The sequence below is a fragment of the Coffea eugenioides genome, chromosome 4 (genome assembly GCF_003713205.1).
Source record: "Coffea eugenioides isolate CCC68of chromosome 4, Ceug_1.0, whole genome shotgun sequence".
Lineage (NCBI taxonomy): Eukaryota > Viridiplantae > Streptophyta > Magnoliopsida > Gentianales > Rubiaceae > Coffea > Coffea eugenioides.
Window position 1 is genome coordinate 10,430,428 of NC_040038.1, and position 71,415 is coordinate 10,501,842.

At 35.5% G+C, this 71,415-nt stretch overlaps 6 protein-coding genes across 7 annotated transcripts; 4 read left to right on the top strand and 2 right to left on the bottom strand.

The window, feature by feature from the left end:
- The first annotated feature begins 2,228 nt into the window (after positions 1-2,228).
- On the top strand, positions 2,229-3,902 carry LOC113768997 (cytochrome P450 94B3-like). The gene has a single exon (XM_027313489.1). It carries the CDS (start codon positions 2,229-2,231, stop codon positions 3,747-3,749), a length of 1,521 nt encoding a protein of 506 aa, XP_027169290.1. The 3' UTR covers positions 3,750-3,902.
- A 1,809-nt stretch (positions 3,903-5,711) lies between these two features.
- Positions 5,712-11,161, bottom strand: LOC113767304 (UPF0235 protein At5g63440). The gene is made up of 7 exons (XM_027311350.1): positions 10,889-11,161; positions 10,591-10,705; positions 9,755-9,908; positions 9,401-9,497; positions 7,366-7,454; positions 7,216-7,284; positions 5,712-6,058 (listed from the first exon to the last, which is right to left on the bottom strand). Exons 1-7 carry the CDS (start codon positions 11,001-11,003, stop codon positions 5,999-6,001), a joined length of 699 nt encoding a protein of 232 aa, XP_027167151.1. The 5' UTR covers positions 11,004-11,161; the 3' UTR covers positions 5,712-5,998.
- A 4,323-nt stretch (positions 11,162-15,484) lies between these two features.
- LOC113767713 lies at positions 15,485-31,222 on the top strand. The gene is made up of 28 exons (XM_027311890.1): positions 15,485-15,786; positions 16,021-16,222; positions 16,318-16,430; positions 16,651-16,758; positions 17,345-17,491; positions 17,619-17,960; positions 18,049-18,203; positions 19,562-19,683; positions 19,790-19,881; positions 20,104-20,326; positions 20,444-20,501; positions 22,127-22,275; positions 22,413-22,483; positions 22,574-22,747; positions 24,240-24,311; positions 25,869-25,970; positions 26,043-26,132; positions 27,831-27,906; positions 28,054-28,147; positions 28,233-28,302; positions 28,450-28,629; positions 29,031-29,153; positions 29,321-29,404; positions 29,499-29,683; positions 29,801-29,939; positions 30,037-30,096; positions 30,492-30,596; positions 30,682-31,222. The coding sequence occupies exons 1-28, from the start codon at positions 15,685-15,687 to the stop codon at positions 30,793-30,795; spliced, it is 3,552 nt and encodes a 1,183-aa protein (XP_027167691.1). The 5' UTR covers positions 15,485-15,684; the 3' UTR covers positions 30,796-31,222.
- Positions 31,223-39,349: 8,127 nt separating this feature from the next.
- On the top strand, positions 39,350-45,492 carry LOC113768205. 2 transcript variants are annotated; one of them, XM_027312471.1, is made up of 4 exons: positions 39,350-40,186; positions 42,753-42,941; positions 43,585-43,888; positions 45,017-45,492. In XM_027312471.1, the coding sequence occupies exons 1-4, from the start codon at positions 39,746-39,748 to the stop codon at positions 45,157-45,159; spliced, it is 1,077 nt and encodes a 358-aa protein (XP_027168272.1). In that variant the 5' UTR covers positions 39,350-39,745; the 3' UTR covers positions 45,160-45,492. The 2 variants fall into 2 exon arrangements, with proteins under 2 accessions (XP_027168272.1, XP_027168271.1); XM_027312470.1 differs by having other exon boundaries at positions 39,352-40,186; positions 42,753-43,184.
- Positions 45,493-48,219: 2,727 nt separating this feature from the next.
- LOC113768437 (malate synthase, glyoxysomal) lies at positions 48,220-51,342 on the top strand. Its single transcript, XM_027312787.1, has 4 exons — positions 48,220-48,920; positions 49,187-49,512; positions 49,968-50,298; positions 50,515-51,342. Exons 1-4 carry the CDS (start codon positions 48,528-48,530, stop codon positions 51,169-51,171), a joined length of 1,707 nt encoding a protein of 568 aa, XP_027168588.1. The 5' UTR covers positions 48,220-48,527; the 3' UTR covers positions 51,172-51,342.
- A 4,386-nt stretch (positions 51,343-55,728) lies between these two features.
- LOC113768214 lies at positions 55,729-57,080 on the bottom strand. The gene has a single exon (XM_027312481.1). It carries the CDS (start codon positions 57,016-57,018, stop codon positions 56,017-56,019), a length of 1,002 nt encoding a protein of 333 aa, XP_027168282.1. The 5' UTR covers positions 57,019-57,080; the 3' UTR covers positions 55,729-56,016.
- Between the last annotated feature and the right edge of the window lie 14,335 nt (positions 57,081-71,415).

Below are 71,415 nucleotides of genomic sequence, written 5' to 3' on the forward strand. Positions count from 1 at the left end.
TTAAGTTCTAACCCATTCTAGGGGATTCAACTGGGCATATGGAGGGGATCGACGAGGACTGAACCACCATCGGATCAGAGGAGTGCACTACACAGGCGTCTGAATTTGAGGAGCCACACCTGTGATAATTAGTGGGAGCCTTCCACCCCACCAAGCCTTAAAGGCTTGATGATGGCCACGGGCCACCAGTCCAAAGATTAGTGGTTATCATCGTATCGTCTGATGATACGGCCGGTCGAATTTTTAGTAACGTGACTGCCGGCTGCGCCGCGCCGAAAATGGCATATGTCCAAATAATTTCCGTTAGTAAGTTTCAAACTTCCATGATATTGTAGTACCCTACCCAGTCCACTACTGCACTGGGAAATGGGGCATAGAAAACGTGCTGAAAAGCCGAACAAATTATTAGTACTAAGAGAAGATGATTACGACACAAATACACACAGGATTCTTTTTTGTTCACTCTTAGAATGGAAAAGAACAATTTGCATTCTATGCCAAGAGGAGCTGTGGTTTGAAAATTACTTCTCCTACTGTACAATTTAGTCACATTTGAGTTTCTAAATACTAGCTATCTTTCATTTTTTCTATATAGTAGGCTCCTGATTTAGCTGTTCTAATTTTTTTTTTGCTGATACCAATTGATTGATTATAATCGTGTTTCCATTGATGATCTACTATTAGTTATATATGCCATTCTCTCTTTTTTTTTTTCTTCTTAAAAATCAACTCATAACTTTCATATTTTAATTAAATTTAATCATATTCTGACATGCTGCGATTAGTTTAATCATTTATTACCCTCGTTCTTTCTTCTAATAATAATTTATTACAACCCTTTCTTGACTTTCTTATTCATGATAAATTTCTATCAATCTAATAATAGCCTGTCTTACACATATTTGAATAAATTACGACATTATTTCTTACTTCATTTTTTTTCCTTAATTAATTCATGGCTTTCCTATTTTAATGATCTTCAAAACAAAATTACATGATTTTGCTATATAATGATAATGGGAAAGCAGTGCATGTTCACCTGTAGTTAAATGTATGTGGACAAGGAGCTTCAAAAAGAAGAACAAAACAAAGTTCTCCAATAGTAGAATATTCTCATATGCTATGTACAAAATCAAACTTTTCACATCAGAAAATTGAGCCTAGATTAATTTGCTTCAAGAATGTAGGAATATTGAGGCTCATATATATGATCTATGCTTTAATCCCCATTGTATTTTCTCTTTTCTCTGGGCTAGGGTCGTTCCTCTTCTGCTAAAGATAATGTCCAGTTTGACATAACCTACCTACATGTTTGACAAAAGAAATTCAATGGACTCATTTATGCACAGTTGTTGGTGGCTTATGTTGAGCCACATCATTCATCTTAGTCATCTATATTTAGTTGGCACTATTCAATTGACGCAGTCTATTACTCATGTGCCAATGCCACCCTTAAAAGATGGGGTTGCCGACTTCAAACCTATTAATTTATATAATCAATCTTTTACACACTTACAATGTATAAATTAATAGGATTAATTGAATATATGTTATATATGCAAATTTTAAATTTGAAATTGAAAATTTTACTTACAATTAATGTACATCCAAACCCATTAGTGTGTCAAGAATATATTATTGGAGTATTGAAAATTATTCCCTAAATATTTTCATGATTAAAGCTCAAAATTGTGATATCTTTCTTTTTTTTTTTTACGGTAACGATAACAAATCTATAACCTAATCTATCTCAATTTAGAGGGAGGGGAGTCTAAAGAGGTTGTGTATAAATGGCTAATATGTATAAGTACCTGAGTACATCAAACGAGTGCTCTAACATCTCCTTTGAATTTTTTGCATTACAAGTGGAGTTCGAATCCCCGACCTACAGCCAAAAAGAGATTTTAGTCATTTTTTGTGGCCATTGAACCAAAGCTTAGTGGTTCAAAATTGTGATATCTCAGTTGTCTTGGAATACAGTTTTTGACGTGGAGCTTGAGAATCATGTGCTTAAAAAGATTCGAATGTTAGTGCATACATGCAACTGTCCCATCTCTCTTCCCACTTCTATTCAGCATTCACCCTCCCTCTCAGACCCTGTCCATGTGTTGTATATATAGGCACCATTCTTCACTCATTTTCCTCAACTTCTAAATTGCAAAATCTGCTTTCCTCCACTTTCCAGAGTCCTAACCCCACAACCCTCTTAGCAGTTGGCAAAAACCATAATGTTTTCCTTTCTTCTTCTTCTTGTTGCTACTTCACTTCTTCTTTCCCCCTACCTTCCTTCATTGTTTCAAAGATTTCTTGATCTCAAATCCGGAAAACTCAGCTTCTCTCATGGCCCTAAGTCCTACCCAATCATCGGTTGCCTCGTTGCATTCTACCAAAATCGCCATCGTCTTTTAGACTGGTACACTGAAATCCTCTCTCAATCACCTTCTCAAACAATGGTGATCAAGAGGTTTGGTGCACCTAGAACCATCGTCACAGCCAATCCGCAAAATGTTGAGTATATCCTGAAAACCAACTTCAACAACTACCCTAAGGGCAAGCCCTTCACCGAAATCTTAGGCGATTTCCTCGGTCGAGGAATATTCAATGCTGATGGCCATCTCTGGCAGGTTCAGCGCAAACTCGCCAGCCATGAATTCAGTGCAAAGTCCTTGAGAGAATTTGTTGTCAAAACTCTCGAGGAACAAGTTCAAAACAAGCTTTTCCCAGTGCTTGAAATGGCTGTGGAAAAGAACATAGTCTTGGATTTACAGGATGTGCTTAGGAGGTTTGCATTTGACACAATTTGCAAGGTCTCACTGGGGATGGATCCTCGTTGTCTAGACATTTCTCAACCTGTCCCTCCTCTTGCCATAGCATTCGACAAAGCATCAGAGATCTGCGCGAGACGCGGTGTTGCTCCAATCCCTGCAGTCTGGAAAATGAGGAGAGCCCTTAATTTAGGGTCTGAGAAGGAGCTCAAAGAAGCAGTTGATCTTGTTCATGGCTGTGTTGATGATATTATCCAAACCAAAAAAACGAAACTCAATGAGAATGCTGATCAAAAAACCAGCAATAACGATCTTTTGTCGAGGCTGTTATTAGCTGGTCTTGATGATGAAATGGTTAGAGATATGGTGATAAGTTTCCTCATGGCAGGAAGGGATACAACTTCTTCTGCATTGACATGGTTGTTCTGGCTTCTTTCTAAACACCATGCTGTCAAAGAGAACGTCATGAATGAGTTGGAAATCCTCAACCTTAAAGAAAAGCCATTGGATGTAGAGGATTTGAAAGAAATGAGGTACATAAAGGCATGCTTGTGTGAGTCAATGAGACTATATCCTCCAGTAGTTTGGGACTCCAAGCATGCTGAGAATGACGACATCTTGCCTGATGGAACAATTGTTTACAAGGGAAATAGGGTGACCTATTTCCAATATGGGATGGGGAGGATAGAGGAATTGTGGGGAAAGGATTGTTTTGAGTTCAGACCAGATAGGTGGTTTGATGAAAATGGGATGCTGAAAATGGTTGATCCTTACAAGTTTCCAGTGTTTCAGGCAGGTCCAAGAGTTTGTCTTGGGAAGGAAATGGCTTTCATTCAAATGAAGTATGTTGTGGCTTCAATTCTAAGGAGATATGAGATCAAGAAAGTTGATGATAATCAGCCTATTTTTGTTCCTCTCTTGACTGCCTTTATGGCTGGTGGGCTCAAAGTTAGGATTCACCGCCTCAACCAACCGGGCTTGTGATTTTGTGAGAGAGCGAAGGTTTGGTGGAACCAAAATGTGCTGTCCGGTTCAATTCATATATAGATTTGCTTGAACTGATATCCCGACAGACATTACTGCAGCTTATTAATTAAGACACAGTAGTTGTGTTGTTTTGTTCACATAAATTAATGTAGAGAGGTTGGAGTATGATTTCCCAAGATCCCATTCCAAAGAGGCCGAAATGAAAATTTCTGGAATGAGAGTATGTAAAATAAGGAAAATAAAATGTAAAGTATATTATCATCCTATAAATATAGTTTTTTTTTCTAATTTCTAACCTATATTGAGCATTTTTTTTTTTTTGTTGAAGAAAATCGCATCATCCTATTCCTACCTGTATCCCCATGCCAATAATTTGGTATGATCATTCCCAAGAGTTACTTTCACGGTCCAAAAAGCCAAGAAAAAATTAAGAAATAAATTCCAAGAAGGAAAGTCGGAAATCTTTTTTTTTTTTTTTTTGCCAAGCTGGCTATTCTCATATTTTGTCAAGTTGACATTTTATCTTCGTACCACACGTAAAAAATTAAGTTAAAAGAAAAAGTGCGCTCGTTTATATCTCTGTGGATTTTATTCTTTTCTTTTTTTGGTAACAATTAATTATATAAATCCTTTCACTCAAGCTATTAATGACTTACCTTATATATATATACAAGTTTGTATTAATTGTATCTTCTTTATTTTTTGGTCAATCAACTCTTGTCTTTTCTTTTAATCCTCTTCAATCACATTTTCTATTCCTGCTATTGGCTTGATTATTTATTATTATTATTACTAAAATTTGGATAAAATATACTATATTAATGCTCACATAGATAGTTTTTCCCCATGGTAAATCACCAAGTGGGCTATGCCAAAAAAAAAAGTTGGGTATTCTGATTTTTTGCTTATGTTTCTTGGTGGATTTTATTCTTTTTTTGCTAATGATTAATTATAGTTCTTTATTACTTTCTTATTTATAGTAAATGTCAAACAATCAACCAATTACATACTTTATATACATTTATATAATTTATGCCCTATTTTATTTTGTTTTTTAATTCTTTACAATCACGTTCTCTATTCCTATTACTGAATTGATCATTTATTATCATTACTAAAATTTGGATGAACTTTCATTTTTTTCTATCATTCTAATACTTCCTTATTTATAATAAGTTTAAAACTATTAATTCGCTATTTTATATACGTTCACATTGATTATGCTTTTCTTTTTTTAATAAATCAACATTATCTTTTTAAAATTTTCTTGAATTATGTTGAATATATTTCTATTATTGGACTTGATTATTTATTTGTAATTCTAAAGTTTTGACAATGATCATTTTCCAATGAATTTATATTTATCAATTTTAGCATATTACTCATACAAATCCACTTAAATTGTAGAATATGGTCATTTTTTTAAAAAAAAAAATTCTATTGATTTTTATGCTCTCTTTCCATTGGAATTCAATTTAGGTTAAAACGATATCCATGTAAACACAGCATTGCAAAAGTTTTCTCAAATTACTTTTTTGCATTAGCTTTTAATGATTTGGTCAAATAATAAGTTAATTATCGATTAGTTTGCTTTTCAACATTCTTTTTAGGTGTAAAAGAATCAAAACATTAAGTGCATTTACTTCCTGCTATATCTCGTTCATTCGTGTATTGACATACCACCATTACTAAACATAATTAAATCATGAGATAAGATTTGATTGAAACAAATTATTAAGTTGTTAAGAATTAACTATTTTTAATCGATTTAATTTAAATGTTTGTTTTATGCTTAGTATATAAAATTTTATAAAATAGCATTTTTAGTTATTTTATACCAATTTTCGTTAAAAAAAATAAAAACTTTAGAGCATAAAAAGTGCCCATGCAAATGCACGGGTGAACAACGAATTCCTATGAATAACTAGTTCGTTAGGAAGCTACAAAGCTATCAGCCCATACTAAAATTTCCATTTCAGCATATATCCATCTTGGAAATCATGAAGACATTGCATCTACAAACACAAACAGATCTGTAAAAGCAGTGCACCCAGTAAATGTGCAAGTTCAACTAATACAAGTCCAAACCCAACAGCTGAATGACATGAATTAGGTACTTCTGAAATGAATTACAAGAATACCAAATGACATCCAGAAAGATAGAATTAAAGAAACATGTTACACGGGAGAGAAGACAATAAACAGAAAGTTACAACTTAAGGGTGAAATGCCTCCCCCAACAAGCATCATGGTTGTGCAGCTTCCAGGAGTTTCTCATATACCTGTCTAGCAGTCAAATCCTCCACCTGTTTCAAGAACCATAACTCAGTACTTTAATCCAATTAAACGACAAGCAAACTTTACCTAGGGAAACAGTTTCCACCAGATCAATAAAGTCAAGACAATCACACTTTCATAAGCCATTGATGAACAACCTTGTTCAAAAGATCCAAGTACAACACTTGATCTGTATACGACTGTTCATGCCTTACAGGAAATGAATGATGTATGGCACGACAAATTCTCATGTCTCTCAATTACTGGAATAGTGCATGTGGGGTACTTAGGGAGCCCTTGGACATTAATGTTGATTAAACTGAATGAGGACAGTGCCTGCTGGCGAAACAGCTTCTTCTTGTGTCAAAAGCCTTTTTAAATAATTGCACATTGGTGGTATGGGGCGGGATACTTCTTTTAATATGATGTAATGGAGAAGATGCAATTCACTTTTCTCTTCTTCAAGAAGTTGATAATGGTACCATATTTTGGTAAGCATGCATATTTACCAGGGTTTCAATGGTGGCCAAACGGTGGTAAAAATGTGATTTTGGCTGTGCTGATCTAGGATCATTCTAGAATGGTGAATTCCTAAGGGAAAAAGAGAACAGAAAAGAAATTTTCAAATAGGACAAAATTCTACACACAGCACCCAGCTCTTTACTGCTACATAAAGCCAAACATAATCTTTGGCTAAAGTCATTAAGTTCTAAAGATAGTTTTAGCAGGTCTGAATAGTACAACATCTAATCTGTCTGCAGACACATTGCTTGAAACTAAAAGCTAACAGCTGAGAAATCTATAGGCAATAATAGAAAATAGATTTTGTTTTTTTGCAGTGTTTTGAAGAAAGCATGAAGGGGTCCCTTGTCCAATGAAAGACAGGCCTTGTTCCTAGAGATTTAGTTTCTAAAATATCTTGACTGGAATATGGCTCAAGAACATGAACTAATCTTCAACAATTTGGTCAACTAATTCTGCAGGAGGAGCATAATGCAGAAGAAAGTTCAAAGATCAGACACTTTACTTGAATTATCAGCAAAACATAGTGGATAAAATAACAGAATATTTGAGCTCGAATAATTCTGAAAACCCCATTTATACATATGTATGTACGCATAGATGTGTGTGTGTGACGTGCACAAATGTATATATGGACACATCAGGAATCTGAATGTCAACTCACCACAAGAAGCTTTGATTTGCTATTCCAACCCCTTTGAAGAGTCATCTGGCTCAATTTTAATCCCAACACCTGCCACAGAACAAATGTTAATGGCTCAGCCTAGAAAGTGAAGTAGTAAATCAAACTTCTGGCAGCAAAATTCAAAAGCACCTTTCCCATGTGTTCTAGAAGCTCATTGTTTGCCTCTCCTCTTGCTGCAGCTGCAGCTACAGTCACCCGAACATCATCAGCATTTACTCCTACAATCATATTAGGCTCACTATTATTAGTGAAATCAAAATGCAGTATCTAACATCATTTGGGTTCTTATAAAGATACAAATGCTATATACAATTTAAGGTAAAAACAAAAGAAAAGTTCTCCATCCTGGAAACTGATTATTGATTGGGCACTTCCTGGGTTCAGCATTGGATGGTGCAGCACAAAATTCATGCCATCTCATTAAACATCTTGAAAACCAACTCTGTGATCTTTGATCGGTAACGAGCACAAAATAAGAACAGTGAACTTTGATTTTTATTTAAAAGTATTTAAGAGAAGGACATATTGATCACAATAAGTTTTGAAGGACTTGATAACCCTCATAAATTTCAAATAACACAAACTTATGGTCTTCCTTATCAATAGAAGTAAATGCACGAAAGGGATTAAAATGACAAAAATGATATCGAATCCGCATCAAATCACAAGAAAGGAAAAGAACCTTTTTGGCAGAAGTAATTATTAATTTGATTCCTTTTATGCTCTAAATCAAATGAGAGGGTACCTAGGAAAACGTGAGAAAGTTGCAAAGTCGTACCACATCAACCTGTGACACCAGGATTCTACTTTTTTCTTCCCTTATCCTCTTTGTAGGACTGCATAGCCTAGGAACTATATAGCTAATCTGTATAAGGCTAAGGACCTTAAATCACTTATCGACATTATCAACTCTCATGTTTTCAGTTAAAAGCATATTCATCCACATTGTTGAAAATTCAAACGAGAAAAAATTTCTTTTTTCTTTCCTTTCCTTCTGTTATGGTGAAGAACACAAGAAATAATCATCAAACAAGTCATGTAAAACAAATATGCACACCAGAGTTCTGTGGAAGGTATAAAAAAGTAAAGCTAACCGATCTAATTTGAGTTAATTAACCAAGATTTAGAGGCTGTATACACAGGGCTCGCAGAATGGACTTCTGCTTTGTAGGAGTTGTGGATTGAACCAGGTAACCGAAGGACTGCATTTCTCCAAATAACGAAGCTCCAACAAACATTAGCCCTCTTCCCTTTTCACTTCTTTTTCTTTTCCCCCTTTCGAAAAGTTATATCTACTCCTACAGCTTTCCCGATTTTCACAATAGAATCTCCGTTGCAATGAAAATAAAAGAACCAAAACAAAACTAGAAGCATCCTTTAGCCAGCTTCTAAAATGCCCTGTTTCCTCCAAAATTTCCCAAACCTCGATGGATCAGCTGTGCCCTCTCAAACTTTTAATTCCTCATTACCCTTCTCTGTTCTGACAATATTAACCTGAAGCCTATCAGCCAATTTCACCACCAATTCAAATCTAAAATGGCCTTTTTCACTCTCACAAACAAAAAGAACCAGACTTTTGCTGTTTTTTTTCGTTTAAAGAGCAACGGAAAATTTGGTGAATATAAAGTGCCGTCACGGTATTTGAGAATGCAAAAGAGAAAGAAACAAGGTTGAAGGGGGACTTTTGTTGCAAATTGTGCTAGGGGGTATGGAGGGACGGCAGCCAGAGCAGGGAATTGAAGATTTGGAAGTGGCAATGGGGCAACAAAGGAAGGAAGGGAGCGTGGAAGTGGACCTATGGAGATGAAAGGCCAAAAACCTAGATTTCACTTCTTTCAATATTTTTCTTTGTAAGGACCTTAAAACTTTTAACTTAATCAAAGCGCCAAAACTGATATTAATAAGTGAGCGAATGGACAACAAGTCTAAGTTGGAATAATTAGATGACCATTTTAGCCGAAAAAGAAAAATTAGTCGAGTAACCAGCAGCATGACAATGGAAAAAGCCTAGTTAGCATCTGTTCCATATGCTCTAAATATTCTATTCATGCTTTTGTGCAACCAAGGATTCCTGACTTGGAGATTTCAGAGCATCAGAACTTTGCCAACAACCTCAGGTATGTCAAAGATAGAACGTAATAATCTAATAAATTCATAAATTTACTTGTGATTGCAGAGCGCTGTGCACGATCTTCTACTTCGATGGCTACTTGAACAAGGCCTCCCTCTAACTGTGATATGCATGGTGGCACAGGAGCATCCTAAGTGCTCGCAAACAATGAAATTGATAGCTTAGAATATACAGTTTCAGATATAGATTGCCTCTACACAACAGTTCAACAACATTGCGCAGAGTGTCAATCACCAGAAGTGGTAAAATAACCAATATCAAGACTGGAGAATTCTAACTTGCTCAATTTCAGAAAATCCAATCCACCAAAAGAGGAATTCCTAGGGTCTTCAATGTGAATTAAAAACAAGAAACAGAATGTACCATGAGAATTTCCTAAGCACATACCTGTGGATTTGTCTCAGCAGCTATTGAACTGAGTGCCCCGTCAATGACATAAATGAAAGAGGCAGATTCAAGATCTTCTTCTGCTCGATAGCAAACAAAGAGCCCACAAGTAACACAATTCATGCGATACTGCTTCTCCAATTTCCCCTCTCCGCTGAAAACAATTTTATAAATGGAAAAGTTAGTTGGAAAAAGCCACACAGCAATGTTCATCCAGCAGAAGAACTAAGTTCTTAATTCTAGCACTTGAAACAACCCAAAACATTTATAGCAGTAAATTTATGCACAATTTTCAGAATTTATGAACTGGGTGTGCTCTCCTAGGATAACTTGTCAAAGTGGAGACTTTGGTGCATGTTCTTGCACTAAATGATAACTTCATATCACAAACCAAAATAACATCTTCAAAAGCAAATGGCAGACAGAGGGATGCTGGTTATACAATTCAAAAGCACCAGGCAAGCATTCCATACTCACACAGTTAGCATAATCCTCTATGACACAGGAGCTTATTAACAATTCGATCAAATTGAAAGTGTCTGATAGGGTCAGCTTTACATTTTAACTATTCACGACATATTTACAGTCAATTGAGATGATAAAAGGCAAGAGGTTATAGTGGCAGTCCATCGAAACATTTTAAAGGCATTCAGAAAATCAAAGAAACGACCAAAATCAATCTATCCAGCTTATTTAACAGCAGAAGAGAGTTCAAAAGACCTCGACGCCACTCAAATTCCAACTAAAACTCCAAGTTCCACGTTATCCCTTGCGCTTATTCAGATAAATTGGTGAAAGATACTCAAGAACAGAAACTCTAGGATACAAGCTTTTACCGTTTTAAGAGAACTTTTCCAGCCTCTTGTATGTTCAGCCTAGCAAGATACTTCTTCTTGTCCAACACATATGCTTTGTCAGTCTTCCTTTTTGGTATCTTCTGCAATTGAGTATCTATACACATTCTTTAGGCTCGACACACGTTATATTGGAGATACAAACCAAAAACAGAAAAATAAACGTCGATTCATTCTGGGCTGGATTTTGTATTTTATTACTGTATTTTTTGAGGGAAAATTGACTGAGCAATCAAATTCAAAATTGACGGGGTATATAAGAAACGGCGGTTGGCGAAACCTGTAATGAGGACATGAGAGCTGCAGTGCTTGCAATAGTAAACGAACAGGTCAGAATCGGGCCCGTCGGGGGCGGCGTCTTCGCTCGAGTAGGTGTGGGTTGTTCTCTTCGGCATCTCTTATTGTTTCGCGACTTCGGTTCTGAAGTTCAATGTGAGGTTCCCGCCGGTACGCCGGCACGCCAACGGAGAAGAAAGGGGTAGCAGAAAAAATGTCCAAGATTTTTTATACTATTGCCGTTTTGATGAATTACACGTTTGGACTTCCCTCGTCCTTTGGAAATCATTTGATATTTGCAAGAATTTTTATATATTATTCACTGGATACCACCTTTTAATATTTTCCAACTCAATTATATATATATATATATATATATATTATAATCTTCAAGCCAAGTGGAGATTAATACTTTTAATTATTACATTTCAAAGCTTTTTTTGGTTGTTTTCAAAATGATGCAATATACCGGCATGTTGACCCTCGTAAAATAATGGCCTTGTTTGGAAAATAAGTTTTTTGCCAAGTTTGCCTGTTACAAGTTTTTTAAAAACTTTAGTCATCTTCAAAAAAATTTTTAAAGTTTTTAAACTATACACTTCAAAATATAAAAAAAAAACACACTTCAAAAATTTTTTTAAAAACATCTACAATAAATTACAGTAAAGTTTTAGACAAATACCCAAAAAACTCACTTACCAAACGGAGCCAATGTCTACTTACTTAGTTCTCGAGTTATTGGGGGCAAAAGAAAATGGAAAAAAAGTTGAGGAGTATTTGACCCCTTCGTTAAGTACTATTTATGTATCAATATTAATGAGAGTATTGTTTATACATCGTATCACAAAAAAATGCTTTTAATATCTGAGACAAAAAATAAAAGTTTTTCAAATAAGTTTTATTCAAACAGAGTTTAATACTTTTGGAATGAATACATTTTAAAACTTTTTTTTTTTATATGATGCAATATCAATATGACAGTATGTATATAAGCCTAATATGATATTTAATTAATTTAGTGTTCGGATAGACGGGGAGTAAAGGAAAGATAAGCCAAAAATAAGGAGTAATTAACTTGTTTGACAAGCATTGTTTATGTATGCATTAATGAATTATATACCAATTATTGCATGGAAAAAATACATATTTGCATCATGCAAGCTTTTTACGTGTGCTACGAGAATTTAAACCTAATAGTGAAGTAAATCTAGAAGTGGTATTTCTTTATAGAGCATTGCCATATTATGCAAAATAGATTTCAAAGCCAATAGTTTGAGGCTAGAATTAACTTCATTCGTGGAAGAGATAACTTCGGTTGTGGAAGAAAGAAGCAATAAGGAGTGGTAATAAAATGAGGGAAATGATGGGTTGGGTGGTTGGAGGGAGAGTGTGTAAATAATAGATTTCGAATTCGAGTTCTCTCACTTATATTAAAGTATCGTTTGGATTGAGTGAATAGGGGGAAAGAAAAGGAGAGAAATTGAAAAGATTTGATTTTTGTTGTTTGTATGGTTTTTGAGGAGAAAAGGAAAGGGTCTAGCAGTTGTTTTGTTGAGTTTAAATGTAGGGAAATGAAACTAAATTAATTGAAAGAATTTAAAATTTTTTAAAAGATAATTTTTTCCTATCTTTTCCAGTAAATTTAAATATAGATTTTCTTTTTTCTTTTTCTTTTCTATTTTTCCTTCTCTTTCTTTCATCCTCTATTATCACACAACTACCGCTACACCGCTATCTCCATCTTCCTCCTGTCACTTGCTACTACCACCCATCACCACCCTCTCTCCCTCCCTCCTCCTCTTTCTCTTTTCCCTTCTCCTTTCCCCCTCTTCCTCCCTTCCTCTCTCCCCTTTTCTGCCCCTCTCCCTTTATTCCTCTCTTCCCTGACGATCAGATCTGGTTGCTGAAGAGGAGATCTAATCGCTACCAAATGAGTTTTTGGAGAGAGTTAAAGGCCAAGGAAATAGGAAACTTGGGCTTCCTTGCCCAAGATACTGAGACATGATTCGATGGGTGTTTTCTTGACACATTGTGGTTGGAGTTCTATAATTGAGGGATTTTGGTTTGAGCGTGCATTAATGATGTTGCCAATAGTCGTTGATCAAGATTTGAATGTAAGGATTCTAGTCGATTCAAATGTAGCTGTAGAAATTCCTAGAGATGAAAACGATGGTTCTTTCACTAGAGACTCGGTGACCGAGTTAGTTAATACAGTAATGGTTTGAAAAGATGATTAGATTTTCAGGAATAAGGCAAAGGAGCTGAGTGTGTGTTTGGAGATAAAGATATGCTTAGTAGATACATGAACGGTGTAGGTATATTATCAACAGCTTCATTGAGTATCTTGAAAACCACAAGCCTCTTGGGAAATTAGATAGTAAATTATGATTTTCCCTTTTCTTGGTTGAACGATGGTGAATTATAATTGTAACTTTAAGGATTAGTTTTGTGAAAAGTTTTGTTGCATTGAGCAATAAATGTTAGTTGTCATTGTTCAATTTTAGGAGTGCATATACATATGATGCCATTATTTCAACTTGTTCGGAGGTGGAGGCGGAGGGGGAAAAGAGAGTGAGAGGTAGGAAAGGAGGGAGAGAGGAGAAGAGGGTGGTGGGGCGTAGTAGTAAAAGGTTGAGGGTGGGGAGGGAAGAAGATCACTCGGGGCTAGATCACGCGGTCTGTGGCTGCTTCCGGCACTCGCAGGTCGTGGGGTCGAACCTCACTTAACGCCTGGGTGCGGTTGGGGTGGTGCTGTACTCCAGGCGCATGGAATTAGTCGAGCCGCCTTCGAGTCTTGACCCGGACACCCCTGTGTTGACAAAAAAAAAAAAAAAAAGAGGAAAGAAGAAGACGGAGGCTGAATAATTTTTAAAAATTTTAAAATTTTGTAAAAACATCGGTGATAGTTAGGTCAAAGGAATTTGAGTATCAAAAATAAAAGGAAAAATAATATAAAGGAAAAAAAATTAAATAATAATGATAATACATCACTTGCATGTCACATACAGGCTACATGTGAAATTTCAAGTTAGTTTAAAATATAAGAGTGTTATATGGACATTTCAAAATCATAAGGCTACATGTGAAATTTCAAGTTAGTTTAAAATATAAGAGTGTTATATGGACATTTCAAAATCATAAGGTGTCTGGTTAATTTTCGGTAAAACCACAAAGCGGTTTTTCATATTTAACCCTACTAATAACAAAATGCAAAATTACAAGTTTGACATATTTGCTTAATGCCTTTTGATTTTTAAAAACAAAAATACGATAAATGAATATAAAAAGTGTTTGTGCTTTGAAACAAGATAAATAAGAAAAAAAAAAGAGAAAACACCACACACCAATTTTATTTTAAATTTCAAAGTGACATGCGCATTACATGCATCTATTGAAGTTGTTTAATACTCCATTATTCACTGTGAAGATACTTACCATAGTCTCCTATTGAATAGAGAAAATACTCAAGGAGAAAAAGTCTCGTCTTATTGCTTATTTCACAAAAATTTTCAAAGGTATTAAAAAAATGCACATTTTCTTCTTCTCATGTTTTGGCAAAATTGCAAGCACCAGTGCACTATATTACTTTTTACACGAGAGAAAACAACAAAAGAAACAAAATAAAAATTAGATGATAAATTTGGATAAGAAAATTAACTTTTAACTTGTATCAACATTTAAAATTCAAACAAGAGTAATATAAAGAAAAACCAAATGTAGGAATAGTAATTTTAGTATAGGAGATTATTTGACACACTTTAACTCATCCTGAAGTCTCACAACACAAACAAGAGTAACAAAATAAAAGCAAAAACATGAAAATATATTTGCATAAGGAAAGTAATATTAAAATTAACTCATTTTAATGTCGTTAAATGCTCAAAGAAAAGAATATATATGAATTAGAGCTTAATTTGGCAACAAATAACTAACTTAGATTACGACCGCTTCATCGTGTGAGTCCATCTGTAAAAGTATCATTTCATCGTGTGAGTCCATCTGTAAAAGCATCACTCCATATGCAAGATATGAAAATACACCTGTACAAGGAAATATTATTAAGTTTAAATTATTCCCATGTCGATAAATTTATAATGAAAAGAATGTAATTCAATTAAAGTTTAATTTAGTTAACATGCACCTAATTGTGAAAATCCACACCCAAAAGCATAGTCACGCCCAAAATATGAAAATAAATCTGTACAACAAAATATAACATTTACCTTTAACTCATGCACCTAAAAGCATCATTACTATCCATAACCAAAATATGACACTAAATTTATATGAGGAAAATAATATTGATTTTAGCTCATTGTCCTGCTATTAAATTCTTCATCATCAGCAGCAAAAGAATGTTAGGAGTTGACTACAGCATAATTTAGCCATCCATTACTAAAAATTGTTATTGGAGTACAGCAAAGTTCAGGGACAAAGGAACCAAAACTAGTAGCTAGCTATTCAGCTCCTGACCATGTATGTAATTGTATATCCAATGCCCAGAAACATCACTTGACTCATCTTCCCAATATAAAAACCCCCCAACACCCACAGCCAGTAAATCCCCACACCAACCAAAAAGCTAAAGAACAAAAGTAGAAAACAGAAAACCTTTCGCCAAAATCTAATACTATAAAATATATTTTTCTGCTCTGCATTTGTTTACATTTGTTTCATAATTTTTTTGGCTTTTAATTATTGCAATCTTTTTCTTTCTTTTCCTTTCTCTCTGTCTCCGCAAGTCTCTGTCTCTGTCGCTCTCGCTCTATCAGAGAAGAGAAAGAACTCAAAGCCTCAGCCATGGTTTCTACGAGAAGAAGCGGATCCCTCCCGTCCAACACCAGCAACAAGAGATCATCTTCTTCCTCTGATAATAACCCTCCCTCTCCAAAGCGTCCCAAGGTACTCCCAAACATTTCTCCCACCTTTTTTATGAATTTTTTTCCCAAGAGAGAGATAAAGGAGAAAGATAGACAGGGGGAGAGTGAATTTTCTTTACGGGGTTTACTGGATTGATTTGATGGATTTCTATAGTTTTTGAAGTGTTTTAAGAAATGGGTTCTTGTCATTTCCTGATTTTTCTGAGGGGTCCTTGAAAGTTTTGATTTTGATTGATTTTTTTGGATTGAATTTTAGGGGGAAAGTAGCAATGCAAAGGCATCTGAGAAATCAACTGCGGAGAATTCTAAGGAATTGTGCTCTACTGATCCACCTGGATTCACAGGCGGTGGTCCTCCGGCTACTGCATGTGGCGGCGCTGAGGTTGTCAGCCACCCCACTAGAGTTGACCCTTCTGCTACTGTCCCTGCTGCATCCCTTGCCACTCCTGTTGCTGAAGGTACCTATATCTGTATTTCCTGTTCATTTCTTGAATAAGCTGTTGAGTTTTGCCGTCAGAAATCGATTAATTTCTCGGTTTTCTTGCTACAATAGGGACCACCCCGGTTATTTTGGACAAGACCAGAAGCTCATTTTCATCATGGAAGCAGCATCAGGGGTATGAAATGCCAGCGCCCTGGTGTAGGTTACTATCACAATATCAGCAGGTCAATTCCTTTGCTTAGAAATGTGCTTGTTTTTAATTGTTGTTTTGAGCTCAAGTTTGATTCTTTCTATGCAACTTGAAATGGATGCACAAAAAAGAAGAAAAATTTTTGAATGAGATTCAATGGTCTGCATTTGCTATTCTTTTGCTGGAAATTTATAGATATGAAAAAGGTTCGGACTTTTAACTGACCAATTGCCATATTTGGGTTTTTTTTGCAGAACGCTACTGTCTCTGTCAATCGTACACATTTTTTGATCGGACCAGGCAAGAATGCCAATCTTCTTATCAGGGATCAAAACGTTAGGTGTACAATAAGGCTTTCAAAGGTACTACCTTCTAGTTTCAGTGGAGTATTTATTGCATGGCTAAAATTTCAGGTTGGATAAGATGAATGTTCATGCGTGGCTGTTATTTAAAGAAGGGACTAGTTTGAGATTACCTGGATTGGGTGACTTTGTGAAATGTAGATATAGAAGCTTGAGGTTTGTATGAGATTAATTTCATGATATTCATGTTGCTTGGTTATCCTTTTGCCTAGGCTAACAAAGAGCATTTCCCTCTTTCTTGGGTATCAAAACTAGCAGAGCTGCAAGGCATTGTGTAGGAATATTAGATTGAATAGTAGATGATCTTTCTCTTCTCAAATAATCTGAATTTTGGACTGCCTTTTTTTGGTACAAACTAATGCCGGTTTAACATATTTTGACTAACAATCCCATGATTTTATGAGACAATTTTGGCTGAATCCCAAGACTCTGGCTTTTGAGTCAATTAATCAAAGGATGAGTTCTTTTATAAATTGGACATATTTTTTGTTCCACTAGGATCCTTTTTGCGTATTCCTTTATTTCTGTGCACGAAATCTGTATTGCTTTACATACTAGATGATATTTGTTATCTGTGGATGAGCAGCGTGCAGGGAGTTCTGTAGCTCTGCTTGAGAGCCGAGGAAGCAAAGGATCTGTGCAAGTCAATGGAAAGACAATAAAGAAAAATACTAGTTGTGTTCTCAGCTCAGGGGATGAAGTGGTCTTTGGTGATACGGGAAACCATGCTTATGTATCCTTTTTGCCTTTTGGGATGAGAGCCTCCATCAAGTCCATTGTTTTGTCTTTTAGTATTTCCACTTCTTAAATTGCATTTATTTTTTGACAGTGTGGAAAATCCTTAATGTTTCTCTAAATAGATTTTTCAGCAACTTCCATGTGAGCTTGTAGGGAAGACACCCTCATCAGATCTTCAAAGTAATGTGGGAAAACTATTGCATGTTGAAAGACGGGCTGGGGATGCTTCAATTGTTGCTGGTGCTTCTATATTGGCTTCGCTTTCTAGTCTGCGGCAAGATATTTCACGCTTGAAGACTACATCTCAGGCTAGTGGTAAATCCTACCTGGGGAATGACCTAGCTTCTTCTCCAAATGCAAATGAAGATGAGCTTGATGGCCTGGAAGTTGATTCAGCTACCAATGTTAGAGGAGATAATGCTACTGAAAGCGGGGCCAACAATGCAATCATAGAGGCAGGCAATGTAAACTTCTTCCTGGAAATTTTCTTTTGATTTATCTATGAGCCAATTTGCTTATTACACAAAATTGAGCAAGGAAATGTGAAAACAGATATTGGATGATAGAGAGTGGACAAGGGATTCAATGCCAGCATCGACATCAGGGATGTCTTTACGATGTGCAGTATTTAGAGAAGATATTCATGCTGGTATAATTGATGGCCGTGACGTTGAAGTTTCATTTGATGACTTCCCATATTATCTCAGGTTGGCATTCTGACATATCATATGCCTGCATTTCTTCAACGTACTATAGGCTTGAATTGTCAATTTTCCTTAATTTCTAGTTCTTTCTGCTGGATTGCATTCAGTCATTCTTATTTTTGTTGTTGATAAAGCCTTGGAAGATTCAGAAATTACTTATGTGATTGTTAAGTAGGGGCACTTGACATGTTGGATAAGAGGTAGCTTTTTAGATGATAGGGTGGTCGTGATGTGGGTTTCTTAACCAAGGAGGCACAAGGTAACTTATCCATATTATTATCCTTAATGGGCTGTGATGTTTCTACTAAGAAGGCCTATATCTTATGCTTGGCAATAGAAGGCAGCATGGTTACATGCTCAAAGGCTCCCAGAAGTAATATAGAAGGTTTCTACCATTTATAGGTGAATCAGTTGTTTGTTCCATCCCCCTGAAACACTCCGCACCCTCTGTCTGCTGCCTTTCATAGCTTGCCTTGGCACTTTGAGTCTCCATTCTACAAGTTAAAATGTATAATTGTGGTTATATTGGGCAAATATAATATCAAATGTCATGTTTAAATTGGGTTTGGTAATCAAGCTTGGAGAAACTAGAGGAAAAAGAATTTGAAGGAATGTTGATGTTGATCTGTGTACACAATAATATGCATGACTGCTGAGGAAAATTCTTGTTTAACATGTAACCTGTTTTGAGCTTCAGTGAGCTTAGACTGGTGACACAGTTTCTCTGAAAATGCCTTTGCTAGTGATAAATTAGCTTACATGGCCTTCTGACTGGTGACGCTGTTTAGGTAAGATAACAGTACTGGCTTAACATAAGTGTCTTTGTTATGTAGGGACAAATGTTACTTGGAATTTAAAATTAAGCAGAATGCTGGACAAATTATTAGACGGAATAACATATAGAGGGGAATTGCATGATTTCATTTTTGTCCGTTACAAGTTTTAAAGAATTCTGGAACTGCACGTTCCTGAGTGATCCGCTAGTGGTCATTACTTTATTTTTCTTAACCATTCAAAGTTGGCAGTAAGGGCATCTACTGTCCTTGTCACGCTTTTTTTTTGGTTATTTTTTGTTTGTTTTGCTATGATCCTTGTCATGCTTGCATCTATAGTATAAACATAAAAGCTTTTGTAAAGGGACAGAAATGACTTTATAAATAAATTAAGTTTTTCTAACCTGGTTCTAAGCTAGAATCTGTTGTTTGATATTGATTTATGTTAATATACGATTGCTTGCTGTCTATTTCGTATGGTGCATGGGCTACTAAGTAAAACAAACTTCACTTGCTGTTGACTCCATTCTTCCATCTATCTTCGGCTTATCTCTAATTTGTGTTTATGGTAATTTTTTCAACATGCAGTGAGAGTACAAAAAATGTGCTCATTGCAGCTACATATATACAGCTGAAGCACAGGGAACAAATTAAATACACCTCTGAGCTTCCAACTGTGAATCCAAGAATCTTACTTTCTGGTCCTGCAGGTCTGTTACAATATTCTGCGGATTATTTTTGTTACATTCTTCTTTTTCCTGCCACGTCAAAGTTTGTTTGTCAGCGTGGAACTTATATTTATATTTGCTTTATCAGGATCTGAAATATACCAGGAGATGTTGGCCAAGGCACTTGCTCGTTATTATGGGGCTAAATTGCTTATATTTGATAGCCACTTGTTTTTGGGTGTAAGACACATTTATTTAGATAAGATTTTTTTTTTCGGGTTTGATCTTTTCATAAATGATTTCTACAGTTTGTTTTTCCAATATTTTTACATTATCAGTTTAACTTTCAGGACACTGAAAGTTTTTTATAGTAGTTAGTCCCTGATATCATTCATATTGTTATCATCTGCATTCTGAGAAGATGCATTTGGTGTCATTGATTAAACCTATTTTGTTCTCTAGGGTTTGTCTTTTAAAGAAGCTGAACTACTGAAAGAGGGTTACAATGTGGACAAAATCTGCAATATTGTGAAAAAACTTTCTGGAACCTCTGACTTGACCAAGGGCATCATGGCTTCATCTGGTGAAGTAGATACAACACTTGGCTTGGAGTCCCAACTGAAGTCAGAGACCGACAATTCACCTACCTTAGCTGGGACATCTAAGAATCCATCGTTTAGAATTGGTATATTAGTTTATGGTTTATAAGTTAGTTCCATATTAATGTGCTATGCAATACCATGTGAATTTAGGACTTATTCTGTATTTTTCACCTGACATAACTGAAAATCTGGATTCCTAGGTGATAAAGTGAGATTTATTGGTTCCACTTCTGGTAGCTTGTATTCATCTCCTACAAGGTAAATTTAGCATGTAATTCATCTCTAAATTGTCTTCTGTTTTTTAGTAAATGAGAAACATTGTTTCAGTGATTCATTATTTAGTTTAAGTGGATTCCTTGATTTGTCTGTCTTTATTGGTGGTGTTTCTTACTAATTGGTGTTCTGCTCACTGAGGTTTCTGTCTTTTCTGTTAGACTGGTGTCTTTGTTAGATATATACTTGATTGTAATTATAGAAGTTGCTCTGGTTGGAAAAACAACGCTGTTTAGATCCAGATATTTTCCTCTTATGTACAATATGATTGTTTATCTAAACGAAGTTTTATTTTTTTATGTTTTTTGGCTGCTTAGGGTCCTCTTTGTGATTGCAGGGAACTTTTCTCTTCACATGTGCCTGTCTCTATAAAGCAGTGATCTTCTTTTCCTTTTTGTGGTAATGACTTTGTGGCTAAATGAAATAGCTGGCTGTCAAAGATGACAATTAGGGAAGCTAGACATCAACTGGGTGTTCAATTTACTCCAAAAGAAGCTCCACTAGAATTTTCCAAGTTCAAGCCTAATTCTTTGTTTTGCTATGAACTCTGTCCACCACATTTTTTCCTTTTCTTTCTCCTCTTCTGGCCTTCTATTTGATATTTCTAGTGATAAAAGTGCTCTTTATCATTTGAGTTTGATACTGGAGTCTAATCTAGGATGAGTCTGACAGTTCAATTCATAGTTTCTCAATCTCATGCTTGGTGAATCATTTTTTTCCAGGCTGTAGTCCTGTGATATCCCACATCAGTGGGATAGAGGGGAATGACTTTCAATATTAGTTTGAGCCCATGGGGTATCTAACAACCTGGGTAAACCATTTTGAGCCCGTGGATTCCGTTCAAAGGTTGTTGGGCCACGTCTTGGGCCCTGGGCGTTACAAATCCAGTAATGTGTAGTTCTATCAAGATATGTGATGAGTGATGAGTTTAATTATACTGATGCTGCAGCAAGCTGGATTAATATGGAGTATTTGGGGGTTTTAATCTGGCTATGTTAAGAAGATATGCTTTGTCACTCATATTATATGAAGTGATGCTTTAGACAATATAAATATATTCAATAAATAATGACAGAAAGAAAGATCGTAAGACTATCAATAAAGTATGGTTTATCTTAACATGTAAATGCAGCCTAGTAGAGTTCTGAAAAGTGAGGCCAAACTTTTCTGGACATGTGGTGCCCAAAGATTTTAATTGTTGTCTTTCAAGCAGCGGAGAGAGTTTTTGTTTGAAAATGAATTGTGTAATTATAAAAATGTAAACCAGAGAGACAAATTGGGTTCTTTAAACCAAATGAAAATTGTATTTGTTGCAGAACTTAATGGATACTAGTGCAGCTAACAATTATATATTTTTTATTTTTCTTTCCCTTTTTGTGCCTAGTTGGCTTCAAAATTGTAAACCATGAACTTACTTAGCATTTCTTGCATCTCTGTTTCTAGTTCTATATTGCGTAATTATGTTGCTATTGGTTTTCATATGATTTGTCACGAGTGTTTATTTATGCTAATGTTGGTTCCTTCTCTGTCGTGTCGTTTTAAAGTTTCTACTGCATGCAATCTCTGCTCGTTTGCTGTATATGACCATTAATTCTTGGCCTAATTTCTAGGGGCCCCGTTTTTGGAACGCGTGGGAAGGTTATGTTGCCTTTTGAAGATAATCCCTTGTCAAAAATTGGCGTAAGATTTGATAAACCTGTAACAGATGGTGTTGACTTAGGAGGTCTTTGCGACATGGGTCATGGATTCTTTTGCAATGGTATGTCCAACTAGAACTGATACCCATTAACAGATGAACCCAAGTTTCAATGTCTCCTGATTTCCATAAAATGTGCGAGCTAGATTTGGTTTTTGACAATATTCTTACCCTCTCTCTCTGTCTTTCCCTACTTATAGCCAATGAACTCCGTTTGGAAGCCACGGGTTCAGAAGATCTGGACAGGTTACTGATTATCACATTATTTGAGGTAGGATTAAATGGATATCAAGTGAATCAGATTCTAGTAATATCGCTTTTTACAGTTTTTCATCACTGAAAATTGTCTGTGTTTTGCTAGGCTGTCTCTAGTGAGAGCCGAAATTCCCCTTTCATTTTGTTCATGAAAGATGCTGAGAAGTCTATGGTGGGGAATTCTGAGTCATACTCGACTTTCAAAGCCAAGCTTGAGAAGCTTCCGAACAATGTTGTTGTTATTGGTTCACATACACATACTGACAATCGTAAGGAAAAGGTACTGATGTCACTACGTGTACTGACTTTCAATGGGCTGTATTTTTTTATCCAACTTGTTACTGTAATGGCCTATATGTGCCATAGTGCCTTGTTGAGGCATTATGCCGTTAAGAAGCATGACATCCGGAGTGATTTTTTTTTCCCTTAGGTTGTGTGTTTTTTCCTGAGAAAACTATGTGGGGCTAGCTGGGTTCACTTTTTTAAAGTCTTTTACAATGAATTTAATTTTGATAAGACAAAGAAGGTAGTATATGGGTGAGCTGTGTGGGATCTTGAAAGTGACTTTTAGAAGAGGTTTTGAAGGTGTATTATGTACACAGATGGTCGTTCTTTTGCCATAGATCATATCTCTTTCTGCCTTTCTATTTCTTTTGTTGTTCTTGTAATAATTTGTAATGTTGAATGTGTAGGTATATTAACTTAAATCACATCTCTCTTGGGCATTGAATTACTTAGAAATTCAAAGAAATGATAGAGGGTAGAAATAGCAGAAGAAAATTTGAGTTTAATTTCTAGCATTTCAGGCATTATGTTCAGAAATTTAGTTCTGTTTAGAAAGGATATTTCCTGTCATGGAGAACATAAAAAAGGCACATTACATGACAGTTAAACAATAATTAATCCCCTACAATCAGGAACAGGAGTGCAAGTAACTGATTATTGGTTATTTAAGCGCTTCTGTCTTAAAAAGTTTATGCCTTAAATTGTGGAAGCGAAGGACATGCCAAACAACTAGAAATGAGGAAATGAAACAAAAATAAGAACATGTTAATGTTTGCTATTTAGGCTTTTAGCAAATCCATTCTTAAAACTTTCATTTTCTCCAGTTGCTTCCTGGGATTCCTTTGGACATTTGGAGTGGGGCTGTAGAACAAAAACAAATTGTTTCGTAGATCCATTCAATTTCCGTCTGTAGTATTGTGTTTTAATTTGACTCATGGTTGTTGCTTTGCTTCTTTTCAACTTTGGGAATCATTTTCCTTGTTGATGCTATAAGAGGAAATGCTCTCTTACTTGCTTGGAAAGTTGTGGTAAAGGTAGTCCTTGTAAGCCTTGTAAATTTGAGGTGTGTGAAATGTTCTTAATGATTTCTGCCGCAAAGTTGAAAAAGATATGTATCTAAACAGAGTAAGAAATTGATCTCAAAACAATTGCAGAATTGCAGTTTTGTTGACTTAAGTGATGTTTAGTGGTGAGAAAGAGGATATCTTTCTAGATGCCGAGGGTGCATGATCTCGTTGTACAATAAACATGTGTTTCATTTGACGATGTATTCTCACTTACCTATCAGCAAAATAAAATGATTTTGATTGCCTAAAGGCAGCCTTTATTATGACTGATTTTATTGGCTTGTGCGCATGTGTCTCAGAGTTGAAACTTAATTTACTTGCCTAGATGAGTCAACAGTCTATGCTTCTTTACTAGCTTATAGTTGAGAATGGGGCTTAACTTTTCTCTTTTTGTATATTCACCTTCTATACCTCCTGCAGTCACATCCTGGAGGTCTGCTTTTCACAAAATTTGGGAGCAATCAAACTGCTTTACTTGATTTGGCGTTTCCGGTAAGATGTACATTTTTCGGATTTGAAGCTTTGTGAATGTATCTTTGGCTTATTATAATCATTCATTCAAAATGTTGCTCGGGTTAGTTGAAGTTGCTTCATGCTTTAAATTGTAGTTTCTTTGGTCTGATTGTTCCTTTGCATGTAAAGTGGAATAACTTAAACTTTTTAAAAATTAAAAGGATTTGAGATTTACAAATAGAGCTTCTATTGGAGGTTTTATTATTCCTGTCTCCCTTGTAAAGTTTTGAATTCACTCTGATGCATACTTTCAGCCATTAGTGTCCTATTTTCTGAATGCCAATTTTGTAATAATTTATTCCATCTGCCAGAAAGGTATGGGAAACTTAAATCATGGTAATGCAATATAAAGGACAGATAGTTTACTAGAGAAGCACCAAGTATTTGTCACATAAGCCACTGCTTGATAATTACCTCGTTTAGAGTGAGGTCTCAGTTGGCTTTTGTACCTCTTTTATGGTGACAGTACTTCAAAGAAGAATAATATTGGATTTATGGGATTTTATGGTGTCAAAGCCTTGTAATGTACTGGTAAACATGGAGATCTAGATTGGTTGTTGTTGAAACTTGAGAGTTCCTGTTTTGATAACGTTTGTGTGTCTTGAACAAATTTACTGGTGGTTTAGGGTCATCTCAGTTGAGGAATAGTGATGCCCCAATGAACGAAGTGGCTTGGGTTTTTCCTGTTGGTCTTTGATAATGCTTTCTAGTATATGCTTCGAGGGGAGAAGATGTGTAGCAGAAAAGTCAGTTGCCTGAGTGCACCAGCTTATTGTTGTCATCCCAACTCTTTGGTTCTGGAATACTGTTCTATTGAAGAAGAATGGAGAACAAAAAGTACAAGCCAAAGAATAATGAAAAGAGAACAATGTAAAATGAGAGATGAAGAAAATAGAAAATCCTAATTGTAGTAGCATAAACAAGCCTATTCTAGGTTTGCATGAACACCATATATCTGCAGAAGAACCATTTTGCAACGTAAAAAATCTTGAGGTACAAAATGAAGTTAAGATGGCAAAAAGAAACTTGGATATATTTTACCATTTATTGGTGCAATTTGTGCACTTATGAAAGCAGGTTTTTTTTTTTTTTTGCGTGCGCATGTACGTCTAGCTAGTAATTAGTAAACAAATTGTACCCTACTATTAAATTATCTGTAGAGAAGCTTTTTAGGAGATGATTATTTGTTAGGCTGCTTTTTGGAATTTTTGCTCCTTTGATTTACAATAGATGTCTTTTGCATTTCCTGAACCCTTTCTCTGTTTAAAGTTGAAACTCCACCTTTGGTTGTTAGTATTGATGTATTATGCATTTGTGTTCCTTGGTCGATGTTCCTACTAGTTGTCATGTGCATGCAAACTGATCGTCATTTTGGAACCCTGGGACTGGACTTTCCATAATTCCTTTCATCTTGTGCTGCTTTATATATAATTTCTGAATTGCTTGTGTGCACTTTTATATTATAGGTTTTCTTTTTTTTTTTTCCTACTAAATAAGTGCTATATCTGATGTAAATGAAAATTCTGATAACCTCAGGATAACTTTGGAAGGCTACATGACAGAGGGAAGGATGTTCCCAAGGCAACGAAGCTTCTGACAAAACTTTTCCCCAACAAAGTGACCATTAACATGCCTCAGGTCTGGGCCAAAACTTTAGATAATTCTTTTGCTTTTCAATTTGTGTAATCTGATTGTGTGTAACCATTGTAGGATGAAGCTCTCCAAGCCAGTTGGAAGCATCAATTGGAGCGAGATGCTGAAACCCTCAAAATGAAAGCAAACTTGAACAACTTGCGAACAGTGAGAAAATTTTCCAGGATTATATAAAATATTTACCAACTGCTGCCTTGGCTCATCATATCATAATTTTTGTGAAACTTCCTATTGCAGATAAGCTGTTTAAATTCTAAAGCGTTAAACAAAAAAACTCATGGTTTTGGTAAATCTAGAGACCCAACTTTGTCTGGATTTATCTTGTTTTGAACCGGATATAGGATCATTGTTGTGATGCTTATGACACATTGTCCATCATGGATTCTCTGGCAGTTACTTTTCAAGCAAAGAACTATTGCTCTCTCAGAAGTTTTTCAGAAGATATAATTTTGTAGATATAGTTTTTCAGAAGTTTGGTTGTGAAACCTCCTGCATCTTTTAAAAATTATAACTTCAAATCCTTGGGATCTGAATGATTATTCAAAATAATTTGCACGACCAACCCATGTTCCTATGCGTATACGTCTGTGTACATTAATGCAGTGCCTATACATTCACTAGTATCAAAGTGTACATAACTGAAAGATAACATTTACACTTTCTGCTTATATATTATAGATTGTGGATTTTTTACCAGCTATCAACTTAACACATAGTTAATCTTGGCCACTAATTCTTTGGACTAATAATTGGTTCTGCCATGAATCCCTCTGATGAATTGTAAATCTTCTTTTCTGTTTGGTCAATAGCGTTTGATGGATCTCCTTTACTCTTTCAATATGAATAAAATGGTTTCATGATTTGTAAATAGTTTATTAATCTGTACATATATAATTCGTTATAGTTGTTTAGTAGGTATTGTTGGTGCTGCTAACTAAGGATTAGCTGGAACCATTGGAACCTATACTAGACAAGGAGTTATGTATCTCCTTGTTTATTTAAGTTTTGTTGGTTCTTAATATCCAAGCCTGGTAATTGAATCCATCCATTTCCAGCAAACCTCAGATTTCATCTTTGTACAAGTTGGATGGTGAAATTGCAATTATTAGGTTGGGAGGAACTAGGAATATTTAAATGCTGATATGGTGCCTTGGAACTTGTGAAATCTTCAAATTTATTACTTTTTCCAGTCAAAAAACGAAAGAGTTACTATTACCGATTCAGTTGTTGCAGATAAATGGATAAGAAATTAAGAAAATAAGCCATGAAGAGTAACGTGGCCAAATGAATAATGTTTGTGGTTTGCATGGGCAGATACTGCCCTTTCTTCAGGGAAATGGAGAAAACGTGTTTAAGTTGATTCTAATACAGTGCAATTCAGGCCAATGAAAGTGGAATCGCATAAATAATTTAATGTCTTAATGCTTCAATTGCTGCTTGAATGCTGAATACTTTTTCTTCTACTTTTCTTTTCAGAAATCTCTGAAGCCTTGAATAGAATGTGATAGAAAGTGTCTTGAGATTCCGTGCTTGGTGTACTTGTCAACCTGCCTAAAACAGATATTATTGTGCTAAGTGGCCATGATTTGCTATTGAACAACAAATTTTCTCATGGATTGTTTGCAGCATATCAAAATATTAATTGCCTGTCTGATTAACATTTGTGCGATTTGATTGGTGCCAAAATCAGTCATAGACGTAGTCTACATTGGCAAATTTTGGCAGTTTTCCCATCTGCTCACATCCCCCAACATACTCAAACATTGATCCTTGTACCTTCTAATCATTATATTTTGTTTGCCTATTTAATAAGATTTATAGTTAACAGTCTTTTTGTGTGTATAGGTTTTGACTCGGACTGGATTGGACTGTGATGGACTTGAGACACTGTGCATCAAGGATCAAACACTGACAATAGAGAGTATGTATTTTGTTTAACCCTTTTATCAGGAGATGTATTTATGCATATAATAGTCGAAGCATGTTTGTGTTTATCAACTTATCAATGGAGTCAGTTTATTATGAGGTTAAATGTGTGTTAAAATTTCATCTTGGCTTGTTACTGAAGGTGCGGAGAAGATAGTCGGATGGGCATTAAGCCATCATTTGATGCAGAACACACAAAATGATTCAGAATCCAGGCTTGCTTTTTCAACTGAGAGGTGACAGAAATATGACTTGCCTTTTCTAATTTGTTGTTTGGGGCATTGTATTATGGGGTGACACCAGTTTTGGCCAATCTAGCAGCATTCAGCATGGGATTGGAATTCTACAAGCCATCCAGAATGAGTCCAAGAGCTTGAAAAAGTCACTCAAGGTAATTGTTATTTCAAACTCCTTGCATGAGGGAATAGGCCTGAAAAAACAATCTCATGATGTGCTAATATTCTGTACTGCTCTCGCTGTGTACTCTTGAGAAGGTATTCATTTGGAATTTTTGAACTAAAATTTGTTCCTATAATAGGATGTTGTGACCGAGAATGAATTTGAGAAGAGACTTCTAGCAGATGTTATACCTCCCAGTGATATTGGAGTGACGTTTGATGATATTGGAGCACTAGAAAATGTCAAGGATACACTGAAGGAGTTGGTGATGCTTCCTTTACAAAGGCCTGAACTATTCTGCAAGGGTCAATTGACCAAGGTTTCATTTGCATACCCTTTATTAGCCGTAATTTTTATTTGAATGAGAATTTGGGAGTTTAGTTTAGTTTTAGATGTGATTGACTCTGACTCTCTCTGTGTCACATGCCGCACATTACTGACAGAGAGGTCATATTATTTGTTAGTGTATTTAACCTCCCCAGAAATTCTTAGTTTGGTTCTGTAGAAGTTGTGATTGATGAACCATAACAATGTTTGATTCAAGCTTTTCTTTATTTGCAAGTTGCAGAATACAACACTGTTTCTATCTTCTGTTTGCCCTTTATTTGTGAATTATGTGAATACAATAGTTTCTATCTTCTGTTCTTTTTTTTTTTTGGGGCCTTCGGGGACATTTTCATTTTCATTTCATGAACTGCTGCTTCATTGTTTCATTTGCAGCCCTGCAAGGGTATACTTCTATTTGGGCCACCTGGTACAGGAAAAACTATGCTTGCAAAGGCTGTTGCAACTGAAGCTGGTGCAAATTTCATCAATATTTCCATGTCAAGCATTACGTCGAAGGTTAAAACTAAAATGCTCTACTTTTATGGTTGTCATTTTTGATGATTTTACTGTTGGATAATGCTTTCACTTTCAATGTCCAAGCTGCAACTTGTAATTTGCAACTACTGCAATTTATCATTGTGCATATTATATCTTTAATTGTTTCCACTTCTTTAATTTTGCAGTGGTTTGGTGAGGGTGAGAAATATGTCAAGGCTGTCTTCTCATTAGCTAGTAAAATTGCACCAAGTGTTGTCTTTGTCGACGAAGTAGGTTTCCAACAAAAGCTATACGGTGCATTTTTTCAAATTTTAAGAATTTGATAACTTACTGATCTTTTTCTATTTTGAATTGCTTGAATAGGTTGACAGCATGCTGGGGAGGAGGGAAAACCCTGGAGAACATGAGGCTATGCGTAAGATGAAAAATGAATTTATGGTCAACTGGGATGGACTGCGAACAAAAGACACGGAACGAGTTCTCGTTCTTGCTGCTACAAACAGGCCTTTTGACCTGGATGAAGCAGTTATAAGAAGGCTTCCGCGCAGGTAAACTACTAATCATCTATGTCTTCTGCAGTTTATTGATATTGATGAGCTTGTGGTGTTTCTGATGCTTTGTGTACCTAGTAATGATTTTCCTTTTTTCTTTTTTTTTTTTTGCAGGTTGATGGTCAATTTGCCTGATGCTCCTAACAGAGCAAAGATTCTTAAAGTCATATTAGCCAAGGAAGATTTGTCTCCTGATGTTGATCTGGATGCAGTTGCAAATATGACTGATGGATATTCCGGAAGTGACCTCAAGGTTTTTCTTTCTATCCAGTTTATGTAATAAAATCAGCACTTCAGTGTGATGGTTACAAGGGCTCTGATATGTTTAACTTGAAACCTATGTATTGCAGAATCTATGTGTTGCAGCTGCACATAGGCCTATTAGAGAGATTTTGGAAAAGGAGAAAAAGGTTTGTCCTTTTCTGGTGTTAGAGAAGTTCAACTTTTTGGTTTGTCCTTTTTTGACTGGGTCTGGTGCATTTCTCTATCTTATTGCTGCTATAAACATGAGATTTTGTCCAGGCTTGTGCAAGATACCTCTTGCCGACTTAGCTTAGGAACTTTTAGCGGTTCCTTTTAAATTGCTCACACCAGAAATTTCTTCCTGATGTTGAAACTTGATGCAGTAGCGGTTGACATCATATTATCTTATTTCTGGTACATGTTGCTAGGATTCATCAGTTTCCAGGATTCAATCCTGTTTCTTAGATACATTGAGTTATGCTGGGGCCATTTAGATTTTGGGAAGTAAAGATATGTTTGCTGATCTTTTAAAAGAAATTGATTGGTTATGGTCTGGTCACAGGAGCATGCTGCTGCATTGGCAGAAGGTAAACCTCCACCAGCTTTGAGCAGCAGCGGTGATATTCGGCCCTTGAACATGGAAGACTTCAAGTTTGCTCATGAAAGGGTGAGATTATCTCTAGAACTGTAACATACATAATAACGTCTTGGTTGTGTTGTGAAGTGATTTTCTAAGTCCACTCTGGTTATAGGTTTGTGCTAGTGTTTCATCGGAGTCCATAAACATGAATGAGCTTCTACAGTGGAATGAACTGTATGGTGAAGGAGGTTCCAGAAGAAAGAAGTCCCTCAGCTACTTCATGTGAATGGCGTTCACCTGTACAAATTGGTTCTTTCTATTTCAAATTTTTGTGCACCCGTGCTGGATCCCAGGCAAATTGTTGCTCTTGTGGATCTGCAGTCCAGGGGCCTTGTTTGTACAATGAAGTATAGGTTTCTTAAAGTTAATAGCTGTACACTCAAGTTAGTTTTGAGAGGCTACAATGGTAGATAGAGCTTCTTCCCTGTTTTAGAATATGGCCGCTATGACTGTGCTGCCATTATTTTGTTTTGTTTCTCTCCCTTGCTGAAAGTTAGAAGAGGACTCCCCCCTCCCCCCCGGGACCGAAAAAAAAATATCGAGTTATTTCTTTGACGGAATTTGTCAAGAAATCTGTTAATTATGTGCATAGATTCGTTGTTATTCTTCATTCTGATATTGGAATCACAATAATAAGCGCAATGTTTGTGGTTTCAACTGTCTTTTGTGACACTTAAAAAACTGTTTGAATTCTTTACCTGTTGCATGAGTTTGTGGATCTCCTTCTGCTTCACAAGAAGGGAAAAAAAATTACTTTGTTAGATAGAATTCACAGATCATGTGCTTACATTGCATGCATGAAGATTGTTCATTCTCGAAATGGAACAAATACTTTCGAATGCATCATAGTTTAGGCACTTAATCCATGCTTCAGGTTAAGGTTTTACAAGAGTTTACTAGTTGGTCTGATTGGTCCCATCTGTGTTTCTTTGGCCGTTGTACTAATATCTCTCCTTAACAGCTTCCTTGGATTTAAAGCAAAGGAACTAGTTCTCTCCTCTCTCTCTTTTTTTCTTCCTCTCTTACTTCCAGACAATAGAGGAAATGTTCATCTTAGATAACTGAAAATGGTTTTGATAACATGTTTAAAATTGGCTTTAGATTGCTAGTTGTGCTTGGCCTCAAGATATATTATTGTCTTTGGTATATAAGAATGTAAAATTACTCTTCACAGTGATTTTTGTCTTTGTGGAACATGAGCAAGTAAAATGAAAGCCTACTCCCTTAGACCAAAAACCCTCGATTACATATAAAGAATTGTGGGCTGTTCATCCTATTTTGTGCAGAGGCACTAGTTGCTTGTTTCTTTTGTTCTTTTCTAATTCATGCAATAATTTTTTCGTATATACCGTTACAGTAGAATTTATGAAAAATGGGTCTAAAAACACGTAATTCAGACGAAATCTACACTCATCTATTTTATTCGTACAAAGTCGAAGTCATTTTCACTGTTTTGGTCTTCAATCTTTCCCTGATGGGCTATTTTATGTCAAAATCATAATAGGGTAAGTTATTATCCTTGTCTCCACCTCCTATCTTCCTTTTGAAATGTTTAGTTGGCTTAATCAAAATTTTCAAGTTGGTCTAATATTTCTAATTTTCTACCTTATGTCCCTATCCTCTAGAAACTTTTTTATTATTATCTATCATACTCAAGCTTATTGACTCCAAATATAAGTAGTTACACAAGCTTCATATACAGAGATTTCCCATCATTTTGATCAAATTTTCCTATATGATGTTTATTATTTGAAGCTCCTTTATGGAATAACTTGTAGCCTTAAAATTTGCTACAATAATCTATCTAGAAAATCTACAAGTGTGCTTAAAATATGTCTAGAATGTAAAATTATAAATTGTGTCAGCAAAATTTCTAGATCTCGAAATTGGCAAATTAGCAACCTCCAAAACTCCTTGCTCTAGACATATTTGGAAAACATAATTTCAAATTCAGACGTGTGTATCCAAACTTGTTCAATTTTTTTAAGTAGAATGTATTCCCTGCTTAGACTTTCATTTTAGCTAAATTAGTCATAAACATCTTTTGGAAGGGGGGGGGGGAGAGGGGGTTGAGGATTTAGGGTCTGTTTGATAACATAAAAAAGTGCTGAATCTGAATTTTTTCAGACATTCAGATGTTTTGAGTGTTTGATAAATGAAAATCTATTTGCTGAACTTGTTAAGCAGTGCTGAACCTGTGTGTATTTTTTTCAGCACAAGAATCCTAATTGAATGCTTAATTCTGATAAGAATCAATAGAATTACTTCAGCTATTTTATCTTATCTATCAAATCTACCCTTGTTTGTTAATTATGTTCATAATTCTTATCTAATTAAACAACATAATATTCTCTATCTAACGATTTTTAGTTTCTCTTTTCTCCCTTTTTAATGACTTTCACATATTCTCCATACTCCTCATATAATATATTTAATCTTTTATATTAATTTGATTTAAAAATAAATATTGTCATTTTCATACCTAACAATTTTAAACTAATTAAATCATAGATTCTATTTTTTTTTTGAATGAAAGTATATAAGGGCAAAATTGTCAAATTAAACTTATTAAGCATTCATCTATAAATATTTATCAAATTGTATAAATAGGTTTAGCATTAAAATTCAGACATTCATATATTTTTTTCAGTGCTTAAAATTCAGCAAATTAATTGTTTCAGTATTCAGATTTTAGAATTCAGACTTCAGAATTCAGATTCAGTTTTATCAAACGGATCCGATTTTGTCGCTTAATGTCAAACCTCAACCGTGGCAAGAAGAACGCATCCCGCCGCATATAGGGCTGCCGATGCATTAGACCATGCTGTTGTATTATATAGCCGGCATAAATTGCTCTTTAGATCACATTATCTTACAACGGAAAAATACAACTTTTTATGCCCAATTAACGTTTGCAGTGTGGGCCAATTTCATCCTTAAAATTTCAGTTAAAACACATTTATTCTCGTACTTTCATAATTTCGACCAATTAAGGACAATTGAAGGATTGCTAATCAATTCGAACAGATATCATCAAATGACCAATATGCGCAGTAAGTAATTACATTATTAACACTTAATTCATGATTAGGTTATAAAAGCAGCACCATAATTTAGGGTTGGGCCTATTGTTACTCTTTGTTTGGCAGTTATATTTTTCTGAGGTTTTTGTCAACCCAACGGATTTTTCTACTAACAGGGCATGCCGTTTAAATGATGATATTCCATCAAAATTGGCTAGCAATCCATCAACGGTCCCCAGTTGCTCGAAATTATGAAACTATGAACACGATTTTTTTCTTTCATAAAAAAGGATGATTTTCATTTCAATATCTGCACTAATAGCAGCAAGTACATCAAACATGGCACGTAGAAGCATTTAATGCATGGCTGGGTATCACAGCATCTTCTGTGTAAGTGCAAAGAAGCTGCAAGTTGGTGCTGCAATGCTCCTAATGAGAGCTAAACAAGCACGGGAGGCCTTGAAACCTAACAGTCAGCTGGGAAAAACCAAAAAATGGCTGGTGATGAGAACCAAATGTAGATGGCGCTACTATTGGAAATCCTGGTAAATTATGCAGGGGCAGGAGGCCTGATTAGGGATGAATCAGGGTGCTGCTAGTCGGGGAATTTGCTATGACATGCTACCGACATAGCCGCAGAAAACTTTGGACACCAATGATTGGATTGAAACTAGCTTGGCAAGCAAGGCATAAACAAGAAGGAAGATGATACTAGAATCAGATCCACTCACAGGATTCCAGTTGATTGAACGAAATCTATCAGACAGCGTCTACTTTAACTTATTCAAATAAAGTACGGAAATGTTTCAATTTCTTGAAAGTTAGTTTAGCCAATTACTTTCTGTGAGTAGTGGCATCAATTCACATAACTACTACTATTATTCAATCACTTTGTGTAACTTAGTTGACGATTATGGTCAGTCTCGGCATATTGGTTGTCAACTCGGCGAGATCCAAATTTTTGAAACATTTAACATTCTAAAAATTGTAAAACATATGATAAACAAAAATTAAAAAAAAATTAGCAAAAATAATAAAAATTCGAGTTGATTCGAAATAACTCGGGGCGACTCGGCCGTTTCTATTCGTCTCGAAGACGTCTCGGCCAAGTTCTCGGTGATCCATTATCTCGGAATCATCTCACCCCAGTATCGGAACGGAAGGCACTGTTTTGGTGACGACTTGGCCTGAGTCTTTGAACCATGATTCTGGTAGATTTTTGTTGATGCATCTGCTGCAATGCAACGTTAATTTGCTTCCTATCTTATGTACTGATATCCTAGCAATTATATTGGTCAGCTTATACAGAGTTCACAAGTGAACCAGAATTGGCTGGGGTAAAGATTAGGGTACCCCTTGATGGTCAGCATGAGGGCTATGAAATAACAAAACTACGCAAACTCCATCTCTACTTCTTGGCCGTTGTACCAATCTATCCTTACATCTTCTTTGGACGAAAAGAAAAGTAAGGGAGATACTCTGATCAGTCTCAGATAGTATGGGAGTTTAATGAAGCAAGAACCTTAAAATGGAAGATTTTTGGAAGGTTGTTCAATACTTAAAAAAATATTGTTGCTTGGGGACCCAAACTTTCATATTGGTAGCCAATTGGCTGGCTTTTAAGGATTGGTTCAGGAAGCATTTCTCTTGTTGGGAAGCAAGGAATCAACTTATTTGGGACGATAAGAAAGATGAACGCCTACCCCCTAAACAACAAACCACCCTCGATCTTCAGACTTGCAAGGACGTTGGCCATGTCGCAAATTTTTATACCAAAAATTTTGCTCAGAGGCAATAGTTGTTTGTTTCCATGCACTTTTTGGATAGGTTGATAGTAATATTTTGTTGCTTGGGATCCAAACTTTGATATTGGTAGCCCATTGGCTTTTAAGGAATCAACTTATTTGATAGTATGTGGGAACTGGGAAGCAGGGAATCAACTTATTCGGGATGATAATAAATTTTGTCCTCGTACCATTTTAGACTGGATATCTACTATATGATGCAAATTATCCTTGCCGTCAAAGTCAAATCACCACCAAATTTATTCTCGGAATGACAAGTAATCTGAACCATCATTTCAGATTATCTACGTAAATTTATTTACTTGCATTATAAGCACATTTTTTTATATTTTTAATTTTATTTTCATCATGTCAAAAAAATGTTATGATTATCCTAAATAATCTCCTATCCAAATACATTCATTGTCTTTCTTGATTGCGGTATTTGTCTAACATTCAAAAAATCCATCTTATATTAGACCTATTCTTTAAGATAATTTGTCGGTCTCTATTGATGATGTAATTTTGTTAAAGGTAGATAAGATTCAGGTGTCCTAATACATTTTATCATATAATGAAATTCCCATTTCCTTAAAAATAAAAAAAAAAGATGTTGGAGAGAAGTGGAGTGAAAACTAAAAGTCAATTTAAAAATGCTTCTAGAAAATTCTAATTTACCTTAAACAGAAAGAAAAAACTAAAAACAGAAACAAATCATATTCTGCTATTTCCTTTTGAAACTTTTCTTTTGTCTCACAACCTTACTTTTTCTCTTTTCCCTTTTCCCTTTTCTTTTTCTTTTTATTTTTTTTTATTTTTCTCTTTTTCTCTCTTAAGCTCCCAAATTAGGCTGAAATGTTGATTATGGGTTTGATGACTTGTTTAAAATTGGCGGCATCTGTCTTTAATTGTGCTTAACCTCAACGTGTTATCCTCAACATAAGAATGTAAAATTACTCTTCACGGTGATTTTGGCTTTCTAAAACTTGAATAAGAAAGATGAAAGCCTATCCCCCAAAACAACAAACCACCCTCGATCTAATGTACTTACAAGAATGTTGGGCTGTTCATCCCATTATTGACATAATCACATACGGCCATCTCGCAAATTTTATACCAAAATTTTGCAATGAGGCAATAGTTGTTTGTTTCTTATGTTGTTTTCCAATTCATGCACTTTTTGGTAGCCGTTCACTACATTTATCTATGGGATAATTTCATAAACCTTACAGGAGATTTTTGACTATTTCACTGGCTTCTCACCAGATTTTAAAAATTATGTTAACCTCCTTTAAAATGTATTATTTTATAACATATATGTCCAACTAATAATTAAAAAGTGATATGAGAAGAGAGAAGACAATATGATTCCATCATTACCCGTTATTTACTCAATTGTTTAATTAATCTAATACCAGTCTAAACATTAAAGAAAATACTAAAATTTGCTATTTATTATCAGGGATTAAATTACATATGGCATCAAAAATAGTATATCATTATATATATATATATATTTAACATAATGTAAGATCCAAATTGCTCTTTTTAGTTATAAACTCACTGTCAAACAAGATCAACAACAAATGACCAAAAAAATCTATAACAAAAATATTACAAAGAGCAAATTTTAATACCATAAAAATCTTAGCAACTAACTTTAATATGTTGACAAAAATAGTTATGATGTTAAAGTTTGTTATACGTAATATTTGGTTACAAATTTTTTTGATGATTTGTTGTTGATCGTGTTTGATAATGAATATGTAGCTAAAAAGAGTAATTTGGATCTTATAGTAAGTAAATGTATAAAATGATATACTATATGTGATTTAATCCTTAATGATAAGCAGCAAATTTTAGTATTTTTTTTAATGTGTGGGTTAGTATTAAATTAATTAAATAATGTAGTAGATGAGGAGCAACAATAAAATTAGATTATTTTTTCTCTCCTAATGTCACTATTTAATTGTTGATTGGATCTAAATATTACAAGATAATTAACCTCAATGGAGATTAGTATAATTTTTAAAACTTGAAAGGAGGCCAATGAAATAATCAGAAATCTCAGTAGATGTTTTTGAAATTATCCCTTTATCTATTTATCTGCGCAACTTGCAAAAGTCCTTTTCGCTGTTTTGGTCTTCAATCTTTTCCTAGCGAGCTGTTTTTATGTGGAAATCATACTAGGGTAGGTAATCATCCTTGTCCCCACCTTCTTATATCTTCTTTATCCAATATTTAATTGGCTTAGTAGAAAATTTCTATGTACTCCACTGCTTCCCATTTTCTATCTCTCGTCCCATCTTCTAAACAGGACAATTAAAAACTTCTTTTCCAAAGCTGGAATACGAAAAATAATTGGTGGAGAGATGCTAATTAGAATCCTAGTACAGGCTCCTTTGCTTCTTTTGCCGAAAGTTGCTGCAGTAATCAAAGTTCTCAGGCATTAAAAATCAAGAGTCTCTGGCTATACCAATTAAACCTACTATTTTATACCCCTAGAGGATTAATCCATTCCGCCGTCCTCCCTAGTTATTATCACAAAATATGTACACAACTTAAACCTTCTTGTCAAAAGTTCTCCATGCCCATGTAAGTTGGGCTTGGGGAACCTGCTCTGGAGGTTTGGCAGTGCTTCAGTTTTCTTCGAATCTTTAATTAACTCATCTGAATTCATCATTTTTCCTTAATGTAGAATAGGAGTGGGTGTAGAATAAAAATTATCGTATCGACAAAAAAAGAAATATTCGGCACTTGGGATTTTTTCTATTTTGGCCGCTGGCAATGACCCTTATCTCCATTTGTCTCCATCACCATTTTGGACAGCATAGCTGCTGAAAGTATATGGCAAGCGATTGAATTCTAACTTCAAAAAGTAATGCTAACATGAAACCAAGTGGTTGGGGCAGGTGTAGTACCAGTGAAGTCCTGGTACCATCATAAATTTATGAAAAAACATGGCATTAAGTTTGGTCAGTTTGTACGAGCTGAAAATGGTATGGGAGTTTGAATAAGAACAGAAAATTTTGAAGAAAATAGTAGATGACCTAGGCTTTGCATGGCTGGATAATGACACGATGACATCGAACGGTTGACAGTAAAGTCAAACCTAACGGAAAGTCAATTGACTGTGAAATCTAACGGAAAGTCAAACGATTTCAATTCGATTACAAATGGTACATTCATTTATAACTTTATAAATCCATCAAATTCATTTATATAGTGCTGCAACTCTCATAATAGTACTCCTACTCCATCAATCTACCCATGGTTCACATGTCATTTCGGTGCCAACCTCACTCTACACAAAAGATGCATTACTTTCATTGTAATGTGGTATTGCAAAAACTAGATCTCTTCACTCTACACAAAAGATGCATTACTTTCATTGTAATGTGGTATTGCAAAAACTAGATCTCTTTCTATTCTCATTTTGATATTTTTTTGCTTAGTTGGATTAGGCGGGATGAAGAAGATGATAGAGGTTGAGTAGTTTAGCACTAGTTGTTGCCAGCAGAAGAGGAGGAAAAGAGTGGTTAGTTTAGGAGTGAGAATGGTCGTTTTGTCCATCATTTACTTGTGCGGGACTAATACTAGTAGTTGTGTGTGTTTTATCTAACTATCTTGCGTTGCTAGATTGATTGATGTTTCCTCTTCTCCAAGTTTTTAATTCTGGTCCCAATGCTTCCAATATGATTGACCAAAAATACCCTTTAGTTTTGACTCAATTTATGTCTAAAATGACCAGAAGTTTTTAATCTTTACACTTTTAATTGTTTAGGGGCCAATCGAAGATAAAATTTAGATTAGGGACCAAAACTTGACAATAACGATAGTTTAGGAGCTCCTTAAGGTTTTTTTTTTAAACTTTTTTTTTCCCTCGGTCCCATCAGAAAAGACCTGATTCTAAGGTCGTAACCGTATCATGAAAATGAGGAAAATGCAAAGTTCCTCGCTGGTTCCTCCCGTGTCCCCATCTTCAGTTTTTGTCCGATTGGATCCACAGCTTTAAAGCCTTGCCTTCAATCAAAAGTCCAAACAGTCAAGCAGTCCTTTTCTAGCCATTGCTTCTTTCTTCCCGTTGATTTTGCCCTTCCAACTTGCTTATACAGTAGTACTTGAACTGCTACAATCCTCGGTACTACGCACCCAAAAATCACCAAACATTTCCCCTCCAAAGTCTCCAATCGGGACCATTTTTCCTACGCCAAGCTATCTAAACGTCATTCTCTATCAACCCAATAAAACCCAACTGGAAAAAAAATTGGTTGAAAGAACCCATCCCAAGAAAAACTCCAAAAAATTCTCTCCTTTCTTGAATTTACATCTCTTTTAAAGTAAAAACCCAAGAGTCTTCTGATCAATAATGGCAGAGAACCCATTGGCCAATTCCAATACTTCAATCCAGATCCCATTGATGGCAGAGAACCCATTACTATCATCATCAGATGATCTAAAGGATACAGTTCTAGACAAGCACTTAGCCAAGCTGGAAACTTTCCTCAGAGTTTTTGGGTTCTGCCAAGACTCTCCTTTTGGTTCAATTTTGTCATGGCTGGCTTTTGCTATATTTGCTATTTTGCTTCCCCTTTGGTCTATTTACTATGCTTATTGCTCAAACTGTGAGCATTATCAGATCAGAACTTTTGAGCTTGAAATTTTCACCTCTCAAGCTGTGGTGGCTGCCATTTCTCTGCTCTGTATTTCCCATAATCTGAGAAAACATGGTGTCAGAAACCTCCTCTTTGTTGATCGATGCCATGGAAACACGGCCCAATTTAGACAGCAGTGCATCCAAAAAATCAAAGTATGCTTCTTTCGTACTCTTTTTTCTTTTTCTTTTCCATTATTTCTTCATTTCTAATCTAAGATTGTTGGGTTCCTTAAGAATTTATTCTTTAGTTTATATCGTAGCTTGGTGGGTAGAAAGGCATAAGTGTTGATAGGGAAGTGGACGAGGAAGACGGAACTTTAACTACTGAGCTACATGCCCTTTTCTTTTGTGTTTGTACTTTAACTTTACCTTTTCTTTTTAATGGAAACATCATAGATCTCGTTTCCTAAATTTTTCCTGATTAGTACTTTCTTTTTTAGGGAAAAAATTTTGGGTTATATTTATGGGGGGTTTTGGCTTTTGTTGTAGAGTTGGTCTTAGCTGAGTAATTAGGTTCCAAATTTATGAACAGGTCTTATTTGAGGAGGTTTTAGATATAGCAGCACTAAATTGTTTTTATTTTAATTCTCATTATTTGTGTAATTCTTGTTGTGATACTTTCTTTGACAGTTTTTTCGAAGAAAAAGGAATTAACAAAATTCCGATATTCCTGATATATAGGTTAATCTTTTATTTCTTTCCTTTGGGTGTATTACTTAATTGTTTTCTAATTGTTCTAGTAGTGGGTTGGGGGAGGAGGAGGTGTGGAAGAAGCACAGAGAGGGATGGGGACTTGAAATCCATCCCTTTTTTAGAGATTGCAATTAAGGCCCTTAATTACTGGACTATAGTGGATCATTGTGTTGTTGAACATATAGACCTGAGGCAATTATGCTAATGTCCTTTATTTGCTTCCTTTGACTTTTTTATAAGTTATTTCTCTATCAATCTGTCCAATGTCAGTTTTGAGTTGCAAAATGGTCCTACGGGGTACGCATAAAGTACCTTTTTTCTCCATTTAGTATGATAAATTTATCCGTTCTCTGTGCGGGGTGTGTGGTGGCCTGGTGGGCTTGTGGGGTAGAACAATGTGATGTAGCCTACCAAGCTATTTGTACACCAGCAGTCCCAAGAGTTCTCATGGCCATAGAAACCTACAAATTCCAAAGGAAATTATAAGAGTGGCATACTTACCGCTTTTGCAATTTTACAGTGTAATCCAGTTCAGTTACAAATATATGGACAACAGCTCTTGATAAGCGAGCAGAAATGAAGAAAACATAGGTTGATTAAAACTTAGTAATACTTTAGGATACATGTGTCTAACTAGCCAAAACTGTTTAAACATCGCTAAAATTCCACCCTCAAGTGACTTAAATTATGTGGGTGAAAAGAACTCTCATTGTAAGTTTGTGGTGTCCCACAAACACGTCTTTGAGTTTTTCTGTTATGAAAGTGACTGCTGAGAAACTTATGAGATTGCTTTGTCCTAGGTTGAGTAAATGCATTCTTGAAATTATCAGTCAATGCGAAAAAAAAAAAAGAAGGCTTTGTTATATCCATGGTCAAACACGGCTATTTTTGAAGATTTCTTGTCCCACTAAACTTAGTTATTAAATGTTAAGTTTGGAAACAATATATGGATCTGGTGATTTGTCTTAATGATGGTAAATTACCCTTCTTGATACTGCATCGAGTTTACCTTCATCTGAAGTTCGCATGAAGATAGTTCTTTTGGCTAGTATCAAAAACACACTTATAAGCAGTACATGTAATAGGGGTTGTCACTGTAGTTGAAATTGATGCACCAACTAATGCAGGAATATATTTATCTTTTTTCCTTTAAAACTCGAGAGCAGAGGTCTGTCTGCAGCTTTGCTAAAGATTGTGGCCTACTTGGTTTAGCCCTTCATCTTCTATGAAGATTCAGTAATGGACCATGTCCTTGTTGTGAAGCAGGCTGTTACTAATTCTCTCGTTGGAAAAGAATTTAGAATTTTGACCGGTGGTGTTAAAATCTATGCAGTTGATGGTTAAGAAAAGCAGTTATCTGATTTAACTTGGTAAAACTGTCAAATGAAACTGTACTCCAGTTGGTATAGATGGTAATTTTTTTTCAGGGTTTAATGTTGCTTGTATTTCCAGAACAGTGTAATTAATGGACATCGTTCATCGCAGGGGTCTGTGTTTAGGAAATAGAAGCATTTTATTCATTGCAGACATCTATTTTAGAAATTAAAGAGAGTCAAATGGGTTAACGTACATGACTTTGCTTCAGCACCTGCCATCATGTTCGTAGCTGATGTTCATTTTCTGCTTAAGGTATAGTGTCAGAGTAAGAGAATGAAATAAAAGAAATAAAAAATGATATTTACTACCTACATAGCAAAAGGAAGTGGATGGGAAGATCTTTCCCCCCTCCAAACTTGATAACTTATGCATACAAAGCTTTACTTCTGATCTACAAATTTTATTGTAAACAGGAGAAACTATGAACTTGTGAAAGTAAAACATTGATATCTTGTGCGTACTAGGCCAATTCTACATAAATTTATGTGTATGAAGAAGTATTCTCTTGCTTCCAGGATACTAGTTTGCTAACCTGCTTTTGTGGACTTTTCTTATTAGATCTCGTTGTTCACTGCAATTTTTTGGTTGACCTTCTGAATTGAACTGCAAACTTTTGAACTAACTTTTACTTTTGGTGGTGATTGCCCAGGCCTTTTACCGTTCAGTGTTCACATGGGTCATCATTTGCTTTGTCTTAAAGACTGCTCGTGAGGTCACTCGTGCCGTATATCTGCGTGATAAACTTTGGTGGTGGCCTGTTGTGATTCTGGTTGCTTCACTTGTTTCTTGGACTTACTCAACTATACTCTTTCTGCTGGGGACATCACTGTTCAATTTGGTAGGGAATTTCCAAGTGATACACTTCGAGAATTATGGAAAACTTTTAGAAAGGGATCTGGATCTTTCAGTTTACATTGAAGAGCACGTGCGTCTTAAATACAACTTATCTAAAATAAGTCACAGGTTTCGTGTTTTTCTTCTTATGGAATTCTTGGTTGTCACAGCCAGTCAATTTGTAGCTCTATTGCAGACAACGGGAAACAAAGGAATAATCAACTTCATCAATGGTGGTGATTTTGCAGTAAGCCTTTGTAGCTAGATTATCTTATGCTATGGACATAGTTTCAGTTTTTAGGTTTGTGTGCACATTTGAGGATTATATATATGGAAACTCGTTTACTTGAGGAATAGTCTTTGTCAACTTGATAATAATTGAGTGCTCAAAGGCATTTTTTTCCAACTTTTATTACGTGGATGATTTCTACATATTCTAAAATAAATGGAAAGGTTAACGACATATCACTAGATGATGTCCTTTTGCTACATATGAAATCCCAAAACTCTTGAGGTGACATCTCAAAGCAATGGTTGCTTGATTTTCCTGATGACCAACTTTTTTTTTGTGCATTCCGTTATATTGATCTTTTTCTTGAATTAGGAAATGGTTTGGACTCATAATTGTTGCTCTTTTATGACTGTAGGTATTATCCATTGTTCAGCTTGTTGGAATAGTGCTTTGTCTGACTGCAGCTGCAAAGATGTCACATAGAGCTCAAGCTCTTGGAGCAGTTGCTAGTAGATGGCATATGCTGGTTACATTTAGTTCTAATGATGCTTGTGCATCTGGCATTTCAACCAATGGTGGAAACTTGGAAGTTCCCAATCCCATGGGCGTATTGTCTGTTAACTATTCAGAAAGTGATTTGGAGTCCAGTGATTTTGTGTCTTTGCCTCCTCGACTACCACTTACTCAGATGACATCATATCACAAAAGACAAGCCTTTGGTATGTAAATATGTCAATGATGCTTAATTTTTCTAATTTTTTGGTGAAGGATTTTATTCTGCATAGTTCCCTAGCAGACTATTAATACTCTAGAACGGCTTGAGTTGGATATTGCTTTCTGAATATATAGCCTCGTTGATAGGCTTACTCATGTTAATAAGTAAAAGAACTGGAAGCTCTTGTGTATCATTTATCATGTTTACTTGTCACTAACGCTGTCAAACTGGTATATGCATTCTGGAACCATGTTCTCTGTTGGCTGCATTCCTTCACATCATCTAAGTTTGGTTTAGTCATCTTTCATTACTATTATTATAATGCTTGAATTTCTTTATCTTGGCTGTTATGTTGGGAATGCATTCATTCACAAACTCATTCTTAATGTGGCCTAATGAGCTGCCAAACACAGCTGGTGTCGAATTGAAAGTCAATTATCATTCCTTGACATTTTTTTTTATTTGTTATGAATGTCGATGTTATGTTTTGAATAAGATTTTTGAGTTTCTAGTCTATTTTCCTTGTGATTTTGAGGTTTAATAAACCTGGTCTTCCACAGGAATTTCTACACAGTAATGTTCCTCTTTCATGCAGATCCAGTGGGACATCCGTTTCAGTTTTGCCTCCTTACAATCTGTAGGAACCCTAAAAATGTTATGCATTTCTAATTTTTCATCGCAAAGCATCTTAATCACTTTGCGAAAATGGGCTAGTATGAGTATTGTAGAATGTCTATTGAACCACACTAACATATGCCAGTTGCATGTCCTGGAGACCCCTTAGCTGAGAACAATTGAGGATTATGAATATACGGTTTATGTTTTTTTGTTACTACATTTTGCATATATAGTTTATGCAGTCCCGGATACTACATTTTGTTTCTTAGCATCGGCGAAAATGCAGTTTAAGATTCCACTGTGATGTGCTAGGTATGTAAAGGACTCGTTTTAGGATTGCTTTTGAAATCCATATCTGGCTCTTATTATGGAGCCTAATAAGTTGGTCCAATTTTGTCCCTGGCTTCTTAAATCCCTGTTACCTTAGGGTCTCCAATGAGGTTTTAAAAGACCCTTCCTTTGCTTCCGAATTGTATTTCCCACTGATTCCTTTCAACTATATGCTTTTTTGCAGTATCATATGTGCAGTCTAGTACTGGTGGGTTTACCATTTTTGGTTGGATAATCGATCGGCATCTCTGCAACACAATTTTCTTCATCGAGCTCTCGCTCGCCTTCTTTGTACTGGGTAAGACCATCACCATTACCACCAGATGATGCAAATGCCTCGAAAATTCATCGATGAGAACTCGGCCCCCAAATTTTTTTTCATAGTTGGGGCATCTGATCAAGATCACATTAACAGGGGTGAAACTTTTCTCTAAGAAGGAGACTTATCTTTATTGTACCTGAGAATTTGGTCCTGCTTTAGCTTTGGATCATTATATTGATGAAGAACTTTGGTGTAATCAGACACGGCGATTGTTTTGGTTGAAACTCGGCAAAACTGTTCCAGTGTATTACTTACTTCCTGTCTGCTATGCCAATTTTCAGTCGTGTATCAAAATCTTCTGTTCCCTGATTCAAAGAATGGCATTTATGCTTTGACAAGCCCCTTTTGTTCATTTCTTGTTAATATTTCTAGGTTCAAATATATTGGGTACAATTTCAACATTTATTCCGGCAAGAGCAAGTTCAGTCATCGACATTTCTGTCGTCACATCTTTTGACTGCCGTTAGACCTTTAATGCAAGTATTTGAAAAAAAAAAGGGTAAAAAACAAAAAAGTCTCCCGTGATAAACATAATATACAGAAAAGCCTTTTATAGTTTTAAAATGTACAACACGACACCTCATACTTTGAACTAAATTGTAAAGTTGATAGAATTCATTAAACTTAACGGAAATGGAAGAAATGATCAAAATGCCTTGATCTAATTAAGCAAAGACAGCTCAAAAAAATCATTTGTTTTATTCTCTAGATAGAGAGAATTGAGATATAAAAATTAGGTATAAAATTTTTTTTTTTAGGTTCCAATAAGTTATTTCGGTTAAGTTTAACGGATTCCATCACCTTTACAATTTAGTTCAAAATATGAGATGTCATGTTGTACGTTTTAAAACCACAGAGGATTTTTCTGTGTATTAGGTTTTCCACAGAGGACTTTTTTGTTTTGTACCAAAAAAAAAAGGATCTTTAATGCAAGTTTTGCTTTCACATTAATCTCTGAATAAGTTCAGTTAATTTTTTTTAAGTGGAACGTGTTGAATTCAAAGTCTCGTACTTGTTATTTCTCGTATCTGATCATTCTATTCAATCCTTTTATTAGGTCCAGTTAAATTGACATCGTAGATATATTAATTAAATGTGCCTTAGCTCTAAGATTTTGGTTGATGTAGTTCTCCAATTTGTCTGCTTATCGTGTGTAAATTTGACGATTAGTGCGTCATACATGCTTAAATATTAACTTATGGGTATCAACTTGTTCAGTTTTTGGTTTAGCATATATTAATAGGACGAGTTTTACCTAAACCCTTGAGTATCATTCTTGTTATTTTTTTCAATAAAATAACCATAATCTCATTGTAATAAACCTACTTTAATCTCATTGCAATAGACAAACATGAAAATCAATTGATACAACTTATTATCTCATTGTATCATTATTGTTATTTTTTCAATAAAAAAACATAATCTCATTATAATAAACCTACTTTAATGATAGAAAATACACCAAACGTGTAACAGACAAATATTCTTGTTATTTGTAATTCACTCATTTAAGAAAATAATGTTTGTGGTATGTTGAATATGTGTACTATGTATACCTGGCAATTGGACGGATTAATATTGGGTTTCATTAAATGGGTTACACCCAACCGCCTAAACTTTAGATTGGTTAATTTTGAATTGGGTCATCTTCAAATCCATGACCCAAATATGACCCAATATATTAATTAATAGATTTTGATACATAAACTCTCTCAAATATATTTTCACATACAAAAAAAAATTCACACACACAAACACATTTTTGCATAGATAGACATATTTCACACACTAAAACACTCACAGATATAAACGCACACTCACTTTTTAAGTTCTTTTGAAATACTTTACTTTTACACATATAAACACACTAAAATACACATGTATGATATGGGAGGAGATAGGGGTTTTGGCGTGGGTTAGTGGTGTCAGAAATGGATTTAGCGTAGTGTGTATTTTGCAGTAAAATGAAGAAGGAATCGTGTTATGAAAGCAAGGGTAGTTGCCTTGATCAATTAAGATCTCTTTAATGTCCAACTCTGCTCTGTCTATCAGAACTGAGAATGGGAATGGTGTACTAGTACAACAAGAAGTGGGAAAGACACACATATGATATGGTGTCTGCAAATTTTCTCCGATTGTTATTTTTTCCCAAAATTTTTTTTATGTTTTATTGAACGCATTTTTTAATTATTTTGTTATTTTATATATATTAAATTGTTACAATATTTTTTTTAATAAAATTTTCAAAAAATAACAATTCAAATGGGCTTATATTTGATTGCATGACAAAAGAAGAAGTGGCGAAAAATATTATGGAAGTAAAAGGAGTGAAATACTCTGAATATAGGAAAATAATAAAACATCGACGCATGCAAGTAAGTATTATAGCTAAGTAGCTCATATAATTTTGTTAAGTATCCATACATGGAGGCCCTGCTTTGGCTCATGTCTCATGCTGTTTCATGAACCATGAAATATTTCTGTATCCCATATCCCATCCCTTGTAATTTGTTTATTTATTTTTTAACTTAAGTTGGGTAATTGTGCACAACACAAATACCAAAACCGCCCAAAATGTACGTGGGTTTTTATTATCCCATCCAAAATTGACCCAATACCCAACTTACCCAATCTTTTTTTTGAAGAAAGTTAGATATATAAACCTACCCAACTTACCCAATCCAACCTCTCAAATTAGTGGGTGAGTTAGGTGAGTTGTTGGATTTTGGGTATAATTGCGAGGTCTAGTACTATGTTATTGAAGATATGTTGTTTGTCCTTCATAAAAAAACAAAAAAAAAAAAAGATATGTTGTTTGTCGCATAATGCAAGTGATTAGTGTCTAAGATCCACAATTAATAACTTTTACACAAATTAACAAACGGGTCAAGGATGATGGGGAATGCCACTGTAATGGCACGCTTAAAATACTCCCTGAGAATAAAGAGAGAGCTATTGCAGATAAGTATTGCAGACTATTTGGCATTTGCAGATAAGTATTGCAGACATGGATGACATCAAAGCTCCAAATTTGCTGCCCATGATTGACCCCAGTAATCCGCCAAAGCACGCCTTCCAAAGTAGGCACAAGCATCAAAACTTATATCCCATATCCTTGAATTTATCAAGAACACTGCCTGCTGAATCATCCTTTATGGCTTTATCATCAGCTGACGCGCACAATTCCATGAATTCTCCTGTATTTGGCCATAAAGATGACACCCCTTGTAGCTATCCTTTGCTTCCCCGAAACCCAATTCGTCAACCACCATTATTTAAAGGTGACGTGCCGTTTCTTGAATTCTGCTACAGTTGTTCACTCTTTAAAACTAATTGTACTCGAGGGGTTTGAGGAAAGGTCTGTGAGAGAAAAATGCTGGGATTTGGGACTTTCAGCCACTCTATTTCCGCCGGAAGAAAGACTGAAATGGGCTATGATGTACCAGAGGGTGTGGATATTCGGGGTAGATATGATCCTGAGTTTGCCAGAATTCTTACCAGGGATGCTTTGCAATTTGTTGCTGATTTGCAAAGGGAGTTTAGGAACCATATTAAGTATGCCATGGAGTGCAGGAAAGAGGCAAAGATGAGGTATAACAACGGGGCAATGCCAGGATTTGATCCAGCTACCAAGTCTGTGAGGGATGCTGAGTGGGTTTGTGCACCAGTGCCCCCAGCTGTTGCTGATAGGAGGGTTGAGATAACAGGGCCAGTTGAGAGGAAAATGATCATCAATGCACTCAACTCTGGGGCCAAGGTTTTCATGGTAAGTTTAGAAATTTCGAACTTGGGATTTTCATATCTCTGACATTGCTTAATGATGGACACTGAAATTATTTGTTCAAAATTTGGAAACTCAGCTTTTGGCCGTAGTACTTATCTTTTCACGTTAATATGGTCTCTGTATTCTAGAAGAATGAAAGTGTGCAAATTAGAATTGATTGGACTATAGTTGTAAAATCAGACTTACGCATTTATCAATCTCAGTTATCAATCCATCCTTGATTAATTCAACTATCTTCAAATCCTCAGGCTGATTTTGAGGATGCATTGTCACCAAGTTGGGAGAATCTTATGAGGGGACAAGTGAACTTGAAAGATGCTGTTAATGGAACTATAAGCTTTCATGACCAAGCTAGAAATAGAGTTTACAAGCTCAATGAGCATACTGCTAAGCTTTTTGTCCGCCCAAGAGGTTGGCATTTACCCGAGGATCATATATTAATTGATGGTGAACCTGCCACTGGTTGCCTAGTTGACTTCGGCCTCTATTTTTTCCACAATTATGCTGCATTTAGGCAGAACCAAGGTGAAGGATGTGGTCCTTTCCTTTATCTCCCAAAGATGGAGCATTCAAGGTACTTGTGTCTTCTTTCTCTAGGCTTTCTTCAGCATTTGAGTATTGATGTTAGAAGTAGGACTTAAAAAATTGAGATTTTACGTCTTCTTGGACAGTTCCATGGTCATGCTTATTTCACTGCTCTACCAATAGCTTCAATATTACTGGCAATGCAATGCTCCAGATATTTTGAGCTTTAAGATTAATATTTGCTTCACCATATTTTGTTGTCCACCATAATAATCATATTCTGTCCTTTTTTTTTGAGGTTCTCCAATTGTTGACATTAATAGCTTGCGTTGTTATGGCTGTGAAAGCTTCATACCCCATGCCAAATTAGTGGTTTAATGTTTTTTTGTTGCAAGTGTCATGATCTTGAATCAACTTGTCAACTTTTAAAGGATGCATTTGTAAAGCATGCATCTAATATCAGCGAGTATGTCCAACTCTTACAAGTAGTTAATTTGCCAACAGAGAAGCTAGGATATGGAACAATGTATTTGAGAAGGCAGAGAAAATGGCTGGTATTCAAAGAGGAAGCATTAGAGCTACTGTTCTAATTGAGACACTTCCTGCTGTCTTTCAAATGGATGAAATCCTGTATGAACTGAGAGATCACTCTGTTGGCTTGAACTGTGGAAGATGGGATTATATATTCAGCTATGTCAAGACCTTCCAGGCTCATCCCGATAGACTGCTGCCAGATAGGGTCCTAGTAGGAATGGCTCAGCACTTCATGGAAAGTTACTGTGATCTACTGATCAGGACCTGTCACAGGCGCAGTGTGCATGCCATGGGAGGAATGGTAAGTGACAGCATTCTTGGAATAGGTGCAATAAGCAAATTTGAATTAAAAGAAAAAAAACTATGGAACGTATTCTAAATTAAGACTATTGAGTTCTGAAACGTGGAATAGAAGTTAGAATTTGTAATATGTAGCAGAAGCCTGCCTTTCTTTTCTGTCTTAATAATTGAAACAGTTACATTATACTACCTCATAAAATTCATATATTTTGAACAGGCAGCTCAAATTCCAATTAGAGATGACCCAGCGGCAAATGAAGCAGCATTGGAGCTAGTAAGGAAGGACAAACTGAGAGAGGTGAAGGCAGGGCATGATGGTACTTGGGCCGCACACCCAGGGCTGATCCCCACATGTATGGAAGTTTTTACCAACTACATGGGCAATGCTCCAAACCAAATTGAAACTATGAAGCGAGGAGATGCTGCTGTCATAACTGAGGAAGACCTCTTACAGATACCAAGAGGAGTTCGAACCATGGAAGGCCTTCGTCTCAATACCCGAGTTGGCATCCAGTATTTGGCTGCATGGCTAACTGGAACTGGCTCAGTCCCTCTTTACAATCTTATGGAGGATGCTGCAACCGCTGAGATAAGCAGAGTCCAGAACTGGCAATGGTTGAAGTATGGAGTTGAATTGGATGGTGACGGCATAGGTGTGAAGGTGACCGTGGACCTCTTTGGGAGGGTTGTCGAGGAAGAAATGGCTAGGATCGAGAGAGAAGTTGGAAAAGATAAATTCAAGACAGGCAAGTACAAAGAGGCTTGCAGGATATTCACACAGCAATGCACAGCTCCAGCATTGGATGACTTTCTGACTCTAAATGCCTACAGCCACATTGTCATGCATCATCCTGATGGATCTTCCAGGCTCTAAATGGTTCCTTCCTTCGTTCCCCTAATACCTGGAATATCATGTATTGTCTAAAAATTTCCTTGTTTCTTATGTTTCGATTGGAAAGTGTTCTGCTGCTACTTTTGAGTTCATATTATCTGGAATATAATAAATTTGAGTCTGTTTGGGTGTGGATTTAATCTCCAAACACTATTTAGCTTGCATTATAAGCACATTTTTCAATTAGCTTTTAACATTCTCGGCCTTTTTTTTTGTCTCAAATACATCATATCACAAAAAATGCTGAAGTGTTATTCAAGTTATTTTTCTAAGTATCTCCTGTCCAAACATACCCCGACAACTGGGGTTGAATGATATGTCCATGTGGACAACTGAATTAGTTTCTTTTGTAGCTAGAACTTCTGTGAATGGTCATTATCGAAGCCTAACTAATATTGTAGAAGCTAATTAACGCATTCGAGGATATCATAGTTTAATGCTCTCGACATGGCTGGCTGGAACCAGAAATATCACGTTTCATGCAGAACACCTGGCAGGCAAAGGAAATCTGAAATCACCAATTAATCTTTTTCTGCAATTGATACAACCTAACTTGATAGGTGTTGACAGGCAATAACATACACTTTTTCTTCCCAAACAGGTTCATTATTAATAATCAAATGGTCTGTATTTGTAGTACTTGAGACTTGTACATAGCTGGGATTCAAGATGGGTAAACGCCAATTTAGTCACTTTGCCATATGATGAAAGTTCTGCAATTGGAATTCTGAAGCTTCATGAAAGGAAGAAAGAATTTTTATATAGATAAATGCTTCAGTTTTGAGTAACAAGCGTTTCGTCTTGAATGGGCACCGGAAAGCAAGCACGAGTGAAGTCAGAGATCATTGAGAAGTTTTTGTGGTGGTTAATGATTGCATAACTCCAAATGATAGCATGTCTAGTTGATAGTATGTATTCATATGCATCCGTATGTAAGACAAAGTGGCAGCATCAAACTGAAATTTTGATGTCGATGGTTTCCTTTAAAACTGCAATGCTGGAGCAAGAGCTATTGACGATGGAGTGGAATGTTGCTGGAATTTAATTGTTGCTATGAACAGGGCTGCAAACGAATCTCGCAAGCGCTCCCGAGTGAGTCGGTTGGGTCAAAACTCGACTTGATCTCAGTTAACATTAAACTCGAATCGAGTTTGAGTTGATCAAGTCGAGCTCAAACTTGAGCCGTTTGTTTGTATATATATATATGTGTGTGTGTATATTATTTATCAAGAAAATATTACTATTTTATTTATTTTTTAAAAAATAAAATAATTTATTTTATATTTTTCAAACTTGAACTCGAGTTTGATTTGGCTCAAATTTGAAGTCGAACTCGAGTTTAGTAAAATTGTGACTCGACTAGATTAGGTCATATTTTGATCCAATTCGACTAATTTACAGCTTTAACTATATAAACATTCAAACGTGATTTTCTCTAAAAACATTCAAACTTCTGATCTGGCAACTTAAGTTTGATGCCGTTGAAAAAAAAAATATTTAAAACTTTCTTTGTTTGGTTTGATAATCTTTGCAGCTGAACAAGAGATTTTCCTGAATTTTAAATTTTTACTTCCTCCAACTAACTATGAATTTCCCAGTAAATTGAGGAGGGCCATTTGGTGCCCAGCCCCCTCCTCAGTCACATCATGGCTCCGCCCATTCAATCATTCAGGCATCTAACGGGGCCAGTAAAATGGTAGTTGGTCTTGTAGAAGGGTGGGACCGGCCTTTGCCATTGCAGGCGCAATCACAAACACTAGCCCATGGTTGATGTCTTCCAAGTGTGCGCTAGTGATTGTACATTTGTGAACATTTTTTCTTTTGGAGTGACAGTTTGAGTAAAGCATTATTGGACCACATCAATTGTTGCTCAATCAAAGTTTTCAGGTAACAATTGTAGAGGTTCCCAATCCTCATTTTAGCATGACAGCAAATTTATGGTACATTTTTTTTTTTCTCTTTGGGATAATTTCAGAAACTTTCCTAGAAGGTTTTTGACAATTGCTGCCACCTCTCTTGAGGTTTGAAAAGTTACGAAACCTCTCCTGAAAGGTATGTCTCAATAACAATTGATGATGTAAGAATAAAAAAGTAATTCAATAAATATTCAATATTAACCCTCTTTGATATGTAAAACAAATTAAATACTAAAAAGTCACCTATCACCATTGTTTGTTGGATGAAAATTTCAAGTTAGATTTTTACAAGAAAAATTAAGTCATGTTTTGAAAGTTTTCTTTTCTGGTACTTCGGACATTTTTTTGGTTAATTAATTTTTAAAAATACTTGTTTTAACAAATGCCTCCCCAATCGGTTGGTCGACTTTTAAATTGATAAATCCAGTCAAAAAATTTGAAAATGAAGTATAATGCACTAGATTATATGACGTTAGAGTTTTAGAATAAAGAAGTATCACCAAAAAAATAATTTTCATTTTTCTCTTTTAAACTCATTTTCACTTAAAATTTGTATAGTTTATGAAAGCTATCTCAGTTCTTTCATAGCACCAAGGGAGGTAACTATAATTTTTCAAACCTTGGGGAAAGTGGCCATGATTATCAGAAACTTCAAGGGAGGTTTTTGACATCATCCCTTGTTTTTTGTTTTTTTTTTTTTGTTGGGGGTCCTAAAAAGATTAAGAGGAGGGAACCCTACTGAACTGAATCCTCATTTTAATGTAAACTTTTTTTTTTGGGGTCCCAAAAGGTGAAATAGGAGGAGAAGGTTACCCCATTTCAAGGTCAGAGCAGACTACTAACTAACACATTTTTTAATAATTTATTCTTTTTATCTCCACATCGAATCTTTATGAAAAATAAATAGGAGTTATGCCCTCCCCTCCCGTGTGATAGATTGGATTGGGGGGAAAAAAAAGTGAACCTATATGTTTGTGATGCGACGAAGTAAGAGATTGGAAAAGATGGTAGTTTCATAGGGACTACCATAGAGCATGGCAAGGGTAAAAGTCAAGTACAAGCTGACACATTGCATGATTCTAGCCCATTCCTTCCAACTTCTTTTGTAGCACGAAACGGCTAAGGTCTAACTTTTCCCATCCTCACTTGAGTCAATTCGTTACCCCTTTTTTCCCTCCATCTGGGCACAGTCCATTTCATTCCACCTATGTTATATTATTATATGGTCCTTGTCACAGAAAGAATTTTGCAATCCTAACGACGGCTTAAATTTTCCTAATACACATTTCGTAAGTGTGACGAAAATGTTAATGACACTTCATCTCTTTTATAATTTTTTATAAAAGTATTTGAAGAAGTGCATAGTGGAAGGTCAATTTTTTTATCGGGAGCCTTTTAACAGTAACTTATAATTTACTATTCTTTAGAATTTACTAGTTGTTCCATTTTGATTGGTCCATCTTTTGCATGTTGATAGCTTGTATTCTTTTATTATATGGTTTCAATTCCTATTTGTATCGATAAAAGAGAGAAAAAGATTTGCAGTTGCTACATGGGCTCATCAATTTTAAATTACCATAGACAAAATATGAACCACAGAGTTCAAGAGTTGACTCACATAAAAGCGTTGCACTTAATAAAAACAGACTACTACTGGGTTTGTTTGGATAAGAGGTTATTTAAAATATTTATTTGAAATAATTACTGTAATATTTTTTATGATGTGATGTATGTAAAATAAAAAATTATTTATATAATATAAGCAAAACAAAATTTAAAAAACTTTTTTTTTTAAATCTTGTAATCCAAACACGCCCAGATACGGTTAAGGAGGCAGAGAAAATTAGGAATATACCGGACCAGTATCAATAATGATCCCCAAAAGAAAACAATTTCATTGACCGACAATTAGCAGTTTCATTTTTCTTTTTCGAGTATAACATTTTATCTTTTCGAGTTAAACATTTTTACAAATGATCCTTAATAGAGGAATAGGGGATGGAAGATGAACCCAACTAAAGAATCCGAAAAAAAATATATTTTAAGAAATTCTGGACTCAAAATAAATTAAATCACTTTTAAAAATATTTTAAGAAATTCCGGACACGAAATATAGATACAAGAGGTTTCGAATCTCTTACCTACACCCTCTAGCTCAGTTGGCTAATTAGCAGTTTCTTGGTTCGATTGTGAAACCTCTTCTTTCTTTTCATTTCTTTTTCTCTTTGTTTGTTTAGCTTGAACCGGAAAAAAAAAAAAAAGAAATTTAGTACATCGATGCATCATTTGAACAGCAAAAAGAGACGCAATATAGTAATACAGACCAGATCTACCTATATTCCAGGGAAAAGACATCATGATGTGATAGTATTAATACTAGTTAAATAGGCAGATTAAGCAAAAAAAAAAAAATCTAAAATTGATCATCATCAAGAATCAGCTAAGTATCAATAACGAATCAAGTTTAGCTAGTGAGATCAAGATGAAAATCACTACTAGATCAATAGCAATAGTGTGTCAAAACTAGTGAGTAGCCATTCTTCTTGTTTATTATGTTCTTCTTGATGGAAAGTTTTACACACACCAAATCACACCATAAAAAACACACACAAAACAGGAAGAGTGTTCAAAATCAGTTCGTGGTAGCAGATCCCATTAAACACAAGAGAGTCAAGCCAAGAAGATCTTCTTGGACTTCTTTGTCGGGGACCAAACAGTTGATACAACCAGCTTTGATGTTGTTCCACAAAAAACCAAAAATAGTTCACTAAAACAAAACAAGGAACAAAAAACTATTAACAATTTCAACTGTTCGTATCGATCCTCGCATGTCCTCGTCTCTCTTTTTCTGCATTAAAAACTCAAAATATTACTGCATCTTAATTAGTTTTTTTTTTTTCGGGCCTGATTTTCAGCGACCGAGTGAAAGAGCAGCCTTAGTATCCAATCTCCATGCAAAGCCATGGCCACCACCCAGTCTCCACACATCACACGGAAGAGTCAGGGAACTATTCCCCTTTCCGCACGTGACCACCCTCACCCTGCACGTGAACGCCGGCCAGTTCTTTGGTGGCAGCTCAAATCCTTCCTTCATTACCAGCCAGACCAGCACCTCCTCCGACGACGACTCCGCCTCCTCCTGGCCCACAACCATCGCCCGGTACGCCCTGTTAACCCAAACTACCCTACTCATGCCCTCCGTTACAAACCCCGGACACGTGTCCCGATCTAGATTCATCAGCTTCTCCTGGTCCGTACACCCCAGTCCTCCACCGTACACATCATCCAACCCAACCCCAGCCCATGTTTCAGTTACGCATTCCACCCTCACCCACGTCCCCACCACCCTGACCGGCTGGCCCACCATCCCACCCGCCTTCCCATCCCGCTGGGACGACCCTCCACCCTCAAAATTCAACCACATAGGGACTTTTGCTTTCTCAACGCCGCGAGAAGAAGCCCCTCTTGCCGGACGCTCCTGGGACGAAGAGGAAGACCGTTGTTTCGTCTCAGGAGTCTCCGGCAACAAAGGTAGAGTGACAACTCCAACCCCAACACCGTCTCCACCGGATACCGATCCAGTGGAGACGGTGCTTCTACCGCCATTCATCGACTCGTTTTCTTCGGGAGAGGGGGATTTTCTCTTCCTTGCGCACTTACACTTCTTTGTCACCCCACCATTACTAAAACTAGCAATCTTCTTCTTACCACTATTTCTTACGTACCTTCTTTTTGCTCGGCCGGTTTTCACGTAAGCTCCACTGTTCTCCGCCGTAGAGCTCCCCGAACACGAGCTGTTTGTAGCCGGCTTCGGCGCGATCGGCCGATATCTCAGCATTATACGGTCCATCTTCGACATATCGTACGTATTTCCAGCATATCTAGCTATGCAACACCCTCCTCTTCCATCCATTTACTCACAAAAATTCTTTTTTTTTTGGGTGGTAAAAAAAAAAACGAAAGTTGAAAGTTGAAACCCTTCACAAGGGTGAGAGCTGATAAAGGAAGGAGAAGGAGGATTGGATATATAAAGGCAAAGAGCAGGAGAGTCCGACGCGTGTGAGAACTGCTCCAACACGTGTGAGGGGAATGGTACGAACAGAAGAAGAGGTGATTGGTTGGAAGAGGAGACGTGGCGCTGGTACAAATGGGCCCCACGTGAAGAGGATGCATAAAGGGGTCCCACGTGAAGTTTGCCGTGATTGGGCCCCACGGGAGGACCAATCAGAAACAAGGGAGTGTCCTTAAGTACTAGGGGGCTAAAGGAGGGGGCCACGTAATGGGGTGTCTCATCGGTGCCTAGAGGATCGTGTAAGAAGGGATTGTGGAAGTTCCAGAAAAGGGACACGTGGGCGAATCGCAGTTTGGTAGGAAGGCTAAAAGTCGAAAGCCTTGGGGTTTCTTTGATTTGATTGCTCCACGTGGACGGTGGACGAGGACAAGATTTATGGACTCTAAATGGGTATCTTAACTGGATTTTATTCAACTTCTCCAGGACCATTAATTCCACTAATGTCCACTTTGCTCTTTTTCTTTTCTCTCTCTCTCTCTCTTTTTGTTTTTAAGTACCACATTTTACGGTTCCATTGAAAATCAAGAGTAGATTTATCCTATAATTGTTAGATGCCATAACATTAGGAATGTTTACTGTAGCAGTTAGATATTTCATTATTTAGAATAATAGTATAACATTTTTTGTAACGAAATGTGCAAAAAAAATGATTTGAAAATATAAAAAATAACAAAATATACGTGTAATTAACTTATTGTAACTATTAAAGTAAACCTTTTATATAATTTTTAGATTTGTTTAACGAGTGCCCTTTCGAATGTTAAATTTTTAGAAATATAAGATTAATTGAAAAAAAGCGTATAAATGCAAGAAAAAATAACAATTATTAGTATGTATATATACCTGGTAGATTGAGTAAAACATATGTGTGTTAACGGGTATTCATTGAACACCCATTAAAAAACTCCGTAATTTTTCAATAACATGGAGAAGAGTTTCCCTTTTTTGGGTTAATTGCAGTTTACACCCCTCAACAATTCAACTATTGGACTTTACACATTAAACTTTCGATTTCAGCAATCTATTATCTTCAACTTTTAATCTATAGCACTATTAACAAATCAAGCTAAATCTCATCAAGAAAAGAATGATTGTACTGGTTTACCCTCAATTTCCCACTAAACATCCAAAAATACCCGTTTCATTTTCATATTAACAGAGTCAAATAAATCTTTAGGAGAGCCTTCAAATATACAACCAAAACAAAAACAAAACATAACCCATGTCAAATTTCACCATCAACAACAAGTGCACTACCACCATAACTTCTTCTCACACCACCATAACATTTTCACCAATTTACCACCATACCACCTTATCATATCAAACAATTAAATACCAAAAAATATACTAGACAAGAAAAAAGACCTTATTATCAGACCAAGCAAATTTAACACCCAAGAAAATCATTAGACAAGAAAACAAAAAATAGATAAAAAAAATTCCATATCCAAATCTTGTCACCGCAAACAGCCACACCACCACTACCATCACCTCTGAACTTTACCACCATCAAACCTCTTAAAACTTGTCCGACGAATTAATCCCAAAAAATCAATAGACTAAAAGAATCAATAGCAAAATATCCCACATAGGTGGACCTTTACACACCATTACCATAACCTTTTGACCTCTTGAATCTACTAGTATGGCCATCTTTCCCTCCAGAAAAAATAAAACCTTTTTTTTTTATCAACGCCATTTTCTTTAAATTCCAATCCTTAAACAACATATCTTGATTCTAACTCCTCCAAGATCCACTTTTTTGCTCCAAAATAAAAATAAAAAAATTCACACCACCCTCACTCTGCTCCTCGTCTCTAGGATGGGAGGTGCAAAACCCTTCCCTAGGACAAAAAGTCAGAAGCATGAAGGGAATGGAGGGGGGAAAGGTGGTGGTATTATTCCTTCTTCTATGGGATTAAAGGCAACTGGACAAAAAGTGGGGAGTTGAATTTTTTTTTTTTTTGTCTCAACGATAACATTTTTATAATCTACTCTAACCAATTCTAGGAGGAGAGGGAACCTAATCGACAGGAAACACCATCGGGGGAGTTGGGTTTTGCTACCATTGTTTTATGAGATAATTCTACAATAGGGTTTTGTGGGACTATGGTGGCTAATTCGCAAGGCAGGATTTTTTTTTTTTTTTGAAATCCTTTACTAATTAGCTAATTATTGGTGCCAAATTTGTGTGTCTATTATATGGATAAAAAGTTATTTTTGGTACAAAAGATGACAATGGCCCTTTAATTGCCAAAGTTTAGTTGATTGTAGTAGATTGCCAAAAATCACAAGTTCAAAGTTGTTGGTTTTAGCTGCAAAGTGCAACTGCTGAATAGTTCAGGGGTGCAAACTGCAATTAACCCTTTTTTGTGTCATGTTTTATTTATTTTTTATTTTTTCAGTGCGTGCTCAATAATGCCTCTCGGAGTCATATTAAAAAGGCACTACTATATTCTTTTCTTTATCCCATCCCCCAAGTTCGGTGAAACGACAAATTGGCTTTTCAAATTTTAGCTTCACATATGAGAAGCAAAATCATTAATGCAAACACAACTTTTAGACACTTGAAAAGTCCCATATTTGACGTAATACTTCTATGACAGGGCAGGGGTAAAGCCTCTGTGAAAGTTACTCAGCATTTACAACGTATTATTAGGCAGGGTCAGCTTTGAAAATATGCTCCTCATATACAGTAAGTAGCTTGTTTTAATGCTTATACTTGCACACAAAAAAAAAAAAAAAAAAAAGCTCCCTTGATAGTAATTTATCTTTCTTCTTGTGGCAAGTCATAATTAATGAGGAAACTGACGTTCACGGAAATGGAATCGACAGACAGAAAACTGCCAACCGTAGGAATGGAAGGACAACGAACGAGATAGGAACAAATTTGTGAAGCATCAAAACCGTAGGAGTTCTTTTCCCCGTTTTACATATACGTGTCGTGCATTCATTCAATCATGATAATATATACACTGTTAGTGTGCATAAAATTTATTGTTAAAGAAAATTAAGCAACAATACTATTGTTTTTTGATGATGTTTAAACAAAGAGGAAAATTTATTGATTAGGCCGTCATCACAGCATTGAATTTGATGGGAAAAAAATGTGAGAAGATTGGCTGTGATGAAATTCATGATTCCCAAAAAAAAAAAAAGATTTGTATCATTTTGCTGTTTGATAGCCTAGATAATCCATATTACAATGGTGTGGCTAAATCCACCCACACTCTTATAACAAAATTGACCAAAGAGTTCATAGCATTTATGGGGCTGGGTAGAAACTTTTTCAGTAAAAAAAAAAATTAGCCTTTTTTTAATGAAAATAGAAGGTGTTGGATTTAAAATTTACATCATTATGAATTGTTTTAAAATTTCTCACATTGTTCATTCACTTAGATGGCATTTATTTTTCCCTCTTATTTATTAGAGAGAATTTTTTTAGGAAAATGTTAATGACATTCTCATATTTCTAATAGTTTTTTACCTTTGATCTTTTTATCACTTGAATTGAGCAAGAATACCCCTATCTTTTATTGAATTTACAATCACCCCTTTTTATATAATTGGAAGATAAACAGTAGTAAAGGCATTTTTATTCTTGTACATGAATTTAAAAAAAATGAAGAAGATTGTCATTTAAAAAAAAAAAAAGAGATGTCATCAACGTTTCTCTAAATACAATATATATATATATATATATATATATTTCTTCTTTTAATCTTTTTTTCTTGTATCTCACCTCCAAGCCAAACACACTCACAAAAGATTCAAGGAATAGCTAGAATGTCTTTTAGTTTTCTTTAATTTTTGGAGCATGCTTGCAATCTTGCATCATGTAAATCTTTAGGGGCACAAAATTGCCCTTTTGTTCGTTTCTTTTAGGACAGTGACATTTACCTAAGAAGGACCGTATATTGCTGGCTCCAAGGGTGCGTACCATACTACAAATATGAACGAGAATGCATTACATCATTGGTCAAAAGCAACTTCCTCCCAATTCTTCCTGCTAAAGTGATTTAAGAATACCACAAAACAAAACACAAATGTCACCAGATTAGCGAAGCAACGACGGGGCTAGATTTTTGTTATTCCTTTTTATACCACAAAAATTCGATGGAGTCGCGGCCACGATTTCGAGGGCTTTTTTTTTTTTTTTTTTTGGAAGAACTGCCAAGATTTATAGGTCGATGTAAATTTATCTCAGAAAGCAGCCTTGTCTTGTGCTGAGACATTTATTTAGGCTGGTAAATTCTCATAACTAAAATTCTTATTTTGTTTTAAATAAAAGGAAAGTTGAGTTGAGATATTTGCAAATCCCATTTACTCTTGCGTCATGAATAGTCATGCAGGTCCCATGGCATAATAATTATATGTCACTTATATGGCTATGTAGCAAAAAGCAACCTAGTTTACGTAGGATAGCGGATTCATGCCATTCCAACAAATGATCAATGACTCTCTCTCCTTCATTAATCTAAATTCCTATGGGTCATATTATATTGCCACATCACCCCCGAGGTTGGCTCGGCTGGTGCTGGGAAAGCCTCTTCAGGTCTTGACACCGAGTGGTGGCGGTTTGATCCCTGTTATCGTCGTGTGTCTTTTTGGGGGTGGAGGCACAAGTGCAGTGGGAATAGTCGGATCCGGAAATATAATCGTTGAATTCTGGATATCCATTGTGTCAGCCAAAAAAAAAAAAAAATTATATTGCCACAATGATAATCGAAGTGTGGTTAACAAAAAATAAGAGTGCAGATAATATCTCTCTTCTGAGAGTTCTAAAAGATTTTTCTGGGCTTACAAATTTTTTTCCAATTCATATTAGGCAATTATCAAGAAGGATGATATTTCTAAGAAAATGAAGAACCCAACACTTTTATATGTCAAAATAATATTTGTCATCTTGTCCTCAACCGATAGTTTCAAAGGTTGATCCGTACTTGGTTTTTTTCTTCTCTTTGTTAGGTAATAGTTTGTTAATTCTCCAATTGAAAGACTTAAAATTATTTATATATATATATATATATATATATTTCTGAGGTAGAAAAGAACTTCAAACTTGCTAAGTATCCACATACATGAATGGACCTTGATTTGCCCATTCATTTATTCATTTATTTGTTTAATCCAAATACCCTCAATTTCATCTCATCTTGGTCGGCTTAAGCTCAGAAGGCCAAACGTTTTTTTTTTTAAAAAAAAAAAGAAAAAATTTCCGCATTATTCCTAAAGTGCCATATATATATGCTAACATGCGTCTTATCAAAATCTTTTACCTAATAAGTAGAAACGTAACATCTTGTCCATCTCTCAAATGGAAAAAATTGTAACATTTTATCTCCACACCTTTTTTTTTTTTTTTTTGTGTGGGAGACTTTTCTGCAACTTTATCAGAGGGATGCTGACGAATTAAAGCACGTTGACCCTTTTCAGCTCATTTTTTCCATTTTACTCGTATATAAATTATTGAAGTTAATTATAAAGTACTACTTAATTAGACACATAGCATTTAACTGTAGTAATTGATTAATCAATCTTTTAAGAAAGAAAACTAGAAGAAAAAAGGTGTTTTAACGTCGAGATGGAATCCCTCGATCATCAGTAGAATTATTGTATTGAACAGTTGGAGGGCATGAAAATCTTATAGCAAGAGATGGAAAAAAGGGGAAAAAAAAAAGATTCGTATGAAGGAAATGGAGAAAGGTTTTTTCATTTTTAGTTATGTGGTATTAGCGATTAAGTTTAAGTGATGAGCAGAACGTACTTCAACTTCAAGTGGTTGTGTGATTTTAGCGGTCGAGTTGAAGTCTTAAATATGGCTATTGGTGAGGGGTTACGTAAAAGGACAGAAAAGAAATTGTCAAAAGCAGATTATTTGTACCAAAATATTCACCAGCTCTCCTTCTATTATTGTTAAGATATTTGTGACCCAAAATTTTGCTATTATTAGAATGTCCTGCTACGTAGATATACATCTTTACTTTCTTAATTTAGTAGCAAAGACGTGTCACTCTAATCAACTAAGTGGAGAAATGGCAGTACCTTAGAAGATCCAGCAAAACATATATACACTATCAAATATATGGTGATTTAAAGAATTGGCTGAACAGGGTTTCCTTGTGAGTCTCCTTACATTGCTCTTTGAGCCGATTTGCCGATACCTCCTGCATCGGTCTAATTAGTTGGGTGTGTGTGTGTTCTTTATCGATTTCGGGAAAAAAAATGGTGATTTAATAGATGTTGGGACAGAAAATGGTACAGGACAGAAGTCCGTTCGTGTCCTTTTTTTTTTTTTTTGGCTATAACGACTCGTTTAATCTCAAACTATTCAAGTGTAACAAATTTCTACTCAAGTCTCAAGGTGCTTAATTAAGTCCATTTCCAGTAATTGATTCTCCTTTGTAGCATCAATATTGGTCTGCTATGATGTATATACTACATACTTTATTTGCCTAGGATGCAGATGTTCCTTGTCTGAATGCCTGGATAAAGGGATCAAAAAAAAAAAATGTTCCTACTCTAATAGGGTAACAAATAACTTAATGATGTTAAATGAGATAATAGGTTTAAAGGGTCAAGGATCTTTTTTAATTTCATTGTGATTAACAATTCAAGCGTTTAAGGTGATTTGGAGCATTTTAATAAGTTTGGTGCAAAATATCCATAGTGAAAAAATTCAGAATCCCAAGTGGGAATTGCAAACTACACATTTTTAGTGCAAGTAGAATTAGTACTGTTTTTCACTTCAGACTTTATCACAATTAGTCATCCCACCAAATCAACTGCTCCCACTTTATTATTGTATAAAGATCGATATTTTGTTTTTCACTTGACGCTAAATCATACAACATTTTGACCCGATTTGTTTGCCAATCACTAAGTTTACATCTGATTGGGTACATTTGATCTCTATATGTTTTGCTTGATTGGTTAAATTATGGCAAGAAAGAAGACAAGCCCTTAATATATAGCATTCTTCTTGACAACCTTTTTGAATTGTTCAACCTGCAAAAACTACCAAGGAAGCAAAGTGAATTTAGTCCTAATTATTTTTAAACACAACTGAGAAAGACCAAAGTAACCATTTCTTTCTTGGTCTAATTTTCATGCTAATCACTCCATTGGACGGCCAGAAAGGATCCTAGCAAAGAATAAGTGTCCACATTGTAAAATTTTACTTTAAATGTAGTTGCACCTTTAGTTTTGTGACTACCTTAAAATAATAATTACAGGAATTATGACTCCTCCCTTGCTGTAATCACGTTATTGGAGCACAATTAAAATAAGTACCATGTTCTCATTGTCCTTCTTGTGCGGACATGGCATAATAATTAGACTGGCTCGTAATGCATCAGATTCCTGAGGTTGCTGAGGACATCGCCGGAAGGACAATGGTTGGATTGGAGGAAACGAAAGGAAGGAATAGAGAAAGCAAGAAAAGGAAAAGGTGGTCGGCCAAGCCAAAAATGTTGTTTAGGTACTAGATACTGAGACCTGGATTAATGTATATATATATATATATATGGAAATCACAGTGGTTAAGAATTTCTACAGTGAATATATATATATATATATATATGTATATGTCTTACTACAGCACATTTACAAGCTAAAAGTTAGTCCATGTCTCTAAGAATTGTAGGTTGATCCTCCTCTCATCTCGACTACATGACCAATAGCCTACCAATGAACCACTTAGATTTTGCAAATGATCTTTCCTTTTTGTAGCATAGCATGTCATGGTTTTGGTCATAGATAAACTTATTGATAATTAGGTATTAAGAATAAAGTTTTGGCAAAGGTTAAGAGTAATCAACTTCTTGTTGAACTCGCATCTTAACTTTTACTAATATCCAATTTATTTGGATTAGCTATTTTTGGGGATGTTTTTTAAAAATTTTACTGTAACAGTGTATATGAAAATTTTTTACTATAAAATTTTTTTTGAAATATTTGATATATTATATAGATGAGATGTTTGTTGAGTTATTATGTATTACTGTAATATTATTGTATTTGAAAAAATGGTCAATCCAAACAGAGCAGAGTCTTTTTATCTATACGAGATAACGTATGTATTAACAATACAGGAGGTGGAGGTTATGTTAAAATTGACAACAAATGCAGACGCTAAGAGAATAACGTGTAAAAAAAGGCGACAAACTTATACCTCAACTCAACTCAAGAGGTTTTCTTTTTCATGCCATTCAAAAGATTAGGTGCAATCTATCTGATATCAAATCAAATCAAATCAATCATTATATGTATACTAAACTCACAAGTGTATGACCAGTTAAAAACTCCAAGTAGTAGTTCATCTGATCAGGTAATGTATGTGCTCTCAAAATGTACAAAATGGAGCCAGGTGAGAGGGTGCCCAAACTTTTGATGCACGCTATATGGTCATCAATCGGCTGTTTGGCACTATAATTGGATTTCAATACCAACTTAAAAAAAGACTCTAATTTATTGCACGTCGCAGCCAAAAGTAGGATCCATATAATTCCTTGTAAGACCAGATGGGCGAATGGCCAACTTCCAGGTACAGCATCCATCAGCCATCACCTGTTATCTTCTTTTTTCTGAGAAAAGCCCAGAAGGAAAAAACCTACTGCACTAAAGGCCGAGCCAGATAACCCTAGCAAAATTGACCTAAGTTGTTGCGATTCAATCAGGGGGGGACTAGTAGTAGTAGTAATAGTAGGTGAACATGCATCCAATTTTCAGTGAAAATCATGTGATACAGCTTATTTATTCACGTCAATTTTCAATCGTGCTCCAGTGAAAAGGGATGAAAAGACTTGAGAAAAAACCCCAGATGGAAATTTACCAATTATTTCATCATGCTAGCGTTGAATTGGGAATTAATTTCCTTCTAAAGATTAATCTCGGATATTAAATGCTTGCACTTCCACCTTATTTTTCCTTTCTGCAAAGATTTTAGGTCATGATCCACCGGACGAATTATATGTTTCTATCAGCAGTGCGCAAGCACAAAATTCAGAATTAGAATCTCTCACTTATACTCTTTTTCTCTGAATTGCTCAGCCCATCTTTTTCGTGAAATGTTTGTCCTTGCGTTCCATTTGTTCGAGATCTTTTTCTATCTGTTTCGCAAGCAACTGGAGCAGCCCAAAATGGATTTGTTTGTTTAGGTACTAATAATATATAGCCTAAATTTATGCATAATAAGAAAGACCAACATATATATTTTTTTTGGCCAAAACACCTGATCCTAGTTAAGCTTGCCCACGGCACAGCACAGCCGCATGCTTCAACATTGTCAAACATTTAGATAGCTTATGTTTCCAACTTTCAGTACCTGTCACATGGCAGGCCACTTTACCTCAAATAGATAACAAAGTGTCCTAGTCAAATTAGCATTTTAATACTAGTATGTCAACACCCCGGATCAGGTTAAAGATGTTGTGTAAAGGAGACGTAATTATGGAAAATTGACAGATATGGAATCATCAATATTCCTGGTTTCTTCTTGAGATCGTTAGGGAGGATTCTTGAAAGCTACTTCAAGGGATTTACCACTTTGGTGTAGTGCTCTTAGGAAAATGTTTGGTCATTTATGGATGCACACTTTCAAATGTTTCACGTTACTTTACTTAACTAGTAGTATGCCTTTAGCAGCACCAACCAAAACCCTGCATCTGTGCAGATAATAGTCTGTGTCAATACTTGCCTCAGAATCTTCTCACATGGATCTCTAGTCATTCGCCAAGAACTTGTCAATAAAGTATTCTCTGCAGATTAACATTTGCCCACCTATGTATATTAGCCTAAATTGATGTTATGAAGAAAAATCCAAAGAATGGATGGATTATTCAACCCGTCAATAATGTTGCTGCATGAACAACCTAATTTTTTTTCCAACCCCTCAATAATGTTTCCTATCATTCTCCAACCATATTGTTCTGCATGAACAACCAAAATTCTTTAACAACATTGGAGTAACGGAATAGTTTGATTCCATATTTGGCTACTAAGACAACATTATTCTTTTTCCCCATTACGAAAAAGCTAAAATCTAACACAAAAAGTTGTCATTGTTTTGCACTTGTTAAATAAGTACCTACATTATGCTCACTAAACATATCTACAAAGAAAAAGAATTTTTGCAGGATTCTGATCGACAAAACATTTATGGTGTCTCCCTATGTCATATATAGAAGAATATATACGGTTACCATTTTTCTCCCAATTACCATTTCACCTCATATATATTAAATCGTTATAATGCATTTTTTTTTTTTTTTTACAAAAACTCCAAAAAATAGCAATCGAAACGGTAGATTTTACCAAAAAAAAAAAAAGAAAAAAAACTTCCTCCGCATGGTAAGATTTTCAATTTGATGTTAGCTTGTGCAGACAACTTCCTATGCCAGAAGCCAATTAAATCTAGCTTGCGCAGCCAAGGCTACGGTCTTTGTTTTTCTGTTTTCATTTGGTATTTCTGAGGCCATCTTCCCGAGCATTCCTATAGGGAACATCATAAGACCATTGACAATGCACATTAAACCGGTATACGTCGCTTTTATAGGTTGCAGAAGGGCAAGAAGAGGGAAAAATACACAAGACTTTAAATTATAATTTTTGAAATGGAACAAGAATTCTCAAGCAATCATTAATCAGCTGTCCACGTACTCGTCCATTGTCCCATATTTTTTTGGACTTGGGACTAAAGTTTCTTGCTCCTCTATATATTAGTCTATATTGGACAACAATGACATGCAAACCTAGCCAATGCCATGCGTACGCGTAGTCCATCACTAAGTCTCTATACACATCATCTCATATTACATAGTATTAGAAAAAAAAATTTATGGTCAAATTATACACATACAAATGACGCGAAATAAATATTGTTATGTAATGATAGATAAGAAATTGTCATGTACTTAGTTTAGAAAATTAAATCAAACATCACAAAAACATAGTTGCATGCAAGGTTTTTGGTATATATATATATATTTGATTTTTCAATGGTACGTAGTTCTCAACCCATATTTGCTTTTAGGCAAATCGATCGGTAGTTCTTAAAACCTTATTATATCTCAATCTTCTTAAAATTATTAAAACCATGGTTGCATATGTCCTTACGTAAACATCCCATTTTGAGTGTGATTTATGCATCTTTTATCTAGCAACTCATTACTTAGTTTAGTGATGTGAAATCCGATAAGGAATTTGACTCGTTACTAAGTCTATAAGCCACGTACTATGAAGTTCTCCCGACATTACGCTTGCTATTTCTTACTTACCCAAAAAAATATTGCGCTTACTATAAGTCTCATGCTAGGTGTCACGAAATGTCATCCATACAATCATATTCCGGCTTTTCTGGTAGACATCATGTGATGGAGACTTCCAACACCCTTTTTTATAGTACAAGACATGAAACCATACATACTCACGATCGAGAGATTCTTGAAATGGGAGTGCATACCAGAATATTATAAGGTCTGCTTGGAAGGGAAGTTTTTTGTCTAGAGTAATTTAAAAAAAAAAGTTTCAAAATTTTTTCAAATACACACCTCAAAGACACGAACACATACAAAAATATTTACCCTTCTTTCTTCTTGTATCTCCCCACACTCCAATCTACCACCACCTCCACCGTCAGCCGCCATCAGCCACTCTTTTTTTTTTTTCCCTTCTTTCTTCCCTCCTTTCTCTCATCCTTCCTCTTCCACCTCTTTGCTCCCCCTCCTCCTTTCCCCTTCCCCAGAAAAAAGAGGAAGAGAAAGGGATGAAGAAGGAGGAAAGAAAGAAAGAAAGAGCCTCCAGCACCACCAGTCGCTGGTGAGAGGAGTGGGGTGGTGGCAGTGGGAATGGAGGAAGAAGAAAGAAACAAAGAAAAGGAAAATTTATAGTAAATTATAATAAAATTTTATACAAACACTCAAAAATACACCTTCCAACGACCTGTATTATTGTTGGTCTATTAAACAGGGACAACATGCAAAAGTACAAATACAAATTCTTCTCGATTATTGTGGTCTTTGCTTCTTAAATTCAGCTAAGTTGGGCCCAAGTCTCCATAATTTGACAAGAGATAACCACTCAGATTAAGCCACATTAGACCAAATGTTGAGCCTTGAATGATTAAAAAAATTACAAGTACAAAGAAGGACGCTCGAACTGCTTTTCTCAAAGGTCTCCAATAATTTTTCCCTGTTTCCTCAAATAGGAACCTAGCTAGCTTCGGTTCGGACACGTGGTAACGTGGGTACCGAACGGACTTGGAATTTTTTCAGAACGGAAAGCGGTCAAGCTTTGAACTCCTATTTGGCTAGCTGCCCGAAAATGGTTTAGATTCTGAGTTTTCAATGCCCACGAAACCAGAAGCAGAAATGTAATCAAATCCCTTTCCCCTTCAGGATCTAAGCTAGATTTGAGGCAAAGTTAGAACAGTGTTCAACTGAATTTGCCATTTCAGACGATGAACATAAAATGGTACTATAATAAACTTGCTAAAAAGGCAAAGTGAAATACTTAAACTCAATTAGTCACTTGCCTCGATAAAAGCTCTTTTAAACTTGGGTTGAGTAGTAAATAAAAGAGCCAAACGTTTGCAGAATTTCCAACTTCAAAAAAAATTAATAAAAAAAAAATTGAATTGATAGTGCTTTAAGTCAAGTCAAGGGCTCAATCATTTGGATGAATAATACCTAGTCTTCTATCTAAAAATACTCCCCCGTTTCATAAAAATAGGTCTATTTATTTTTTACACAGATTAAAAAATTTAGTAAGGGGTATTAATTACTATTAGATCAATCATTTAGAGTAAGAGGCACAGATTACTATGTTTTAGAAAAATGGTAAATTTAGTTATTAAGTGCTGTGTTTAGTATTCGAAGTAGAATAATTAACCAATACGGAGCAGTGCATTTGCTGATAATTTATGTGCATTAACTATGGATATGTTAATAAAATAACAAACCAACTACTCTTTAGAAAAAAAAAATAGGCCTATAATTTGTGACAAATACAAAAGGAAAGTAAATCTATTTTTGTGGGACGGAGTGGATAATAGTTATTTTTTGGAATCTGATCATTTTTTTTTTTCACAAACATGTATAATCATTATATTTAGATGAGTCGGATTGGGGTAAATTGACAAATGTGATCCCTCAATCCGACAAATTCACTCATTCGTAAGTGCATTAGAATGCATGAAAAGTTAATGTTTTAATGGGCCAAAATTGGTATGCAATTAAAATCTTTTGTTAAGTTTGGAGGAGATGCTCAAGTTTTGACACAAAGAAGAAAAAAAATTACTAAAAGATGACATTTTAATAATGGACAAAAGAGAAGATAATTATTGTCCAATTAAAGTGGACTTAGCTCGTAACAAAGCTGAAGACACGAAATCATCTTTGGAATATATCCATCTAATTAGCGTTGTCATCGTTTCGAGAATCGAGATGCAGGCTGCCCAGCTGATCATCAACCACCGAGATATTCGATCGCGTCAATTTCAATTTCGTTTCGTCTTTCGAAAGGAAGTGTTACTAATTATGGAGGGGAACGTGGCACTTCTTTTTTCTTTTTTAGGACTTCTCCCAAATCAGAATTCCACTGTACTTTTTAATTTTTAGTTAACGTCCGTGCGTGGGTGCCTCGCCTTGCTCTCTCCGGTCATATCCTCTTTCCATCGATCAGTCTCGTTTGGAGTTACGTAAGCCCTCCTCCATGATTAATAATGTGTTTTCCCTAGAACTGCAAACGAATCGAGCCGCTCGCGAACTTTGCTTCGAGTCGAAATCGAGTTCGAACTCGAATTCAAAATATTAAGCTCGTTAGAGTATATATATATATATTTTTTTTATTTTAAGTATATATATTTTATATTTTTAAAATTTTAATAGTAAAATTACTATATCCTTAATATTTTATTATTTATTAAGAAAAAAATATTATTTTATTTATTTTTAAAAAAATAAAATAATTATTTTTTATTTTTTTCGAGCTCGAGCTCGAGTTTGAAATTGTTAGCTCGTCGAGCTCGAGCTCGAGTTTGAGTTCAATGAAATTATGTCGAGACTCGGTTCGATTAGGCCAAAACTCAATTCGATTCGATTCGTTTGCCGTCCTAGCTTTTCCCTATACGCCTTAGCCCAAAAAAAAAAAAAAACCATATTCAAAGAAACTATGCTGTCCATACTTATCCGTAGGGGTGTACAAATTGACCTAGGTATTTGAAAATTTGCGATACAC

Coding starts and splice junctions, on each gene's coding strand:
- LOC113768997 (XM_027313489.1), top strand. CDS start 2,229: ATGTTTTCCTTTCTTCTTCTTCTTGTTGCTACTTCACTTCTTCTTTCC.
- LOC113768214 (XM_027312481.1), bottom strand. CDS start 57,018: ATGGATGGAAGAGGAGGGTGTTGCATAGCTAGATATGCTGGAAATACG.
- LOC113767713 (XM_027311890.1), top strand. CDS start 15,685: ATGGTTTCTACGAGAAGAAGCGGATCCCTCCCGTCCAACACCAGCAAC. Junction 24,312..25,868: donor TACTTGATTTGGCGTTTCCG/GTAAGATGTACA, acceptor TGATAACCTCAG/GATAACTTTGGAAGGCTACA. Junction 26,133..27,830: donor ACTTGAACAACTTGCGAACA/GTGAGAAAATTT, acceptor TTGTGTGTATAG/GTTTTGACTCGGACTGGATT.
- LOC113767304 (XM_027311350.1), bottom strand. CDS start 11,003: ATGCCGAAGAGAACAACCCACACCTACTCGAGCGAAGACGCCGCCCCC. Junction 10,706..10,888: donor CTCTCATGTCCTCATTACAG/GTTTCGCCAACC, acceptor GAATGTGTATAG/ATACTCAATTGCAGAAGATA. Junction 6,059..7,215: donor GCAAATCAAAGCTTCTTGTG/GTGAGTTGACAT, acceptor TTCTTGAAACAG/GTGGAGGATTTGACTGCTAG.
- LOC113768437 (XM_027312787.1), top strand. CDS start 48,528: ATGCTGGGATTTGGGACTTTCAGCCACTCTATTTCCGCCGGAAGAAAG. Junction 49,513..49,967: donor CCAAAGATGGAGCATTCAAG/GTACTTGTGTCT, acceptor ATTTGCCAACAG/AGAAGCTAGGATATGGAACA. Junction 50,299..50,514: donor TGCATGCCATGGGAGGAATG/GTAAGTGACAGC, acceptor TATTTTGAACAG/GCAGCTCAAATTCCAATTAG.
- LOC113768205 (XM_027312470.1), top strand. CDS start 39,746: ATGGCAGAGAACCCATTGGCCAATTCCAATACTTCAATCCAGATCCCA. Junction 40,187..42,752: donor AGTGCATCCAAAAAATCAAA/GTATGCTTCTTT, acceptor GTGATTGCCCAG/GCCTTTTACCGTTCAGTGTT. Junction 43,185..43,584: donor TCAATGGTGGTGATTTTGCA/GTAAGCCTTTGT, acceptor TTATGACTGTAG/GTATTATCCATTGTTCAGCT.